This window comes from Equus asinus, chromosome 13, assembly GCF_041296235.1.
Source record: "Equus asinus isolate D_3611 breed Donkey chromosome 13, EquAss-T2T_v2, whole genome shotgun sequence".
Classification (NCBI taxonomy): domain Eukaryota; kingdom Metazoa; phylum Chordata; class Mammalia; order Perissodactyla; family Equidae; genus Equus; species Equus asinus.
The window spans coordinates 40867235-40935000 of record NC_091802.1 but is presented as its reverse complement, the minus strand read 5'-3'; the positions used below and the strand labels follow the sequence as shown (position 1 = coordinate 40935000).

The 67766-nt window shown below is 45.9% G+C and overlaps 6 protein-coding genes and 1 long non-coding RNA gene across 7 annotated transcripts in view; all 7 read left to right on the top strand.

The window, feature by feature from the left end:
* The window catches only part of LOC106826305 (keratin, type I cuticular Ha3-I-like), a 5924-nt gene extending 4960 nt beyond the window's left edge, over positions 1 to 964 (top strand). Inside the window, exons 6-7 of the mRNA XM_070483243.1 lie at positions 1 to 24; positions 483 to 964. The exon at positions 1 to 24 is cut by the window's left edge and continues 197 nt beyond it. Of these exons, the coding sequence (XP_070339344.1) occupies positions 1 to 24; positions 483 to 567 (109 nt within the window). The 3' untranslated portion in view covers positions 568 to 964. The remainder of the gene's footprint in view (positions 25 to 482) is intronic.
* A 6096-nt stretch (positions 965 to 7060) lies between these two features.
* LOC123276065 (keratin, type I cuticular Ha3-I-like) lies at positions 7061 to 12849 on the top strand. Its single transcript, XM_044744983.2, has 7 exons — positions 7061 to 7519; positions 9025 to 9107; positions 10086 to 10242; positions 11135 to 11296; positions 11391 to 11516; positions 11689 to 11909; positions 12368 to 12849. Exons 1-7 carry the CDS (start codon positions 7172 to 7174, stop codon positions 12450 to 12452), a joined length of 1182 nt encoding a protein of 393 aa, XP_044600918.2. The 5' UTR covers positions 7061 to 7171; the 3' UTR covers positions 12453 to 12849.
* A 6116-nt stretch (positions 12850 to 18965) lies between these two features.
* LOC123276293 (keratin, type I cuticular Ha3-I-like) lies at positions 18966 to 25173 on the top strand. The gene is made up of 7 exons (XM_070483242.1): positions 18966 to 19419; positions 20925 to 21007; positions 21986 to 22142; positions 23034 to 23195; positions 23290 to 23415; positions 23595 to 23815; positions 24629 to 25173. The coding sequence occupies exons 1-7, from the start codon at positions 19072 to 19074 to the stop codon at positions 24744 to 24746; spliced, it is 1215 nt and encodes a 404-aa protein (XP_070339343.1). The 5' UTR covers positions 18966 to 19071; the 3' UTR covers positions 24747 to 25173.
* Positions 25174 to 33298: 8125 nt separating this feature from the next.
* LOC106826304 (keratin, type I cuticular Ha3-I) lies at positions 33299 to 38270 on the top strand. Its single transcript, XM_014833557.3, has 7 exons — positions 33299 to 33702; positions 34724 to 34806; positions 35314 to 35470; positions 36698 to 36859; positions 36954 to 37079; positions 37252 to 37472; positions 37683 to 38270. Exons 1-7 carry the CDS (start codon positions 33355 to 33357, stop codon positions 37798 to 37800), a joined length of 1215 nt encoding a protein of 404 aa, XP_014689043.2. The 5' UTR covers positions 33299 to 33354; the 3' UTR covers positions 37801 to 38270.
* Positions 38271 to 38775: 505 nt separating this feature from the next.
* Positions 38776 to 42048, top strand: LOC139040049 (uncharacterized). The gene is made up of 2 exons (XR_011493837.1): positions 38776 to 41011; positions 41268 to 42048. It is a non-coding gene; the product is annotated as an uncharacterized lncRNA (long non-coding RNA).
* Positions 42049 to 56601: 14553 nt separating this feature from the next.
* On the top strand, positions 56602 to 58862 carry KRTAP17-1 (keratin associated protein 17-1). Its single transcript, XM_014833975.3, has one exon. It carries the CDS (start codon positions 56671 to 56673, stop codon positions 56986 to 56988), a length of 318 nt encoding a protein of 105 aa, XP_014689461.1. The 5' UTR covers positions 56602 to 56670; the 3' UTR covers positions 56989 to 58862.
* A 3281-nt stretch (positions 58863 to 62143) lies between these two features.
* On the top strand, positions 62144 to 64158 carry KRTAP16-1 (keratin associated protein 16-1). The gene has a single exon (XM_014833962.3). The coding sequence runs from the start codon at positions 62179 to 62181 to the stop codon at positions 63757 to 63759; it is 1581 nt and encodes a 526-aa protein (XP_014689448.3). The 5' UTR covers positions 62144 to 62178; the 3' UTR covers positions 63760 to 64158.
* The last annotated feature ends 3608 nt before the right edge of the window (positions 64159 to 67766 follow it).

Genomic DNA, 67766 nt, shown 5'->3' with positions numbered 1-67766 from the left:
CCTGCTGGAGAGCGAGGACGGCAAGTGAGTATGAGGCGAAGGATTTCTGGGAAAGTGTGTGTGGTGGGCCTATAAGACATTGTGGCCACACACATGTTGGCCATATTTTCAATTCACCCAACAGCACACATTAATCAAGCATCTACTATCTGACAATTAAACAAATGGGGAAGGTCAACAGTGAAGGGCATACATCCCCTGCCTCAAGGAACTAACAATGCAGAGGTGATGAGAGAGAGGTGGTTACTCACAACAGTAACTATCGGGTAAGGCAGACGAGAGCCCAAGAGCATGAGATAACATTTTTCAGAAGGTCAATTTCCCCCTCTGCACAAGGTATTCTGGGACAGGGAGAGGGATTTGGTAACAAATAGATGCCAATTAAACTCAACCATTGAGAATTCACAGGTTGTCTGATTAGGCACCCTGGGGCTCTCTCCACTCCTCTCCATAACCCATTCTAAATCTCTGTGTCCTTGCAGGCTTCCCCGCAACCCGTGTGCCACCACCAATGCTAGTAGCAGCTACTGCGGGCCCTGTGGCAGCTCTCAAAAGCGTCTCTGTTAATTTAAAAACTTGCACCCTCTTTGAAGATGGCAATGAAGCCGTTTAGATCAAGGATAGGAAAGGTCTCCAGGTCCTGCTTTTGCTAAGCTCAGTTGCCATTTAGAAACATTGTCGTGCCAACTGTGATATTTCTAGACATGGAAATGCTTCTAGACCCAACAAGCAAAGACACGCATCATCAACTCCCAATGTTTGGCAAACTCCTTCCTGTTGAAGGTTGAGTTTCTTTGTTTCTGCAGATGTCCAGCTCCCTGCAATCTGAGCTCCAGGGGTTCCTTTAGGCTGTTTCCTGTACTTATTGTGTTTCCTGCTTTCCTTGCTTCTTCAGTGTTCTCTGGAATGCAAGGAGGCCACTTCATTTACTTCCCAATAAACTTTACTTCTCTGGCATAGTAAATGTGTATCTCATTCATATTCATACATTGTAAAGTACTCATCGTGGCAGTTTCATAAAAATATCCCTTCATTAGGAGGATGAAATGGGTAAATGACTGACTCCAGTCATCATGTTCCGCTGGTAAATTCTGACGGAGGGGGAGGGATGTCCTCCTGGGAGGCTCCCAACATGCAGAAAGCCTGGCCTTTAACACCCACACCCGTCTTGCTGTGTCTGCAGGGCTCTTGGCAGTTCTGAGTGTCCTCCCCAAACCTCACTGCTGTCTCCACTGCTGTCTCTCAGCCTCATCACTCTGGAATTCTCTGCTTCCCCTTGCCCCTAACCTATGGAGACAAGCTTCTGTAGAAACTGCTTGAGGAGGAGCTGGCTCTCCTCTCAACCTCTCTGCTGTACCTGCATCGCCAATATAGGTACCTGTCCCTCCCTCGATATGAACTTTCATTGATTTCCATAACTCTGCACGCTCTGGCTCCTCTCATTCTATGTCCCACTGCCTGTTCTCTGTCTCCTGATTGGCTTGTCTTCCCCTTTCTGTCCAAAACGGAGGAAATGCCTAGATCCTCGGCTCTCTGTTTTTCTCTTTCTACATCCATGTTCATGGAGAGCCAGCCCCTCTCTGCCGATGACTCCCCAATCTTGCTCTCACCTGAGCTCAAGTTCCAGGTCTTCAGTTGCCCATAGGATACTTTCACTTGGTATCAGCCCATCGCATCGCATTTAATTGAACTAAAGCTTACGTTTGCCGAAGTGGCTCATCTTGTACCCGGTCATCACACCCAACACGTGGTTATCTAAAGACCTTTAAATGCAGGCAGGCATCTCTCCTTAGCTCCTCCTCTTCAAGTTTATCCTTTTCTCTAGGTATTTGCTCCTACGCATAATATTCTTCCATAACCTCCTTATCATTTCATTTTCTATAATTTGAAGAAAGGTCAATGTTCAGTGTCCCCCCAATTAAACATTAATCCCCCCCGCACTTGCCTCATCTCTGAATTTTTAAAGCTCTCAATTCTACCGGCCACTATCTCAATTATCCATTCAATTTGACGCTGACTGACATACTACAATCGATCGTCTATAGCATGTGGCAGTACTTTGTGGGATGCTGAGAACACACGAATACATAAGCACCAATCCTGGCCCTCAGCATGTTTACAGTCTAGCGTGGATAAGACAAAGAGACAATCGCATACACGCAAACGTCAGTGTGGCTCCAGAAAGTTGTCAGTAAAGAATGATGAGTTTCCCAGGTGTGAGAGAGTGATAAGAGGCTCCAAGAAGGAAGGAGCACTTGAGCAGGACTTTGAAAACTCAAATATTCTATTCATACAAATTTTGTCTGCCTCTTTTGTTGACTATAGGTCCTTCAACAGAGACAGAATCTCTACCGAATTAAAGCCTAGTACAAACCATAGAACGCTTTAAGTGGAATAAATAAGGAACAGTAACACTAATGAGGATCCATGAGGTTATTAAAACTTTATATACTTCCCAGAGTTCCAACTTCAATCAACTATTACTGTTGGATATTAGCATAATTCTGAAATAAATGTTGATGGATATGTTTGGACAGGTGAGTGTGTGCAGGTCTGAGAAGAGCGCAAATTTTTCCAAGGATGAACTCTGCCTGGTAAGGAGATGAGGAAGCAGGAGGTGTGGTAAAGGCCTGACAGGCCAATTCCTAGCCTGGAGCAGAGGATAAACGCGGTAGTGGAATAGGAAACTGGAAAGGAGTTAGGGAGGCCCATAGCTGGCAGTGCTGTGAGATTTGCTTGTGAGGAAGGGTGGCATATGATGTATCAGGCAGCTATGTGAAGGCTGGGTTGTGATGAGTCCTACAGGTTGGTGGGGTTGGGTGGGAAAGGAGGACCATCAATTAGGAGGCTGATGAGAGACAACAAGGGCTGAGATGAGTGGAGGTGGGGGGGTTGGGGGGAGCAGGGGCAAGGGGGAGTGGGCGGGGCAAGGGAAGAGCAGATTCCAGAGGCACAGCCTGGGATGCGGAAGCTGATTGGAAGTGGAGGAACCATGGAGAGAGAAGGACGGAAACTAGCATTGATTGAATACCTACTATAGGTCAACATGAGTGAAGTTTTCGAGCCTGAGAAAATGAAACAATAGTGGGTCTCCAGTGGAGAGAGCTGGAAAAGAATGACTAGATTTGGGAGAGATGTTGGAGAGATACTTACACAAAGATGATAATAGTTAAAGGTGTAGGAGTTCTTAAGAGTGTCAAGGAAAGATGTTAGAGAAGGTGGAAGAACCTTGGGAACCACTGACAGATGTGACAGAGCAGGCCTGGGCTTCTCCAAAGTCCCTGACATGAGGTTCTGCCTTGGTTTAGCTGGGTCTCTGAGGATAGAGATATCTGATTATAAGCAGTTGGAGAAGGAAGTGGGAAAGCAGCTGAAGTGACAGACAAATCAAAAGAAGTCAGAGCTCAATGAGGGGATGGTCAACAGCATCCAGGGCAAGGAAGATGAGGATTCAGACACATCACTGGTTATAGCAATGGGCAGGTTGCTGGTTACTATCAAGAGACCGGGGTCTGTGAAATGCTGGGGGAAGAAGCCATATTTCGGTGGCTTTCACATCTGTCTCAAATCACCAAGTTAATAGTGAATTTAATGCGAAAGTTCAACACTACACATTCACAGTAAACATGAAGCTCACTTTGCTTTATCCTCTGTGTACTACTAAAAACGTTTTAACATCTGCTCTTCCCTTTTGACCTGCAGAGCAGTCACATAAACAGATTTTCACTCCTCTGAGTGGTCCCTGAATCCAGCTTTCCCAGAAGACTAGGACCATTAAGTTACATTGTCCTGGATTGTTTCATGTTCTTCTCAACTCCTCTATTCTCGACTGGGTAGAGTGAAAAATATACTGAGGAGATTTGCATTTTTCTGACTTGGCTTGGTCCCTTGAGACCCTCAAACTGCATTCCCTTTGAGAGTCTTGGGCCGATTGTAAGAGAAACAATGGTGGCTCTGAGAGATTTTGTGGAATGGGCCATGAATCCCATTTCGAGGTGCCTGTACCTCTCTTTGCTCAGCCCATCTTACTACTGAGCTAGCTCATTCTCCAGGTCTTGTCCCACTTGTCCTCCTTGGAATCCTGTTTGGGCATCTCCTCAGAGCCAAACCTGTTAGCTTAGTTCCTGGATTACCATCACACTTTCTCCCCTCAGTGTAGTGAGGCTGGGTGATTGATAAATTCATAACGGCTGACTTTACGGAATGGCCTGTGGAAACCCTGTGTCCTGTTCTTATAAGCAGCTCTAACTGGGGCTGGCCCAAAACTTGCCGGGCTGGTGTTGATATTGAACAGTGTTTCTGATTTTCTGATTCTCCAGTGGGTAAGTCTTCATCTCTCTTAGGCATAAGTCAGTGCTCCTGGTCTGAGTGTGCCCGATGACACTACTCCTGGCCTCTCCTTGCCATTAGTACACATGAACATATAATTAATCAATAAGTGGCCTGATATGTTACTTTGCATTTCCCAAAGAATACATTGTATGTTACTCATGATGAGAATTTCAAATGCCAGTACCTGGCCAACAGGGAAGATGGTTTGGGAAGGAGGAAGGAGGCCTCCTAATGCCTTTAAAGTCCTGCCACAGGGAGGATGGCCTCAGCAGATCTGCCCTGACTCCACTCCATGGTTAACCACCATGGTGAGTTTGGGTGTGATCTTCCCCCAGAAACAGCCTTGGCTTCCATCATAAATAGTGTCCTTAAACCTCAACAGCAATTTGCTCACATGGTAAGACCAGAAGCCTTACCAAGGCGTCTACCACAATTACCTGGGCAGGTGTAAAACCTTTCTGTTTGTTAGGATTTGATTTGCTCATCATGTTTATTGAATGGTCATTGACTAGAGACAATGTCATCGCTTATGCAAAGGAAAGAATTCACAGCATACAGTAAGTGGAATAAATAAAAGCGGTTGTCTTCCAGAATTCCTGGGAAGCTAATTGAAACTTGGCTCTCTTCTCAATAGACCCAAGTGGTCGCAACCATCATTATCTAAAGACCACGTAGCTATGCGGCAAGCATAGTTACTTCTACTCAAGGTATGGGAATACCCTCCACTTTCGAAGATAAAAGGATACTTACCTCTGGACTACTACGTTCAGACTGAGGTAGAAGCTACAGTAATGGTTATAGGGACCCTCATGGACATATTTACCAGTCTACAACAGTATATTCCTTTGTTATTCTTTAAAAACTGCCATCGTCTAGATTTTTCTCATTTGAAGCTTTGAGTAGAGAGAAAGGGAGGAAGACAGAGAAAAGCTAATGAATCTAGCTATATACTTTATATTATTTGATCTCATCCAATAGGGCTTCAATTGGTTTGGTATTGATTTTAAACAAGCACACTCATTCCACATTTCTCTAAAGGTAGAGATTCAGACAGGAGGGGCAGAGAGCTGTGGATTGTGAACACGGATGAGATGTCAGCGCCTTCAAAGCACACGCTCTAGGAGACCACATGTTACTCCAAAGCTGCCGTCCTTTATGAAAGCGTATATGAAGCTTGCTCTCGGGAACAACTTTTAGAATCCTACATTATTATTTTATAGTCTCAATGTGTTTCTGACCCATTAAAGATACTACTCAGGTTGGTTGTTTATTCCACTCACTAGGCTTGGTTCCAAATGATATCTGGTTGGTTGCAAAACTAAACATACCCTCAGAAGATGAAGATTTACCGTCAATGAGGATAACCAAAAGAAAGTGTCCTAGGCTGCGAGGGCAAGTTTGAAGACGGCGTAATCTGAGTAATGACTATATGGGAGGAATGAGTATATGGCTTCCAAAAGGAACTACTTTAAGGAGTATCTTTCATATTTTGAGCACTGATAGATTAAATATAAAATCCTCATAGTTCAAATCTCCACCTGAATCACCGTGAGGGCAGAACATCTGTTTGTCAAAATGTATTGATGGTCACGAGATGCCATTAACCACACAATAATTTAGTGGCTTTTTAGAATCGTATCCTTTGGAAAGCTGGGCTGAAGTGTTTTTGCATCAGATAACTCAGTTTCCGTTTTTAAAGTTTCTAGTAGGTATTGTACTTTCTCACTTAGTAGATTTCCTTCCATTAGAATAGAAATGACCTTTGGTTCTTGGATAGAAAACAGGCTTTTATTTCTTGGCCGACGCTAATTTAGGAGGGGATATTGTCTAGTAGTCGTTGAGTCCCATTGAACTCATAATGATTTGTGCATTATTGAATCTCAGTGGTGAGAAGATAAGAGAGTGTGGCTGTTGGAATCAGAGAGATCGGGTTTGAACTCCGGCTCCACTGTGTAGGAGCTCTGTGACCTTGGGCAACCTCTCAGAGGCTTGCTGTCCTCATCTACAATCCCTGCAGGGTTTTGTGAGTACTGAAGGAGATAATGCACATGAGGTGCTTAGTACAGTGGGTGCTCAGTGAACAGGAGCCATTCTAGTAACAGTCACACTGTGTGTAAGCACATAGTAAGCCTTCATGCAGAGTAGGTGCTCTCAAGATGTGAGTTTTCTCAACATTCTGTGAACGTGGAATAATAGCAGAAATGGAGTGTGGGGGTTTCCCCCAGCCCCCTAGGAAGAGAATAGAATTGCCTCCATCTGGGCAGGGTAGAATGGCAAAGGGATGTTGAACGGGGTGGCCTCCTAAGTCCTCTCTGATCTCAGCTTCCAGGATTCCCCACCCAACAGTCTGGTTTCCAGGTGGCCTTGCTTAGACGGCTTTTCTCAAAGTCCTTACTGAGTTGGGTGAGGAGCTGGATGATGGATGAGGCACGGACCTTTCCTCGTTTAAGGGGAAGAGGCACAGAAGAGCCCCCAACTCTGGGGGACAGGGTACGGCTGTCACTCTAACTCAACACCCTGTGAATAAGCAGCAAGGGAATGGGCTGATCACTTTGAAGACAAACCATGAAGCTCTTACTTAACCAACCAGCATGATTGGCGAGGAGTCCTGACTTAGCAAGAAGCCAAAGTAACATATTTTATGAGGTAAAGGACTCGTGTGAGGTGGCTAAATGGCAAATGGAAAAATTGGTCAGGAAGGTAAAAAGAGGTAATGCTGGACATGTTTGGCACACCCAACACTGACAGAATATAAAGCCCTGGAGAGGACCAGGGCTACACCAGAGAAGAAGAATCAGGCTTTGGAACTGACTTTCAGAGCTCCACTCTCTCCAGCACCATGTCTTACAGCTGCTTCCTGCCCAGCCTGAGCTGCCGCTCCACCTGCTCCTCCCGGCCCTGCGTGCCCCCCAGCTGTCACGGCTGCACCCTGCCCGGGGCCTGCAACATCCCCGCCACTGTGGGCAGCTGTAGCTGGTTCTGTGAGGGCTCCTTCAATGGCAACGAGAAGGAGACCATGCAGTTCCTGAACGACCGCCTGGCCAGCTACCTGGAGAAGGTGCGCCAGCTGGAGCGGGAGAACGCGGAGCTGGAGAGCCGCATCCGGGAGCGGTGCCAGCAGCAGGAGCCCGAACTGTGCTCCAACTACCAGTCCTACTTCCGCACCATCGAGGAGCTCCAGCAGAAGGTGAGGGGGTGGCACCACACTGCCAATTTAGTAAACTATCTATCCAAATTCAGCATACTCACTTCTGAACGGATCTAAGAGTGTTCGAAGCTAACGTTGAGAAGGATAAAGACATAGACTTCGTTGGTTTAGATACAACACATCAAATTGTCTTAGAAAATCTCTTTGGGAGGCCCCACAAGGGAAGGATGCAGGCTGGGGAGAGGGTAAGGCGTTAGACCAAATCAGTTACAGCAATCTTACATTGCTTCTTACCTAAAACCAGATTATCCGATCCTAGTTCTAGTGGGATATCCTGGTCTTATTTTCAGAGCCTATAGCTTTTTAAAAAAGTATGCACTGAATTATTTCTTGGAGCCAGGAATTTCCTGAGAGAATCCTCAAATATGTAAAGCCTTTCAAAGCTGCAGAAAGAGACTGTGTCTGTAGCAAAGCAAAGAGCCATTGACTCCAGAAGCCTCTCTGATATATAGACAGCATGCCATCCACCAGAGCCGACACATATACAAGTGAGAACTCAGGACCCGAAGTGCAGGAGTAGAAGTGAGGATAAGGAAAGAGTCAGCACAGAGGTGGGACTCGGTGGAGGTTGGGGACGGATTCCCAGGAGAGGCAATATCTGAGCAGGGATTGAAGGATGAGCAGGAGTTGATGTCCAACTGCACAAGCCCTTGATTCTCAGAGGGCATGGACTGTCCCCTCTTCAGTAGTTCTGGTAAAGTGAAGGCTGGTAAGGGGCTATGCGAGTTGAAGATCATGCATTCATTTACTCACGTTTAGTGATGACTAGGCACAGTGCTGGAGCGAGGGATAAAGTACTGGATAAGACAGTCTCTTGCCTTCAGAGCTCGCGGGCTAGGGGAGAAAAGTGGAGAGTGGAAACCAATGCCCAGAGGGAAGGTGACGGGAAGTGTAACTGGTTGAGAGCAAAGTCCTGTGGGAGGGCGTGGAGGAAGCGACCCCCTGCAGGAGCTGGGGAGGACGGGGATGGGGGTTAGGTGAGGGGTCTTGAAGGTGGTAAGGACATCCCAGGGCACTCCAGGTAGAGGCGGAAGCTTCGTGCAAAAGCCTTGTCCAAGGCAGTATGAGGGGAGAGTGGAGAGAGGTCAGCAGGGCTGGAAAAGGAGGGTATGAGGGTAGGATAACCAACTTGTCCTGGTCTGCCTGGGGTTTTTCTGGGTTTAGCATCCCAGGAACCCTCCAGTTCCAAGCAAATGGGTCCTGGTCACCCTATGTGAGGCTTGGTACCCGGTATGCTTAATTCCTGCAGGAAGCCAGAGGCAGACCAGGAAGAGTCTGTGACAAAGGGCGCATTTCCCCTTGACTGTTTTAGCTTTGAAATGATCAGTTCTGTTAAGTAGTCTTCCCTTTACCCAAGAACTGAAAATCTGAGAAGATTCAAAGCTATTTGGAAGGAATGGGGCTGAAAGAAAAGAGCTTTTCACTTTAAGGCACAGCGCATTCCTTCTTCGTCCAACTCATCTCACAATTAATGCTGTCTCCAGATCCTGGTCAGCAAGTCTGAGAACGCCAGGCTGGTGGTGCAGGTTGACAACGCCAAGCTGGCCGCAGATGACTTCAGAACCAAGTAAGATTTTTCTAATGATCAGAGCAGCCTGGTAATGGACAGGCTGAAGCGCAGATGGTGGTCTCTGTCCCGGGAGCGTGCAGGCAGAAGCTGTCTGGGTTGATAACGGGACGATTCCTGCACTGACTTGATTAGGTTAAATGTCAGTTAAAGTCGCCTCACTGAATGCCAAGAATCTATATTTTAAGTTTAGGAAGGAGTGCAAGAAACCACCCATTCTTTCTCTTTTTCAACTTAATGTCTGGACCAAGTTTAAAAGTGAATTTCACATTGGTTTCTTGGTATAGGTTAGTCAATATCAGCCCATGAGAAAAAAGTTATTAAACCACAAAAATACGAGGCACAATCCATTTCAGAGAATCAGTCAATTTTTCTAGGTGTGACCATTACAATCATAAGAGTCCTTTGCATTTTCGTAGGACTTTACAGTTTACGATGTAATTATCCCTACGGCCTTTCCTCATCTTCAGGCCAACTGGATGAAGTGTTAGTTTGGTTCTCATTTTACAGAGGAGGAAATCAACGCTTAGGGAGACAAAGGGGCTTATCCACAGGCAAGGCCGAATCTAACTGACTTCTGATTTAGCGCTTCCTTAACAGCAACTGATTGCTTCTCAGCGTGGTTGGAAAGGAAGGCAAGACAATCTGTAGCTGGCTTAAGAAGTTTACCGGCTCACTTAAGCAGGCAAGATGGCGGGGCTTAGCTGACAGCAACCCGTGAATGAGATTCTTAGAACCAACAGTTAATATGAGAGTAGAACTGTGCATTGGCCCCCCACCAATACCTTCTCTGTGGGTCTGTCTCAGGGAGGAAATAGGTCTTTTTACTCAGCACAGTGGTACTTTTTTCCTTTCAAAAAACTTTAAAAAAAAAAGAAAATATTTCAAAATATAATGAATTTGACTAGGTCAGCTAAGTAAAGCCCAGGAAGAAATCTTCCTCTTTGACCTCCCTTGACCTTTGCTGTGTGTGTGAAGGTATCAGACGGAGCTGGGCCTGCGGCAGCTGGTGGAGTCGGACATCAACGGCCTGCGCAGGATCCTGGACGAGCTGACCCTGTGCAGGTCTGACCTGGAGGCCCAGGTGGAGTCCCTGAAGGAGGAGCTCATCTCCCTCAAGCAGAACCATGAGCAGGTAAGGGATTCCCAGCTTCCAAGCTCCCACTATTGAGAGTTCCGTAGCTCCCCTGAGCAGTATAAGCTAGGTCTTTGCAAAGTACCATAGGGCAAGCACCACATGCTGCTGGTTGCTCAAAACATACTTGGGGGACTTTTGGGGACTGAGTTACAAGCCTCTCTTTTTTACCAAAAAGAGTATGGTCAGCCTGACATATTTCCACTTGGGGCCAAAGTCCACACAAAGATCTTTAAAATACTTTCTACAGTTTGATAAGATCTGTTATCTTCTGAATAGATGCCAAATTAATGACTAAGACCGGAAGGAAACTTCCTTAGATTATGTGTCGCCTAGATAGTAGAATCCAAGCTGGATAAATGGATGGATGGATCGATGGATGGATGGATGGGTGGGAAAAATGGGAGAAATTAAGGAACTCAAATAATGGTTGATGCAGAGCCCCTGGTTGAATGTAATGAAATCAGATGCATGCTTCAAACATTACATGTTTTGATGAAGAGGAAACAACCTCTAACAGATAGTGTATGATGGCAGAAGACATGAAATAAATGGGAGGACTTCAACCTGGTTCCTCTGTGTTTAAATAGCAACAATTATAAGCCAGTTATCATGCCAGGTTTGTCACTGAGAAAGGAGAAAATAAGAAAGAAATGATAAAATCTTGGAGTGAGAAGAAACATTAACAACCATTTAATCAAGCAGCCTCATTATACAAATGAGTGACTCAGGAGGCCTGAATCAGAAGAAGTGACAGGTTACATCACCTGGACTTCAGCTCATGATTCGTAAACTCCAGTGCAATCCTCTTCCCACCTCACTGGACTCCCTCAAAGAGAGTTTATTTATAGACTTCTTTCTGTGGGTTCATGCCTACCTCTTCCTCCAACAGGAAGTCAACTCCCTGCGTAGCCAGCTTGGAGACCGCCTCAACGTGGAGGTGGACGCGGCCCCCACCGTGGACCTGAACCGCGTGCTCAATGAGACCAGGAGTCAATATGAGGCCCTGGTGGAGACCAACCGCAGGGACGTGGAGGAATGGTTCATCAAGCAGGTGGGCATCCCAGCACGTGGCCACTCAGGACCTGAGGCCCCTCAGAGCCTTTCAGGCAGGGTCTGAGCCTGTCTTGTCCCCTCCGGTGTTTCAGACCGAGGAGCTGAACAGGCAGGTGGTGTCCAGCTCGGAGCAGCTGCTGTCCTACCAGGCAGAGATCATCGAGCTGAGACGCACGGTGAACGCCCTGGAGATCGAGCTGCAGGCCCAGCACAACCTGGTGGGTACTGTTCGGCCGTCCTGGTGAGAAATGTGAAGTCAGGGAATAGGAGTCAGTGGGATGCCCCTTGGGCCACACTGTCCCTAACTCTCGAAGCTTGTGACTTCTTGGGAACCCTGTGGAGAAGCCCGTGGAGGGAGCAGCTCTGAGATGTTCTTTGTCTCCCCCACAGAGAGACTCTCTGGAGAACACGCTGACGGAGACAGAGGCGCGCTACAGCTCCCAGCTGTCCCAGGTGCAGGGCCTGATCACCAACGTGGAGTCCCAGCTGGCCGAGATCAGGAGCGACCTTGAGCGTCAGAACCAGGAGTACCAGGTGCTGCTGGACGTGCGGGCCCGGCTGGAGAGCGAGATCAACACGTACCGGGGCCTGCTGGAGAGCGAGGACGGCAAGTGAGTATGAGGCGAAGGATTTCTGGGAAAGTGTGTGTGGTGGGCCTATAAGACATTGTGGCCACACACATGTTGGCCATATTTTCAATTCACCCAACAGCACACATTAATCAAGCATCTACTATCTGACAATTAAACAAATGGGGAAGGTCAACAGTGAAGGGCATACATCCCCTGCCTCAAGGAACTAACAATGCAGAGGTGATGAGAGAGAGGTGGTTACTCACAACAGTAACTATCGGGTAAGGCAGACGAGAGCCCAAGAGCATGAGATAACATTTTTCAGAAGGTCAATTTCCCCCTCTGCACAAGGTATTCTGGGACAGGGAGAGGGATTTGGTAACAAATAGATGCCAATTAAACTCAACCATTGAGAATTCACAGGTTGTCTGATTAGGCACCCTGGGGCTCTCTCCACTCCTCTCCATAACCCATTCTAAATCTCTGTGTCCTTGCAGGCTTCCCCGCAACCCGTGTGCCACCACCAATGCTAGTAGCAGCTACTGCGGGCCCTGTGGCAGCTCTCAAAAGCGTCTCTGTTAATTTAAAAACTTGCACCCTCTTTGAAGATGGCAATGAAGCCGTTTAGATCAAGGATAGGAAAGGTCTCCAGGTCCTGCTTTTGCTAAGCTCAGTTGCCATTTAGAAACATTGTCGTGCCAACTGTGATATTTCTAGACATGGAAATGCTTCTAGACCCAACAAGCAAAGACACGCATCATCAACTCCCAATGTTTGGCAAACTCCTTCCTGTTGAAGGTTGAGTTTCTTTGTTTCTGCAGATGTCCAGCTCCCTGCAATCTGAGCTCCAGGGGTTCCTTTAGGCTGTTTCCTGTACTTATTGTGTTTCCTGCTTTCCTTGCTTCTTCAGTGTTCTCTGGAATGCAAGGAGGCCACTTCATTTACTTCCCAATAAACTTTACTTCTCTGGCATAGTAAATGTGTATCTCATTCATATTCATACATTGTAAAGTACTCATCGTGGCAGTTTCATAAAAATATCCCTTCATTAGGAGGATGAAATGGGTAAATGACTGACTCCAGTCATCATGTTCCGCTGGTAAATTCTGACGGAGGGGGAGGGATGTCCTCCTGGGAGGCTCCCAACATGCAGAAAGCCTGGCCTTTAACACCCACACCCGTCTTGCTGTGTCTGCAGGGCTCTTGGCAGTTCTGAGTGTCCTCCCCAAACCTCACTGCTGTCTCCACTGCTGTCTCTCAGCCTCATCACTCTGGAATTCTCTGCTTCCCCTTGCCCCTAACCTATGGAGACAAGCTTCTGTAGAAACTGCTTGAGGAGGAGCTGGCTCTCCTCTCAACCTCTCTGCTGTACCTGCATCGCCAATATAGGTACCTGTCCCTCCCTCGATATGAACTTTCATTGATTTCCATAACTCTGCACGCTCTGGCTCCTCTCATTCTATGTCCCACTGCCTGTTCTCTGTCTCCTGATTGGCTTGTCTTCCCCTTTCTGTCCAAAACGGAGGAAATGCCTAGATCCTCGGCTCTCTGTTTTTCTCTTTCTACATCCATGTTCATGGAGAGCCAGCCCCTCTCTGCCGATGACTCCCCAATCTTGCTCTCACCTGAGCTCAAGTTCCAGGTCTTCAGTTGCCCATAGGATACTTTCACTTGGTATCAGCCCATCGCATCGCATTTAATTGAACTAAAGCTTACGTTTGCCGAAGTGGCTCATCTTGTACCCGGTCATCACACCCAACACGTGGTTATCTAAAGACCTTTAAATGCAGGCAGGCATCTCTCCTTAGCTCCTCCTCTTCAAGTTTATCCTTTTCTCTAGGTATTTGCTCCTACGCATAATATTCTTCCATAACCTCCTTATCATTTCATTTTCTATAATTTGAAGAAAGGTCAATGTTCAGTGTCCCCCCAATTAAACATTAATCCCCCCCGCACTTGCCTCATCTCTGAATTTTTAAAGCTCTCAATTCTACCGGCCACTATCTCAATTATCCATTCAATTTGACGCTGACTGACATACTACAATCGATCGTCTATAGCATGTGGCAGTACTTTGTGGGATGCTGAGAACACACGAATACATAAGCACCAATCCTGGCCCTCAGCATGTTTACAGTCTAGCGTGGATAAGACAAAGAGACAATCGCATGCACGCAAACGTCAGTGTGGCTCCAGAAAGTTGTCAGTAAAGAATGATGAGTTTCCCAGGTGTGAGAGAGTGATAAGAGGCTCCAAGAAGGAAGGAGCACTTGAGCAGGACTTTGAAAACTCAAATATTCTATTCATACAAATTTTGTCTGCCTCTTTTGTTGACTATAGGTCCTTCAACAGAGACAGAATCTCTACCGAATTAAAGCCTAGTACAAACCATAGAACGCTTTAAGTGGAATAAATAAGGAACAGTAACACTAATGAGGATCCATGAGGTTATTAAAACTTTATATACTTCCCAGAGTTCCAACTTCAATCAACTATTACTGTTGGATATTAGCATAATTCTGAAATAAATGTTGATGGATATGTTTGGACAGGTGAGTGTGTGCAGGTCTGAGAAGAGCGCAAATTTTTCCAAGGATGAACTCTGCCTGGTAAGGAGATGAGGAAGCAGGAGGTGTGGTAAAGGCCTGACAGGCCAATTCCTAGCCTGGAGCAGAGGATAAACGCGGTAGTGGAATAGGAAACTGGAAAGGAGTTAGGGAGGCCCATAGCTGGCAGTGCTGTGAGATTTGCTTGTGAGGAAGGGTGGCATATGATGTATCAGGCAGCTATGTGAAGGCTGGGTTGTGATGAGTCCTACAGGTTGGTGGGGTTGGGTGGGAAAGGAGGACCATCAATTAGGAGGCTGATGAGAGACAACAAGGGCTGAGATGAGTGGAGGTGGGGGGATTGGGGGGAGGAGGGGTGGGGGGAGCAGGGGGAAGGGGGAGTGGGCGGGGCAAGGGAAGAGCAGATTCCAGAGGCACAGCCTGGGATGCGGAAGCTGATTGGAAGTGGAGGAACCATGGAGAGAGAAGGACGGAAACTAGCATTGATTGAATACCTACTATAGGTCAACATGAGTGAAGTTTTCGAGCCTGAGAAAATGAAACAATAGTGGGTCTCCAGTGGAGAGAGCTGGAAAAGAATGACTAGATTTGGGAGAGATGTTGGAGAGATACTTACACAAAGATGATAATAGTTAAAGGTGTAGGAGTTCTTAAGAGTGTCAAGGAAAGATGTTAGAGAAGGTGGAAGAACCTTGGGAACCACTGACAGATGTGACAGAGCAGGCCTGGGCTTCTCCAAAGTCCCTGACATGAGGTTCTGCCTTGGTTTAGCTGGGTCTCTGAGGATAGAGATATCTGATTATAAGCAGTTGGAGAAGGAAGTGGGAAAGCAGCTGAAGTGACAGACAAATCAAAAGAAGTCAGAGCTCAATGAGGGGATGGTCAACAGCATCCAGGGCAAGGAAGATGAGGATTCAGACACATCACTGGTTATAGCAATGGGCAGGTTGCTGGTTACTATCAAGAGACCGGGGTCTGTGAAATGCTGGGGGAAGAAGCCATATTTCGGTGGCTTTCACATCTGTCTCAAATCACCAAGTTAATAGTGAATTTAATGCGAAAGTTCAACACTACACATTCACAGTAAACATGAAGCTCACTTTGCTTTATCCTCTGTGTACTACTAAAAACGTTTTAACATCTGCTCTTCCCTTTTGACCTGCAGAGCAGTCACATAAACAGATTTTCACTCCTCTGAGTGGTCCCTGAATCCAGCTTTCCCAGAAGACTAGGACCATTAAGTTACATTGTCCTGGATTGTTTCATGTTCTTCTCAACTCCTCTATTCTCGACTGGGTAGAGTGAAAAATATACTGAGGAGATTTGCATTTTTCTGACTTGGCTTGGTCCCTTGAGACCCTCAAACTGCATTCCCTTTGAGAGTCTTGGGCCGATTGTAAGAGAAACAATGGTGGCTCTGAGAGATTTTGTGGAATGGGCCATGAGTCCCATTTCGAGGTGCCTGTACCTCTCTTTGCTCAGCCCATCTTACTACTGAGCTAGCTCATTCTCCAGGTCTTGTCCCGCTTGTCCTCCTTGGAATCCTGTTTGGGCATCTCCTCAGAGCCAAACCTGTTAGCTTAGTTCCTGGATTACCATCACACTTTCTCCCCTCAGTGTAGTGAGGCTGGGTGATTGATAAATTCATAACGGCTGACTTTACGGAATGGCCTGTGGAAACCCTGTGTCCTGTTCTTATAAGCAGCTCTAACTGGGGCTGGCCCAAAACTTGCCGGGCTGGTGTTGATATTGAACAGTGTTTCTGATTTTCTGATTCTCCAGTGGGTAAGTCTTCATCTCTCTTAGGCATAAGTCAGTGCTCCTGGTCTGAGTGTGCCCGATGACACTACTCCTGGCCTCTCCTTGCCATTAGTACACATGAACATATAATTAATCAATAAGTGGCCTGATATGTTACTTTGCATTTCCCAAAGAATACATTGTATGTTTCTCATGATGAGAATTTCAAATGCCAGTACCTGGCCAACAGGGAAGATGGTTTGGGAAGGAGGAAGGAGGCCTCCTAATGCCTTTAAAGTCCTGCCACAGGGAGGATGGCCTCAGCAGATCTGCCCTGACTCCACTCCATGGTTAACCACCATGGTGAGTTTGGGTGTGATCTTCCCCCAGAAACAGCCTTGGCTTCCATCATAAATAGTGTCCTTAAACCTCAACAGCAATTTGCTCACATGGTAAGACCAGAAGCCTTACCAAGGCGTCTACCACAATTACCTGGGCAGGTGTAAAACCTTTCTGTTTGTTAGGATTTGATTTGCTCATCATGTTTATTGAATGGTCATTGACTAGAGACAATGTCATCGCTTATGCAAAGGAAAGAATTCACAGCATACAGTAAGTGGAATAAATAAAAGCGGTTGTCTTCCAGAATTCCTGGGAAGCTAATTGAAACTTGGCTCTCTTCTCAATAGACCCAAGTGGTCGCAACCATCATTATCTAAAGACCACGTAGCTATGCGGCAAGCATAGTTACTTCTACTCAAGGTATGGGAATACCCTCCACTTTCGAAGATAAAAGGATACTTACCTCTGGACTACTACGTTCAGACTGAGGTAGAAGCTACAGTAATGGTTATAGGGACCCTCATGGACATATTTACCAGTCTACAACAGTATATTCCTTTGTTATTCTTTAAAAACTGCCATCGTCTAGATTTTTCTCATTTGAAGCTTTGAGTAGAGAGAAAGGGAGGAAGACAGAGAAAAGCTAATGAATCTAGCTATATACTTTATATTATTTGATCTCATCCAATAGGGCTTCAATTGGTTTGGTATTGATTTTAAACAAGCACACTCATTCCACATTTCTCTAAAGGTAGAGATTCAGACAGGAGGGGCAGAGAGCTGTGGATTGTGAACACGGATGAGATGTCAGCGCCTTCAAAGCACACGCTCTAGGAGACCACATGTTACTCCAAAGCTGCCGTCCTTTATGAAAGCGTATATGAAGCTTGCTCTCGGGAACAACTTTTAGAATCCTACATTATTATTTTATAGTCTCAATGTGTTTCTGACCCATTAAAGATACTACTCAGGTTGGTTGTTTATTCCACTCACTAGGCTTGGTTCCAAATGATATCTGGTTGGTTGCAAAACTAAACATACCCTCAGAAGATGAAGATTTACCGTCAATGAGGATAACCAAAAGAAAGTGTCCTAGGCTGCGAGGGCAAGTTTGAAGACGGCGTAATCTGAGTAATGACTATATGGGAGGAATGAGTATATGGCTTCCAAAAGGAACTACTTTAAGGAGTATCTTTCATATTTTGAGCACTGATAGATTAAATATAAAATCCTCATAGTTCAAATCTCCACCTGAATCACCGTGAGGGCAGAACATCTGTTTGTCAAAATGTATTGATGGTCACGAGATGCCATTAACCACACAATAATTTAGTGGCTTTTTAGAATCGTATCCTTTGGAAAGCTGGGCTGAAGTGTTTTTGCATCAGATAACTCAGTTTCCGTTTTTAAAGTTTCTAGTAGGTATTGTACTTTCTCACTTAGTAGATTTCCTTCCATTAGAATAGAAATGACCTTTGGTTCTTGGATAGAAAACAGGCTTTTATTTCTTGGCCGACGCTAATTTAGGAGGGGATATTGTCTAGTAGTCGTTGAGTCCCATTGAACTCATAATGATTTGTGCATTATTGAATCTCAGTGGTGAGAAGATAAGAGAGTGTGGCTGTTGGAATCAGAGAGATCGGGTTTGAACTCCGGCTCCACTGTGTAGGAGCTCTGTGACCTTGGGCAACCTCTCAGAGGCTTGCTGTCCTCATCTACAATCCCTGCAGGGTTTTGTGAGTACTGAAGGAGATAATGCACATGAGGTGCTTAGTACAGTGGGTGCTCAGTGAACAGGAGCCATTCTAGTAACAGTCACACTGTGTGTAAGCACATAGTAAGCCTTCATGCAGAGTAGGTGCTCTCAAGATGTGAGTTTTCTCAACATTCTGTGAACGTGGAATAATAGCAGAAATGGAGTGTGGGGGTTTCCCCCAGCCCCCTAGGAAGAGAATAGAATTGCCTCCATCTGGGCAGGGTAGAATGGCAAAGGGATGTTGAACGGGGTGGCCTCCTAAGTCCTCTCTGATCTCAGCTTCCAGGATTCCCCACCCAACAGTCTGGTTTCCAGGTGGCCTTGCTTAGACGGCTTTTCTCAAAGTCCTTACTGAGTTGGGTGAGGAGCTGGATGATGAATGAGGCACGGACCCTTCCACGTTTAAGGGGAAGAGGCACAGAAGAGCCCCCAACTCTGGGGGACAGGGTACGGCTGTCACTCTAACTCAACACCCTGTGAATAAGCAGCAAGGAAATGGGCTGGTCACTTTGAAGACAAACCATGAAGCTCTTACTTAACCAACCAGCATGATTGGCGAGGAGTCCTGACTTAGCAAGAAGCCAAAGTAATACATTTTATGAGGTAAAGGACTCGTGTGAGTTGGCTAAACGACAAATGGAAAAATTGGTCAGGAAGGTAAAAAGAGGCAACGCTGGACATGTTTGGCACACCCAACACTGACAGAATATAAAGCCCTGGACAGGACCAGGGACACACCAGAGAAGAGGAATCAGGCTTTGGAACTGACCTTCAGAGCTCCACTCTCTCCAGCACCATGTCTTACAGCTGCTTCCTGCCCAGCCTGAGCTGCCGCTCCACCTGCTCCTCCCGGCCCTGCGTGCCCCCCAGCTGTCACGGCTGCACCCTGCCCGGGGCCTGCAACATCCCCGCCACTGTGGGCAGCTGTAGCTGGTTCTGTGAGGGCTCCTTCAATGGCAACGAGAAGGAGACCATGCAGTTCCTGAACGACCGCCTGGCCAGCTACCTGGAGAAGGTGCGCCAGCTGGAGCGGGAGAACGCGGAGCTGGAGAGCCGCATCCGGGAGCGGTGCCAGCAGCAGGAGCCCGAAGTGTGCCCCAACTACCAGTCCTACTTCCGCACCATCGAGGAGCTCCAGCAGAAGGTGAGGGGGTGGCACCACACTGCCAATTTAGTAAAGTATCTATTCAAATTTAGCATACCTACTTCTGAACGGATCTAAGACTGTTTGAAGCTAACGTTGAGAAGGATAAAGACATAGACTTCGTTGGTTTAGATACAACACATCAAATTGTCTTAGAAAATCTCTTCGGGAGGCCCCACAAGGGAAGGATGCAGGCTGGGGAGAGGGTAAGGCGTTAGACCAAATCAGTTACAGCAATCTTACATTGCTTCTTCCCTAAAACCAGATTATCCGACCCTAGTTCTAGTGGGATATCCTGGTCTTATTTTCAGAGCCTATAGCTTTTTAAAAAAGTATGCACTGAATTATTTCTTGGAGCCAGGAATTTCCTGAGAGAATCCTCAAATATGTAAAGCCTTTCAAAGCTGCAGAAAGAGACTGTGTCTGTAGCAAAGCAAAGAGCCATTGACTCCAGAAGCCTCTCTGATATATAGACAGCATGCCATCCACCAGAGCCGACACATATACAAGTGAGAACTCAGGACCCGAAGTGCAGGAGTAGAAGTGAGGATAAGGAAAGAGTCAGCACAGAGGTGGGACTCGGTGGAGGTTGGGGACGGATTCCCAGGAGAGGCAATATCTGAGCAGGGATTGAAGGATGAGCAGGAGTTGATGTCCAACTGCACAAGCCCTTGATTCTCAGAGGGCATGGACTGTCCCCTCTTCAGTAGTTCTGGTAAAGTGAAGGCTGGTAAGGGGCTATGCGAGTTGAAGATCATGCATTCATTTACTCACGTTTAGTGATGACTAGGCACAGTGCTGGAGCGAGGGATAAAGTACTGGATAAGACAGTCTCTTGCCTTCAGAGCTCGCGGGCTAGGGGAGAAAAGTGGAGAGTGGAAACCAATGCCCAGAGGGAAGGTGACGGGAAGTGTAACTGGTTGAGAGCAAAGTCCTGTGGGAGGGCGTGGAGGAAGCGACCCCCTGCAGGAGCTGGGGAGGACGGGGATGGGGGTTAGGTGAGGGGTCTTGAAGGTGGTAAGGACATCCCAGGGCACTCCAGGTAGAGGCGGAAGCTTCGTGCAAAAGCCTTGTCCAAGGCAGTATGAGGGGAGAGTGGAGAGAGGTCAGCAGGGCTGGAAAAGGAGGGTATGAGGGTAGGATAACCAACTTGTCCTGGTCTGCCTGGGGTTTTTCTGGGTTTAGCATCCCAGGAACCCTCCAGTTCCAAGCAAATGGGTCCTGGTCACCCTATGTGAGGCTTGGTACCCGGTATGCTTAATTCCTGCAGGAAGCCAGAGGCAGACCAGGAAGAGTCTGTGACAAAGGGCGCATTTCCCCTTGACTGTTTTAGCTTTGAAATGATCAGTTCTGTTAAGTAGTCTTCCCTTTACCCAAGAACTGAAAATCTGAGAAGATTCAAAGCTATTTGGAAGGAATGGGGCTGAAAGAAAAGAGCTTTTCACTTTAAGGCACAGCGCATTCCTTCTTCGTCCAACTCATCTCACAATTAATGCTGTCTCCAGATCCTGGTCAGCAAGTCTGAGAACGCCAGGCTGGTGGTGCAGGTTGACAACGCCAAGCTGGCCGCAGATGACTTCAGAACCAAGTAAGATTTTTCTAATGATCAGAGCAGCCTGGTAATGGACAGGCTGAAGCGCAGATGGTGGTCTCTGTCCCGGGAGCGTGCAGGCAGAAGCTGTCTGGGTTGATAACGGGACGATTCCTGCACTGACTTGATTAGGTTAAATGTCAGTTAAAGTCGCCTCACTGAATGCCAAGAATCTATATTTTAAGTTTAGGAAGGAGTGCAAGAAACCACCCATTCTTTCTCTTTTTCAACTTAATGTCTGGACCAAGTTTAAAAGTGAATTTCACATTGGTTTCTTGGTATAGGTTAGTCAATATCAGCCCATGAGAAAAAAGTTATTAAACCACAAAAATACGAGGCACAATCCATTTCAGAGAATCAGTCAATTTTTCTAGGTGTGACCATTACAATCATAAGAGTCCTTTGCATTTTCGTAGGATTTTACGGTTTACGATGTAATTATCCCTACGGCCTTTCCTCATCTTCAGGCCAACTGGATGAAGTGTTAGTTTGGTTCTCATTTTACAGAGGAGGAAATCAACGCTTAGGGAGACAAAGGGGCTTATCCACAGGCAAGGCCGAATCTAACTGACTTCTGATTTAGCGCTTCCTTAACAGCAACTGATTGCTTCTCAGCGTGGTTGGAAAGGAAGGCAAGACAATCTATAGCTGGCTTAAGAAGTTTACTGGCTCACTTAAGCAGGCAAGATGGCGGGGCTTAGCTGACAGCAACCCGTGAATGAGATTCTTAGAACCAACAGTTAATATGAGAGTAGAACTGTGCATTGGCCCCCCACCAATACCTTCTCTGTGGGTCTGTCTCAGGGAGGAAATAGGTCTTTTTACTCAGCACAGTGGTACTTTTTTCCTTTCAAAAAACTTTAAAAAAAAAAGAAAATATTTCAAAATATAATGAATTTGACTAGGTCAGCTAAGTAAAGCCCAGGAAGAAATCTTCCTCTTTGACCTCCCTTGACCTTTGCTGTGTGTGTGAAGGTATCAGACGGAGCTGGGCCTGCGGCAGCTGGTGGAGTCGGACATCAACGGCCTGCGCAGGATCCTGGACGAGCTGACCCTGTGCAGGTCTGACCTGGAGGCCCAGGTGGAGTCCCTGAAGGAGCAGCTCATCTCCCTCAAGCAGAACCATGAGCAGGTAAGGGATTCCCAGCTCCCAAGCTCCCACTATTGAGAGTTCCGTAACTCCCCTGAGCAGTATAAGCTAGGTCTTTGCAAAGTACCATAGGGCAAGCACCACATGCTGCTGGTTGCTCAAAACATACTTGGAGTACTTTTGGGGACTGAGTTACAAGCCTCTCTTTTTTACCAAAAAGAGTATGGTCAGCTGACATATTTCCACTTGGGGTCAAAGTCCACAGAAAGATCTTTAAAATACTTTCTACTGTTTGATAAGATCTGTTATCTTCTGAATAGATGCCAAATTAATGACTAAGACTGGAAGGAAACTTCCTTACATTGTGTGTCATCTAGATAGTAGAACCTAAGCTGGATAAATGGATGGATGGATCGATGGATGGATGGATGGGTGGGAAAAATGGGAGAAATTAAGGAACTCAAATAATGGTTGATGCAGAGCCCCTGGTTGAATGTAATGAAATCAGATGCATGCTTCAAACGTTACATGTTTTGATGAAGAGGAAACAACCTCTAACAGATAGTGTATGATGGCAGAAGACATGAAATAAATGGGAGGACTTCAACCTGGTTCCTCTGTATTTAAATAGCAACAATTATAAGCCAGTTATCATGCCAGGTTTGTCACTGAGCAAGGAGAAAATAAGAAAGAAATGATAGAATCTTGGAGTGAGAAGAAACATTAACAACCATTTAATCAAGCAGCCTCATTATACAAATGAGTGACTCAGGAGGCCTGAATCAGAAGAAGTGACAGGTTACATCACCTGGACTTCAGCTCATGATTCGTAAACTCCAGTGCAATCCTCTTCCCACCTCACTGGACTCCCTCAAAGAGAGTTTATTTATAGACTTCTTTCTGTGGGTTCATGCCTACCTCTTCCTCCATTAGGAAGTCAACTCCCTGCGTAGCCAGCTTGGAGACCGCCTCAACGTGGAGGTGGACGCGGCCCCCACCGTGGACCTGAACCGCGTGCTCAATGAGACCAGGAGTCAATATGAGGCCCTGGTGGAGACCAACCGCAGGGACGTGGAGGAATGGTTCATCAAGCAGGTGGGCATCCCAGCACATGGCCACTCAGGACCTGAGGCCCCTCAGAGCCTTTCAGGCAGGGTCTGAGCCTGTCTTGTCCCCTCCGGTGTTTCAGACCGAGGAGCTGAACAGGCAGGTGGTGTCCAGCTCGGAGCAGCTGCTGTCCTACCAGGCGGAGATCATCGAGCTGAGACGCACGGTGAACGCCCTGGAGATCGAGCTGCAGGCCCAGCACAACCTGGTGGGTACTGTTCGGCCGTCCTGGTGAGAAATGTGGGATCCCATGTTGGCGAATGGGAGTCAGTGGGATGCCCTTTGGGCCACACTCTCCCTAACTCTTGAAGCTTGTGACTTCTTGGGAACCCTGTGGAGAAGCCCGTGGAGGGAGCAGCTCTGAGATGTTCTTTGTCTCCCCCACAGAGAGACTCTCTGGAGAACACGCTGACGGAGACAGAGGCGCGCTACAGCTCCCAGCTGTCCCAGGTGCAGGGCCTGATCACCAACGTGGAGTCCCAGCTGGCCGAGATCAGGAGCGACCTTGAGCGTCAGAACCAGGAGTACCAGGTGCTGCTGGACGTGCGGGCCCGGCTGGAGAGCGAGATCAACACGTACCGGGGCCTGCTGGAGAGCGAGGACTGCAAGTGAGTACTGGGCACCCCTACAAGGCACATGCACGGTTCTACTATAGGCTGAAAAAGGGACTTTGGAGATCAAGTTCCCGACGCCAATATGTCTGTAAAGACCAGTGTTTATATTACAGTAGCGAGAACTAGGGTGTATCTGTTGCTATCATTACCTGGCCTAAAGGTATTTTCTGTTCCAAAAGATGGTAGTGAGATTTGACCGTTTTCCCTACTGGTGAGCCTTTGGATGCTGAGGGGTAAATGAAGCTTTGTACCTTCAGGCTTGGCTGTCACAGCAAAAGGGAAAACAAAACTGTAGCAACTATCATGCAAATTTGAACAGTGCTTTTGGATTTAACCCCACTCCCTTGTGTCTTTGATCCTTGTTGGAATCATCTGAGGCAGGCAGAGTGGGGATCAGTGTAACCATCGTACAGATGAGCCTTTGAATATTGATAGGGAAGATGACTCAGGAACTCATAGGGTCCAGCACTTGTCACCCAACACAGTATTTTTATGAACAAATTCTGTGTGGTAGGGATTACCAATCCCGTCTTACAGGTGCGGAGGCTGAGGTGTAAGGGCATGAAGTGACTTCCTTCCCCACGACTCCGGGGTTGTAGAGCGAGGGCTGGGATTCCACCTCAAGGCTTCTTTGCTCTTTTCCATCACTGTCTCTGAGCTTTGTCGAAGGAGTCATCCGAAGCAGGCTTGGCTTCCCAAGATGTCCGAATGGTTTCCACTTGTTCCTGTGTCTCCTTGGGTTGAGCTCCTTCTCTTAATTTTTTATTATCCTTTTCATGCTGACGACTTAATGATTCTGTCTCCCAGGCTGCCCTCCAACCCCTGCGCCACGACCAACGCCGGTGACAGGTCCTGCATCACCAATCCCTGCACCCCTTGTGTCCCACGCCCCCGCTGTGGGCCCTGCAACACCTTTGGGTGCTAGATATCCTGAGGCCAGCAGGAGGGTTGCGTGAAGACAGAAGGGACGTCGATGGACCAGCTCTGCTTCTCTGACAACCATCAGCCGCAGGACCCACCCCAGGCATCACCATAAATGATAGTCTGGAAGGAGAACAAATGCCCAGGGTGTGGCCCGGCTCTGAGCCTAGGCCCGCCTGCTCCTCTTCATTCAGGGCCACTCTCTTGTAGTTATTCTGCGACCTGATGGTCTGACGGGTTTGGGCTGTGAAGGTGTCATATGAGGTGTTTTGTGGTTCTCTCTGCTGCTTTCTTCTAGTTCCATAAATCCCTTTGTAAGTTTTCTAATAAACTTTCCTCTTGCAAAGCAGTGATGATTCTCATTTGTATTCATTCTTTTCAAAGTGTTCCCTCCATGTGTACGTGCTTCTTATAAAGCCACTTGAAAGCCCAGAAGGACTGTGTAGTTCAATGCTCTCCTGAAAGGTCTCCGTCACCATTAATTAACATTCATTGAGTGCAACGAGCCCCAGCATCCACTCAGCCAGCAGGGAACCAGTGGGACCACTAAGGCAAGAGGCCTCATCTGAATATGATGAACATTCATTATGGGGCCTTACTCAGTAAAATACAACAGTTAACATTTCTAGAAAGTTCCACTTTTTTCTTTTCCAAGTGCCTACAAGAAGAGGGACAGGAGTTAACACTTATTGAACGCCAACCAAGAACCAGGAACTGCACGACTAATTTTTTCTCTTACACAGTAAGTGACAACGGCAGGACCGAACCCAGAGCTCACTCTCAGAATGTCAGTTACATGTAAGGTGTGAATATGAGAGACTAAAACTGACTTCAAACAAGCACCCAGAGCTTACACACCCTTCAGAATTGTCACCCGGCGAGAGGGGATGCTATTGGTACCCCAAATATCTCTGTAACCCTCCTTTGGGAAATACTGGAGAACACATAGGGGTAGAAAGCACTATCTTGTATTTGAGTAATAACCAACAGATTTTTGAAGTGTCTCTCTTCCCTTTTGAATATTGTAACGCTAGGTCTAAATTTGGATTTTGAGACGCCCCTCCTGTGAAAGTTCTTTAGAACCAAACTAGGATATTCAGTCTCTGGTCTCTGCCGGGACTAAAAGTGCCAGCTCTCCTGGTACCCACTCCTACAGGTACCCACTGATGTCTGCCAAGGTTAATGGCTCCTATGGCTGTGCAAGGCCACTGTCCCAGTCTTTAGCCAAACTGCTAGTTGTGTCTTCTCTCCTTGAGATGGAGCTGACGCTATCTCCCCCTGCTGTGTCCATGCCCTCTCCAGTGTCTTAAATTCTTGTTCTCTCAAATATATTCAACAAAAAACATTGTTGTTCTCTCACACTCTAGTTCTTTCAATGTTTAGTCCGTTGTTGTTGATGTCGTTGGAGCTCCCTTATCCAGACCTCAGGCAGGAGACCTTGGAAGATAATCGAGTGATACTATGTTATGCTCGGAATGTCCCAAACCCAGTTAGTGCCTTCCAGCCTCTCTTCATTCAGGGCAAGTTCATTCCCAGGAGCCACCTCCATGCCTTGTACAAATACTCTTGTTCAATCTATCCCATCAGTTCTCCAACATGCAGGGACCACTGTCCGCCAATGGTTACCTGCCTTTTTGTGAGGGACAGGTACCTCACAAACCCTGTGTTCTGTGCCTTGTGAGTGAGAGCTCAAATTTCTCAACACAGCAAATACATTTTGTTCTCATTGTTCACTGTGGAAAACATTCAACAAAACTTTGTCTCTATGCTTTCAGGTTTTTTTTTTTTTTTTTTTTTTTTGCTGAGGACGATTGGCCCTAAGCTAACATCTGTTGCCAAGCTTCCTCCCCTTGCTTGAGGAAGACTGTCCCTGAGCCAACATCCGTGCCAGTCTTCCCCTACTTTGTGTGTGAGATGCTGCAACAGCATGGCTTGATGAGCAGTATGTAGGTCTGTACCAAGGATTTGAACCCCTGAACCCTGGACCACCAAAGTGGAGCACTTGAACTTAACCACTATGCCACTGGGCTGGCCCCTGTCTCTATGTTTGATGGGGCTGTGTCAGTGCGAGAACTGGGTCCAGGGGAGTCCGTCCTGAGTTCTTGTCTCTGTCACGGTGTTTTTTTTGGTGGAGAAGAGAAAGGGGTGTCAGTGAAGTCACTTTTTCTTGGGACAAAGCCAAACTGGGTTCTGAGACATCTGGTAGGGTCCAGCATTACTCTTACCTCACATGCCGGGCAAGTCACAGGGCTCTGAAGTCCACTGCTGATGATCTGTGATTCACTACCTAGAGTAACAAGGCAATGCTCCTATTTCTTATTTTAAATTAGGAAACATTTCAAACATTTGAAAGTGCAAAAAAATAATAAGACATCTATAGATCCAACACCAAGATTTAAGTGACGTTAACCTTGTGCTGTATTTTTGTCATTGCTGTGGGGTTTTTTTGTTTGCTTTGTTTTTCAGAAATAAAATGTTACAGGTTGAGATAAAACCCTACCTTTATCCATCCTTGTTTCCCTCTGCCTCCCTAGAGGTAACCACTGTGCTAACTTGGTGGTGTATTATCCTCCAATTAAAACATTTCTAAGAACTGTACGTGGATGTATCCATGTGCGTTTGTGTGTGTGTGTGTTTCAACTTAGCAGTTTAAGTTCGAAAATACAAATGGTATAAATTTTGCCATTAATTTTCCCCATTCAACATTATGTTTCTGAGATTTATCTACGTTAACACATGTTCTTTTCATTTATTTTAACTCCTATGTAGCATTCCCTAATGAAAACAAGTCATGTTTTCATTTCCCTATTCCGCTACTGAGGGATGGTTAGGATGTTTCTTTCTTGCTTTATCATTATAAACAGAGCTGCAGGAACGTCCCTGCCAATGTCTCCTAACGCACCTGTGTGAGTTTCTCCAGAGCAGCGGTTCTCAAAGTGTGGCTCCCTGGGAACCTGGGGAGCTGGTAGAAATGCAAATTCTTCACTCCCACCCGAGACCTACTAACTCAGAACTCTGAGGATGGGGCCCAGCAATCTGTTTTGTTTTGTTTTCTAATCTTTATTGAAATATCACTTCTTTACAAAGGAAATAAAATCTCAAAGAGATATCTGTGCTCCCATGTTCATTACAGCATTGTTACAGCCAAGACATGGAGACGATTGCAGTGTCTGTTGATGAATGACTGGGTAAGGGAAATGTGACATGTATATCATATATACACACACACACACACATATGTATGAAGGAAATCCTGCCATTTGGGACAATGCAGGTGAACATGGAGGACATTATGCTAAGCAAAATAAGTCAGACACAGAAAGACAAATACTGCACGATCTCACTTATATGTGAAATCTAAAAAAGTTCAACTCATAAAAGCAGAAAGTAGAATACTCTCTGGGGTAAATGAGGAGATGTTGGTCAAAGGCTACAAAGGGTCGTTATATGGGATGAATAAGTCCTGGCGACCTAATGTACAGCGTGGTGACGATAGTTAATAATAGTATATTGTATACTTGCAATTTTCAAAGGGGATAGAACTTGAATTGAATTTTCTTAACACACACACAGACACACAGAGTAATCATGTCGAGGTGATGGATAAGTCATTTAGCTTGATTGTGGAGATCTTTTCCCAATATATGCATATATATAAAAGCATCAAGTTGTATACCCAGATATCTGTTTTCACTTTCAAACTTGAGATGTGTGCTCAGACTTAGCAAACGTTGCTAAGGGGTTTACGTTTACTTGCTTCCAGTGCTGCTTGTATTTTCTTCCTCCTTTTGGGTTTCAGTTTCTTGTTTTCTGAAATACATTCTTGTGTAGTTCTTACAGAATCTATAAGTGACAAATTCCCTCAGTCACTGTTGGAAGACGTCTTTTCTTAGTGGTCACTCCTAAATGATGGTTTTATTGGTACAGAATTCCAGATTGATGGCTATTTTCCTTCAGCATTTTGAAGGAAATGCCTATTGCCAATCAAACTGTGGTTGCATTGTTGGTAATCCTTTTATTTTTTTCTCTCTCTGGCTGTTTCCAAGGTCACCGCTTCGTCTTCCTGCTGGGTAGCTCCACTGCGCTCTGGCCAGGGGTGGCGCTAGTTTTGTTTTCCTGCTTAGGTCTGCTGTGTTTCTTGAGTTGATCCATGTTTCTCAACACTTGTGGAAAATTCCCGGCCATTATGATTTTTGAATATTAGTTCTGTCCTCTTCCATCTTCTCCTTCTGAAGTCTTTTTTAAAAAATAGCTTTATTGAGGTATAATTCATACCGTATATATATTATTCACATACCATAAAATTCTCCCATATAAAGTATACCATTCAATGGTTTTTAATATATTGGTAGAGTTGTGTAACCATTACCACAATTTTAGAACACTTTATCATCCTCCAAAGAAATCTTGTCCCCATTTCTAATCAGTCCCCATTCTCCTCAACCCTCCAGGCTTAGGCAACCATAGTTTTCTCTATGGATTTGTCTACTCTACACCTTGCATATGACTAGAATCATGCAATATGTGGTATTTTGTGACTAGCTTCTTTTACATAGCATAAGGTTTTCAATTTAGAGCCCAGTAAGAGATCGTTCAGCTTTCCGCCCCACCCCTCCATTTTCCTGTAACAATGAGTGTACCTTTTGTTTTCTAGTTTACCTTTTCACTAGAGATGCTGTCTTTTGAGAGATGTGGCTTTTTTCAATGGTCTGAGTTCCAGTCCTCTCATGAAGACCAAGGGCCTTGTTCCCTGTCCCTCATTTCTAATTCACCTTTTTCCAATTGAGACCCTTTCACAAACTCTCCGTGGGAGCTTGAGCAAGTCACTTTCCCTTTGGGGTGAACATTTTCCCATTTGTAAAATGAAAGAGTTGGGTGAGATGGCCCCTTAGGTCCTTGGTAGCTCAACATTCTAAGATTCTAGACTTCACCTGACTTAGACACTATCTCCAGAAAAGAAATGTCATCATCCTATGAGTGTGTGGGAAGTCCAGTCTAAGGATGTAGCTCAGTGAGTGGATCCTAAAACTCCATCTTCTTGCACTGCGGGTGGCAGTCAATTCAGAACCTTTTTCCAAGAGTTATGCCTTTTGGCATTCTCTTCACCTGTAGCTCAGACCACACATCAGTCAATTCATGAGCTACAGTCTGTTTGATCTCACGGGAAGCTTGGTTTCCCTTCATCACCTCTTAATAGCTCCTCTTTGGAATTGGCAAAATCAGCAGTTATCACAAGGGTGTGAATGCCAATCATGACAAAGGCTTTATTTCTGGAATAACAAGCTCAAGTGCAATTTAGTGATTATATTGCAATAGGAGCCTTACTGGATCCTTTTATATCTCTTTACTTCTTTAAAAGACTTGTAAGAATTTCCTTTTGGAATTTTTAATGTAAATTCTATGTCTTTTTCTTGTGCAGAAGGAATATACACATTTTCAAAAAATTTGGAGAAAAGAAAAAGTATATAAAGAATAAACAAGCATTCATAATCCTATCATTTCAAAGCATCCAGGATCATCATTGGAGAAAGGTTCTTTTTATCTCTCAGTTGTCCTCACTGTTAAAATCACATTAGTTCTGGGGCCGGCTCTGTGGCTGAGTGGTTAAGTTCGCGTGCTCCACTGCGGCGGCCCAGGGTTCGGGTCCTGGGTGCGGACATGGCACCGCTCATCAAGCCACGTTGAGGCAGCGTCCCACATCCCCCAACTAGAAGGACGTGCAACTGAGGTGTACAGCTGTGTACGGGGGTGGGGTTTTGGGGAGATAAAGCAGAAAAAACAAAAAAGATTGGCAACAGTTGTTAGCCCAGGTGCCAATTAAAAAAAAAAATCACATTAGTTTTAATTTTGTTTTGACTATATTTGAGTACCTTATCTTGGGTAACTGTGTAGCTCTTGAGTAGAGCCCCCACCATCTGAACAGTTGTGGTTCTAAGCGTCTCGAACTGATGGGGTATAATTCTATATCTGATGGGATATAACTGTATAAATTGCTCCAAACTGTTGGGGTGTAATTGTATCATCAACGTAGAAAGAACAATTGAAATCAGGGAGGCAACAAGGAACTTCAGGGTTGCTGAATTTTATCCTTATTTCCACATTCACCCTTCATTCTTCTTCAACAGAGCAAATATATGGATAACAAGATTTTGTTTTTCTTTTTTTCTCACTACCTTTGATTTCTGCCCCTAGGTAATAACAGATCAGATTGGTTGTGACATTACTCACCGTTTATGCAGCACGGTGACGGGGGCTAGGAAAGCAGTGGGGATCAGTAGGTTTGGGTTCTAGCTAATCTGAAACAAGCCATTTCTCCATTCTGAGCCTCAGTTTCCTCATTTGTAAAATGAGAGAGTTGGGTGAGATGATTATTAAGATCCATGAAATCACTCTGGTTCCAAGATTTTCCCTCTCTCTTTTGACTATTTTGGCATTTGGGATCTGCTTTAGGCCGTGGAAGGGAGGAAAGGAAGAGCGAAACGCACAGCAGCCTGGGTTTTGATCTCAGCTGTAGATGAGGGGCGAGGGCTCTGCTGTGAGCGCCCTTCTCTGAGTTCTGCTCTGTCTTCTGCTAGGATGACAGTAAGGAGCCCTTCCTCTCCATGGACAATGTATCTAGACACAAAACTGAATTCTTTCCTCATCGTCTTGCTTTAGGATATCAAATAAGTCTCACCTTAGGCCTTGCGACAAAACAGAAGTAGAGTTACATGCATGGACAGTTCCAACTGCTTATGCTTCTTGGGTAATTTTTCCTAAATCACCAACTATTATGAATCATCAAATCCAAACAAGCTTGACATCTTTAAACTGCTTGACACACACTCTAATTATTGTAGAAAGTCTGTATTGGTAAGACCGAAGCTTGCGAGCTTTATAATCAGGTGTACAAACTGACTGTGGCAGGACTTCTCTAAATAATGAACACTTCCACTCAGGGTGTTTAAAGTCTCGGTTTACCAAAGTTCACTGTGGGTGTTACCTTAAGAACACAGGTGCTGTATACAGTAGGAACCCCCATTTGACCCTGGAAGTGTCCTGGTAGCTTGCTGGTCAAGGTATCCAAGACCCTCTCCGTGGTTCTGATCTTACAGGGCCCTTTGCTGCACTTGACAGTTTCGACCTTCATCTCCACCTTGAAGCTCTCTCCTCCCTGGCCTTCTATGATGCCGTGAACTGGCTTTCTTCATTTTCCCTTGCCATTTCTCCCTGACTCTCTTTCCTTATCCTGATCTCTGGTTGAGGAATTCCCCAGAGTTTGGTCCTCAGCCTCTTGTTGCTCTTCTTTTTGTACACTCTCCCTTGGCTCATTTATCCAACTCTTACATCTGTATTAAGATCATATCTGTCGTTATCATCCCTGTCATGAATTCTGGTATTGCAACTCCAAGACCTACTGAACACTTCCTTGTGGGATTCCACCATTTCTTCAAATGCAGCTTGTCAAGAATGAAATTACATCACTCCTTTCCTTAGAACCTTCAATGATTCCCCTTTGCCCTTAAGATAAAGCCTAAACTCCTCAAGGAGATGTACATGATCCTTCATGTAAAGGTCCTTCCATGCCTTTAGAGAACTCAAGTACGGGGAGAGATATGCATATAAGTCATGACAATGCCATGCTCAAGGTGAGATAAGAGTTCAGAGAGGAGGAAGAGATGATCTGCCACAAGAAGTTAAGGAAGGAGGTAGTTCGTTTGTAACAAGTAGCATGGTATGATGCAAAGAATAGAGATCCGTGTTGGAATCCTGGCTTCACAACTTATTAACCCCTACTCTGTATGCCTTGCTTTGCCCATCTGTAAAATGGGAACAGTATCATTTGCCTTGAAGGGTCATGGTGAGGAATGAATGAGATCATGTTTGCGAAAAGTGTCTGACACCACCTTAGGCCTGTGCAGGTGCTCAGCAAGTGTGAGCTCCTTCTGACCATAGCCCTGGTCATATCTTCCATTCCTCACAGTGTACAAGCTATGACCCTGGTGAATATCTGTTATTTGGTTGATTGACATTATCATAGATATGGATGATGCCCACTATATCAGGAAACAGGACCAATGGGAACCAGGCTGTTTTCACTGTCCCAGAAAGGATCAATTTCTCTTTCTGAGAACCATGAATTCAGAATTTGGCATTTGGAAATTTGACCTAGCAAAAGATAGATGGGCAAGAGCTATGCTTTTCTATCTCAGCAAGAAGAGCCAAAGGTTTGCTAAGGAGTCAGGGCCAGCAAGCCAGGAGACAAAGTAGCAAGAGTGTCCCTGGACCTGCCACGCCCCACTAATGAAGTCCAGGGCGTTCATGAGTCCAGCTCTTTGAAGCCACCCTACGAAGCTCTTACTTCACTGAGGCCCAGCATGGAAGAGAAGTCCTGCCTTAGCAAGAAGCCTGAGTAAAGTCTTTTATGAGGTGAGGGACTCTTCTGAGGAAACATAACAAACTGAGGGGAAGGGCTTTTGACAATCCCAAATGAGTAAGAAAAAAAGGGCTGCCTTGCATGTCCACACCCTCTGTGGAGGGGGTATAAATGCTCCCCAGAGGCAGGAGACCCACAAGCTCCTGGGAGGACTTGGACTCTGTCTTCAGTTGAGAGCCTCACTCCCTCCAGCGCCATGTCTTACAGCTGCTTCCTGCCCAGCCTGAGCTGCCGCTCCACCTGCTCCTCCCGGCCCTGCGTGCCCCCCAGCTGCCATGGCTGCACCCTGCCTGGGGCCTGCAACATCCCCGCCAACGTGGGCAGCTGTGGCTTGTTCTGCGAGGGCTCCTTCAATGGCAACGAGAAGGAGACCATGCAGTTCCTGAACGACCGCCTGGCCAGCTACCTGGAGAAGGTGCGCCAGCTGGAGCGGGAGAACGCGGAGCTGGAGAGCCGCATCCGGGAGCGGTGCCAGCAGCAGGAGCCCGAAGTGTGCCCCAACTACCAGTCCTACTTCCGCACCATCGAGGAGCTCCAGCAGAAGGTGAGGGGGTGGCCATCACACTGCCTCCAGCAGGAAGTTTCAGGGAGGGAATCTGAGATATGGTTAAGAAACACTGTGAGCTCTCAGTATGATTGAAACGCATAGGTTGAAGTCTGGCTTTTCCCTGTTATTTTCTTGAGGATCCATCCTATTCTAGGCCCAGGACTGCCAGGTCTGAATATTTGCATAGTGTTAGTCTATGTGGAGGTAGCAGCACTTTGCTTAAATAAGCCATAATTAAAAGCTGCCTCCAAATGCTTCCATGCATTTGCCAAGCTCCAGAATTATTACCCCGAGGTGAGAGAAAAGACGGAGCCCATGAAGGAGGCTGAGGAAGCAGAAACCTTTGTAAGGATTGGACCATTGTCTCTCTCCCTCATCTGGGCTTTTGACTGTTCCGACCTTTTGCTGCCATGCCCTTCTGGGTACTTAATTATCCTGGCTTGTTGTCCTGACCTTGATGCCTCTGGGCTTCTCCTGGTGTGCAGTGTCCAGTGAGGGCATCAAGTGGTTGGCTAAAACCAGAAAGAGTGGAAACCAGCTAGGAGGACACAGTGCCAAGCCATCCAGGATGACTGGGAGGGCGTGGCTGCTTCCTTGACCCAGCCCCCTCCAACTGCTGGTTTATGTATTTTATCTTCCCCACTGGACCGGAAATTTCTTGAAGGCAGGATCCAGTGCTTACTCATTTTTGTATCGTTAGTTTCTTGAACCATGCCAGACATGTTGTAAGTTTTTAAAAAATAAATGTTAGTTTTTATTATTATCAATTTCTCAGTACTGCTTATTAGGAAAGATGATTTATCTACTGATATTTTTCTTGCATATTTCAGTGTTGTTTTTTTCAAATTTGATTTCTCAAATATTTATTGAGCATCTATTGCGCATGGACAGCATATAATAATCTTATATAAGATCTACTGTGATTTCTCATTCGATTCCTTCCATGTACGTGAATTAGTAGGGATTCCTGTTGGCTAAACATAACCAAGCTCATTCTAGAATGTTTTGGATCTTCTAGATCCTGGTCAGCAAGTCTGAGAACGCCAGGTTGGTAGTGCAGATTGACAACGCCAAGCTGGCCGCAGATGACTTCAGGACCAAGTGAGTGGGCAAGTGGGGTCTGCCTTCTCTTCTGTCTTTCCCATAGCCTGTCTTCAACACTGACAAACATTGACAAAGCTTTTCCCTAGATGTTTCCACAAGATCCACAGAGCCATTGCTCACAAGAGCTCAGAGATCCCTTCTCTAGATTCCGTCTCCTCCTCCTCCTTCTCTGTAAGGTGATATCCGCAATCCAGTATAGAAGCCACAGTCCCCTGATGCTCTGCCATGCACAGACTTCAATCAGGAGAATGTGGGAAGTGTATCAATTTTGGAAATCTCACAGTTGTTGGGCTTTTATCCCCTTAAATCCACTGGCTGTTTATTTATTAAAATACAATACCGGTGCATTTTCCTCTAGGAGCTAGCGCTCTGTGTTGAAAAGCTAAATGAACGAGATGGCTGTAAAAACCACAAGCCCCAACTTCCAGTTGTCTGAAAAACCAAACCAGAGTCAAGGCCAGACCTATTCCTGCCTGGCCTGTCCCTAACGCTCCTGTGTTACAGGTACGAGACAGAGCTGGGCTTGCGGCAGCTGGTGGAGTCGGACATCAACGGGCTGCGCAGGATCCTGGACGAGCTGACCCTGTGCAAGGCCGACCTGGAGGCCCAGGTGGAGTCCCTGAAGGAGGAGTTGCTCTGCCTCAAGCAGAACCACGAGCAGGTGAGGTTCACCACAGAGCAACAGCTTCAAACTTGCCAAGGCCTGTTTCCAACCATCCCGGGGTATGGGAGAGGCTCGACTCACTGAGGAATCTACTCTCCAGACAAAAGGGGATTTACAGAGAATGAGTAATCTAAACATGCACGATATGAGATTAGGGTTTTTCTGCCAGAGGCAGAAATAAGAGTGAAGGAAGTGGGCAAGCCCTGAAAGGAGGAAAAGTCAGCAACCAGGCAGTGCCCATTGCCTCTTCCACTCCCAGGACGGAGCAGATGGGGCTGCAGAGATGTCTTATCCCAATTCTCCACTTAGTGACTGGAGAGGCCAGGACGGCCACCCAGCAGACAGGGCTGATCTAGAAACAGAACTCACTCTCGTCTTTCTCATCCAGAGCTCTTTCTGCCATTCAGTGTTGTCTGGATTGGAAACACTGGAAAAACGCTCACCATCATTGCTTGGTCAGTTGCATGATAAAGAAGACAGATATTTTGGGCCTTAAATCCAAGAATAATGTAAATAGTGATAGTTAATATTAATCAAGTGCTTGCTGTGTGCCAAACGCTACGCTGAGTGCTTTAGAACTCCAGAGGTAGTTCTCACTTTACAGATGAAGAAATTGAGGCTTCTAGAAGCTTCTAGAAGCCATGTAGTGAGTGATATAGATGAGACCCAATTCAAATCTGTCTGACATCCACCTAAGCCCAACTACCAAGTTATGCTGGCTCTGTGAAGAGATGAGCAGTGAAATGAACAGATACTTATTTCCTTCAGCAAAATCTATGCTATTGGAATCTCCAGTGATGTCTGCTATCCCAGGAGGGCAGATTTTGAAGCAAGCATTCTTTATTTCCTCTTTAGCCAGACTCTATCCTTTTTGTCACCCATGGTGAAGCATCAAACATAAGAGGCTAGGTAGTATACTAGCAGAAACACTGAACTGGGCGTTTGGCGCCCATGGTTTAAATGTCAGCTCTGAGGCTGATCACTGCGCTTCTCTAAGTGAGGACTAGTGCAAGGATGTGAAGGTGGAAAGAGGTTGTGGACTTGAAAGCACTTTGTGAAGTGGGATACACAGGTCAGTCATTGAATGCAGAACCCAGTTAATGAGAGGACCACAGGGAATGGAGCTGCTGAAAGCTTAAGAATGACCACAAGGTAAACAGCGTTCTCTTAGAGGAGAGCACCAGGATCCTCTGTGATACCTTAAATTTTGCCTTCCTCCATCAGGAAGTCAATACCCTGCGTAGCCAGCTTGGAGACCGCCTCAACGTGGAGGTGGATGCAGCCCCCACCGTGGACCTGAACCGCGTGCTCAATGAGACCAGGAGTCAGTATGAGGCCCTGGTGGAGACCAACCGCAGGGACGTGGAGGAATGGTTCACCACCCAGGTGGGCATCTCAGCATGTGGCCACTCAGGACCTGAGGCCCCTCAGAGCCTTTCAGGCAGGGTCTGAGCCTGTCTTGTCCCCTCTGGTGTTTCAGACCGAGGAGCTGAACAGGCAGGTGGTGTCCAGCTCGGAACAGCTGCAGTCCTACCAGGCGGAGATCATCGAGCTGAGACGCACGGTGAACGCCCTGGAGATCGAGCTGCAGGCCCAGCACAACCTGGTGGGTACTGTTCGGCCGTCCTGGTGAGAAATGTGAAGTCAGGGAATAGGAGTCAGTGGGATGCCCCTTGGGCCACACTGTCCCTAACTCTCGAAGCTTGTGACTTCTTGGGAACCCTGTGGAGAAGCCCGTGGAGGGAGCAGCTCTGAGATGTTCTTTGTCTCCCCCACAGAGAGACTCTCTGGAGAACACGCTGACGGAGACAGAGGCGCGCTACAGCTCCCAGCTGTCCCAGGTGCAGGGCCTGATCACCAACGTGGAGTCCCAGCTGGCCGAGATCAGGAGCGACCTTGAGCGTCAGAACCAGGAGTACCAGGTGCTGCTGGACGTGCGGGCCCGGCTGGAGAGCGAGATCAACACGTACCGGGGCCTGCTGGAGAGCGAGGACTGCAAGTGAGTATGACATTAGTAATATTTCCCTTGGGGCGGCGTATGAAGTTTCCGTGGGGATGAAAAGTCTTGATAGAAATAAATTTATAATTTCAAGCTTTTCTTGGAGGCACTCTGAGGAAGAACGATGTTCTTACAGCAAGTGTGTTTAGTATCTTCCTATCTCTTCATCTCATTTTACCCTAACTTGCCCCAATGGTTTTCTATCTCCAGGCTCCCCTGCAACCCATGTGCCACAACCAATGCATGTGACACATCCATTGGGTCCTGTGTCTCTAATCCTTGTGTCCCACGTACTCGGTGTGGGCCTTGCAACACTTTTGTGCGCTAGAGGTCCCAGTGCCAGGAGGAAGAGAAGGGCTCCAAAGTCGCATCTCAGCCCTACAACATCCAAACGTCTCCTACAGTGACCACACTTTGGCCAAAGGAAGAAACTTCTACCAGCACCAGCTTCTAAGTGTCAACTCTATCCCCACTGAATTCCCTGGCTTGATCCTCTAGTACAACAGACTGCAAAGTCTCCTTACGGACTCAGTCTGTCTTCTGAGTCACACAGAGAAATCTACAACAGGATCACGTAATATTTATTATCACAATGACACATTTGCATACCATGCTATGCTTTAACAAATGCTTATCTAAATGTGATGTACATATAATTATATTAAGTGCTGATGCACGTGCTATGAAGCAGAACATAATTGGGAAAAATCTTCCCGTGTCACTGTTTTGGTCTTTGGAGATGCAGTAAAGATCCCTTGTTAACCTCCTAATAAACTCTTATTCTAGCACAAAAGTGATAATTGTCCTTTTCATTCATTAATTTCAAAATTGGTTGTCTTGTATACATAAAAATTAACCAGGAGGCCAGCTTGGTGCCACAGTGGTTAAGTTCACACGTTCTGCTTCGGCAGCCTGGGGTTCACTGGTTTGGATCCTGGGTGCGGACCTGCACACTGCTTGTCAGGCCATGCTGTGGCAGGTGTCCCACATATAAAGTAGAGAAAGATGGGCACGGATGTTAGCTCAGGGCCAGTCTTCCTCAGCAAAAAGGAGGAGGATGGGTGGCAGATGTTAGCTCAGGGCTAATCTTCCTCAAAAAAAAAAAATTAACCAAAGTTCTTCCATCAGATGAAGGAGTCATTTACCCCAACATATGGTCCGTGACTTCCCTTAGAGAAAAGTCTCCAGCAGACATTGTCATCCTATTGACGTGGTTTTCATTTTGGGAACAAGCTGGGGGGAAAGGGAGTGGCAAATGCGCACAAGAGTATCTGCAAACATTTTCTGTCAATCTCTTCAGAGGGAGTACGTGAGAGACTCACAGAAATGGGACAACACCAGGAGGACATAAATCTGGAGAGAAGAAATGAATCATGTGCCCCTTGGCAACATGAAAATATTGAAACAGAGAAAGAACTGGGAAAAATATACTCAGCCAACAAGGATCTTCCTCCAAATCAACCTTTGCATATTGGAGAGTTTTTTCTCATAGCCACCAAAATCAGGTAATGACTGTTTCGGTGCCTAAAAAGCTCATAATAATTATTAAAATATGCAGAAATATATTTTACTCAGAGTCAGACTTTCAAGTCAACGTCTTACAAATCATCAAACTAAAATGTTAAAAAAAGAGACATTTTCAATCACATTGCTCTTGCCAAAATGTTATTAACGTTGATATTTTCTTTCATATTATTTAATCGTGGTATTTTGGGAGGGCAAATGTTTATGCCCGTTTAATAACAAAAACAAGTGTAATTTAAAAAGTTTCATCACAGATTACTTATCCCTTTAAAAATTTTTATTAGTATAGTGTACATTTTATGATATGCATATTATCTTATAGTTGTAATATAATATACATATTCTAAAATGCATAAAAATAAGTAAACATATTGCAGGTGCCTGCTCAAAACTCTTCCAATAGGGTTCTAAGAAGAAATACTGTGAAACCCAGCAGATTGGTGAACCCTGTGCCTCCATCACCTGTGCTTTCTCTGGACTGGGATATGTCATTTCAACCTGACATGAAGTTGTGGGTAGAAATTCTTTGGAATGCCACACCTATGTTAAAGAGTTGAAAGTGTGAGTTTTGTTTTGGTCGAAAGATCCTTCCTTTTCACCATGAGGGAATAGCATGAGATTTACACACATAAAATTTTTTTGACATATAAATTCACCCAAGACATCCGCAGTGTGTGAAACTGTCTGTCCGAAGCACTGAGTGGGTGCCGTGGGCCTCTCTTTCAAGCTTGTTCTGGGCCATCAAGATGGAGCAAGTGCCTGCAAGTCACCCCATTGGAGCCCTGGATTCACAGAGACTCTGTGCCCAGCTCACTCTGTGTCTCCCTCCTCCCTCTAACTCACTCATCTCCCTGCAGCGGCTGCCTGGGTCCTGGACAAATGGCCTGTCCAGGGTGGTAGGAGTGGCAGCGGAGACTCCATGCTCCATGGGGTCTGAGAGACAAGGAGGGGCTTGGACTTCACGCAGGTTTAGCCCCACCCACTGGCGGAGGAGCTACAACTCACATGACTCTCATGGCCTCCGGTTCCTCCTCTTCTTTGTGAAAAGGAGAAAAAATAATGGTTTTTAGTATAGGCTATACTCAGATCTGACTCTACTCTTTACCAGCTCTGACCCTTGGGCATGTACCTTTCCTTCTTTGGGCTTCATGCCTCCTCACAGTGTTCTGAGATGCAATTCAGAAAATGTGACCTCTGAGAGTAAGCGCAAACCCATCTTGCTATATGGAGGCAAGTGTTCTTCTTCAGTGCATGGGACTGTGTTGATTTGGACTACTGATCCAGTGCCCTTGAAGAACGTGACTCTGGAACCAGAGTTTTGGGTTGGATCCCAGCTCTGCTATTTAATAGTAGTGTGACCTTGCAAATAACATTAACACCACTGTCACTGAAGTCATCAGTTCCTAGCACCAGGCCTTCTCAGAAACAGTGCTCTCATAGCAAGGAAGCAAGGGCTTCAGAACCTGGGACCCACCTCCTAACCTGCTTTGTCTTCCATGTGAAATAAGCAACACTGGCTGGGCAACGGGTCTCACCCCCTAGGTGACGGCGTGACGCGTAGTGGAAGAATTCTGGGTTGTTTGGGAGGTGGAACTTTTGGGTCTTGACTTTGGATACTTGTTAACTTCCCTCACTTTCAGACTCTTCCTTTGAAGGAGCACCCAGCCAACCGGCTTCACGGGGTTGTTGTGATGGTCACTGTGGATGGAGGTACTTTGTAAATGGCACAGCGCTGTACAGGCATAGACCATAGTATTATTGTCACTGACCCTGTGACCTTGAATACTAACTCCTGGGCTCTGAGAGGCTAATTTTGAGGTTGTCTATTCCAAATAAAACATTCTACTCAGCCTCCTACAACGTCTTTTTGTTTCTGCCTTTCACCGAGGTAAACCAGATACCCATTTTCTCTTGGAGAAAGCTCTCCTGGAGCTTTCCTGAAAGGCTCTCCTGGAGCTTGGAGCTCTCCTCAAAGGCCCTGGGGTAGTGCAGGAGCAACATTCTCTTCTGGAAAGGTGATGAATCTTTTCCGTTATTCCACGTACCCCTCTTCCCAGCTTGCCCATGGAATTCCAGGCCCCAAAGCAGCATGGAGATGACATGAGAGGGGACCCATAGGGAGTGGAATGTGACAGGAAGCCTTGGGGTGAGCAATGAAAGGAGTATTGTCTGTGGGAAATGTGGGGCGATGGGGAAAGGGATGTGAGCCTGCCCGCCTGGGCTGCCCCTTTCTCCTCCTGGTTGCATGTTTTAACTTCTTGTTTGTCACAGGCACCTGCAAAGGCTCCTTTTTGAGGGGAGCTTTATGTGGGTGGCTCTGAGAAGGAGACAAAATGTGGCCTGGTGAATCACTCGCAGAAAGAATTACGGAGGCCCAAGGAAGGACCTAGAGCAGAAGCATCTTGAAAACACCCAGGACATACGTATGGGCAAGAAGACGTGGAAGATCTGTCCTGTGGGAATTGTTGCTCGCTTTGGGAACATAGCTACTAAACCCCAGAAATCTCGCTCCTTCATCATCTCGGGAATATAATCGGAATTCCTCTCATGAGCTTTCTTTTCCTCACCCAGGTCCTTGACTATTTCTAGACGGCCATATTAGTGGTTTTGGGTGCACCGGAGGTGAGGCCACTGTGTGAGGTCCTTGAACACAAAGCACTGTTTGACAAGCGACATCCAATCCTAACATCTTCCTCAGCCCACTGTCTGCTCCTCACCTCCCCATGTTTCAGGGGCTGATCCCATGGCCATGCCTGTGAAGGGTTGGTGGCCCTCGATCACCAGATTATGGAAGAGGAGCCTGCTCTGAGATCGGCGTGGTCTGGCTCAAGAGTGCATGCTCCCAGCCTTGACCTCAGCCTGTGGGTCACGTGTCTCTGAGAGCCCAGGGAACCGCTGCTATATTTGGGCATTTGTACTTCCTTACATCGCATCCACTACCATATTTGGCCTTGTTCTATGTACTAGATGTGGACAAGTATCACTATCTCCATTTAAAGAAAGCTTGATTGAGGTATAATTGACATGCAGTAAACCACACATGTTTAAAGCATGCAGTTTGATAAGTTTGGACATGTGTATACACCTGTGCACCATTCCCACATGAACATATCCACCATCCCTCAAAGTCTCCTCCTGTCCTTTATAATCCCACCTTTCCCTGCGCTGGCCCCTTCTGCATTTTATGAAAGAGCAAGCCGAGTTTTCTGGGCAGCTGGAGCAAGAATACAGATGGCCTGACTCTTCCCTTCTTTGCCCACAGCATTGGCTCATTAGAAGGCCCCAAAGTGGCAGAGGGAAGCAAGGGCCAATGACAGCGGCTTGGAGCTCCGAATCCTTGATAAAAGAGAAGCCAACATCTATTTAATACCTACTCTGTGCTTTAAGCCTGGGAGGGTAGGAATTACGACCATTCCACAGATGGGGAAACTGAGAGCAGATGAGTTAAAGACAGTTGGCAAGAACCTGTGGGTCAGGGATGGAGCCAGGTTGTCAGCCTCCCACCCGCGATAACTGGCTCTTCTCCTCTGGCCCATATGGAGCTTGGTTTTGATGGCTTAACACCCAAAGCCTTCCAGCTCTTTGACATTCTCCCTCCGGTCACAGGGGGCTGATGTCGTGGTTTCACTGGACCGGCACTTGCCCGTCCCACCAGGCCAGGCCTCCCAGATACATGCATTCAAAGTCCCCTGGAACCGGAGTCTTCCTCCCCTCGGGCTGGAATGCCAGATAACACCTTGGAGATGGAGGGGAGACTTTGGGATTTGGGGATGGATGGAGTGGCGAAGAGGCTTCTTCGAGGCCAGGAAGCTATGTGCCTGTGGCTGGCCCAGAAGGTGATTTTCCTTTCGAATCCCTGGTGTAGCCAGGGAAGAGGCAGCAGGGCCTGCTTCTGCTTCTCCTTCCTGGCCCTCCTCTCTTCCCTTTACCTTGAAACGCTCCAAAGAGGATGCTAGATAATGGTGGTTTTCAGAAACAATTTTTAAAAAAGCAACAGGATTCTTTTTCCAAATGAAAGTTTAAAGGCAACACAGTACATAAAAGAGCAATGTTTTACTGGTGTATCTTTAATTTTAAGATATATTTATAATACTTACTTTGAAATTCAGTCAATGGGAGCAATGAGGTTGTTTGGCTTCATTTGTTTGCTTAACGAATAGTATTAAGCACTTACTCTGGGCCAGGTCTTGTTCTCAGCACCAGGGATGTCTCCAGGGAGAAGACAAACAAGATCAGGCTCCCCTGGAGTTCACAGGCAGGAAAGAAGAAGGATCGAGTCAATAAGTAAACATGCACAGCAAGAAGAGGATTTTAGATAGCGGTGAACATTAAGAAGAAGAGACAGCAGGATGGTTGATATGGGTCTGAGCAATAGTGGTTGCCATGGTCAGGGCTGGTCTCTCTAGGAGGTAACACTGGAACTGAGACCTGGAAAATAAGAAGAAACAGATCGGAGGGAAAGAGCATTCTAGACACAGGGACCAGCAGGTCAAGGGAGAGAATGAGGCTGGTGCCTCCGAAGGAGGAAGGAAGGCCAGGGAGGGAGTGATGGAGTGACGGATGAGCTGGGAAGAGCGGCCAGGGAATGTGGGGGTCTCCCAGCTTTGAGGAGGATCTGACTTTATTTTAAGGGAAGAGGGAAGCCTTATGAAAGTTAAAAGGATGGATTTGATTGGCACCTTTACTAAAAGGAGCACTTTGGCAGCAAGTGGGAAAGAGATGTGCTGAGCACTAACATTTGAAGTGGGTGGGTAGTCCATGACAGTGACAGTCAAAGGCTTTGTTCTGTTTTGTTTTGGTTCAAAGAGTCATTGATATCTAACAACTGCTCACACGCCTCTCAAAAACAGGAAAGTCAGACAAGAAGTGCCAGAAGTTACGAGAATTGCTAAAGCCATAAGGAGAAAAGATCATGATGTGGCCTGTCCCTTGTTATTATGAAACTCACAGTGCTGACACCTTGATGGGGGTGTGTGCCAGGCGGGTGGGCCCGGCCCGGCCAGGCTCTTATCTGAGCCCACGGCAGGTGTGCGGGGTAGTTCTCTCTCACGCTTGCTTTTCACATGTGGGGACAAGCTCGGGCCTGAAATATAAAGACCAGGGAAGATTACTGCCTTCCCGGTCAAAGACAGACTTATAAGAAATTAAACCATGCTCAGCAGCTGCGAAATGTTGGCGTCTACATGAGATGACTTCGTGTGGCAGCACAAATGAAGGTGGTGGTGGCCCTGAGGAGCTAAAGCTTGGAGTGTGACACATTGGAGTGTGTGTGTTTAAAGTTTAAAAAATGGTAAAAGATGAAAAGAAAAAGAATGTAAACCAAGCCCCAGAAAAATCTTGGGTTTGGAAAGGGTTGCTTTAGTTTTCAATCTGAATTGTAACCTTTATCTGAATCTCAGCCCTCAGTGTGTTACCTGGTCTGAGCTTCAGTTTCTTAATCTGTAAAATGGGGAGAATAATGACCACCTCATAGTTCTTACAAAGGCAGAATGAGATTAGTTGGTAAAGGTACTTAACTCAACACGTAGTGAATGCTCAGTAAACACAGTTTCTCTTCACGTCCTCAGGAACCCTGAGGACATTATACCCCGGTGCTCTGGCCCCCTTTCCTGTTGATCAGGACAGGGCATCCACAGCCTCAAGAGTCAAAGCTTTTGCTCACTCAAGGCCTTCGGCACACAAGGCCTTCGGAACTCGGTTTTGAGTTCCCGCAAGTTCAGGGCTTCAGACGAAAGGCTGGATGGGGGCAAGAGGCTGAGGAATCTGTGCCCGAGGGCTGAGAATCAGAGATAAATGAATTCAGCAGTGTGTGTGCGGGGGTGCACATGCCTATGTGCATGTGTGTGTGTGTGTGTGCTGTGTTAGGAGGAAGATGGACAGTTAAAAATATTAAGCTAGGGGCTAGCCCTGTGGCTGAGTGGTTAAGTTCGCGCGCTCCGCTGCAGGCGGCCCAGTGTTTCGTTGGTTCGAATCCTGGGCGTGGACATGGCACTGCTCATCAAACCATGCTGAGGCAGCGTCCCACATGCCACAACTAGAAGGACCCACAACGAAGAACATACAACTATGTACCGGGGGGCTTTGGGGAGAAAAAGGAAAAAAATAAAATCTTTAAAAAGAAATATTAAGCTAATGGCATTTTCACTGACTGTAGCAATCAGAATTTTCCGACGGGAAGGTCGAAGTAAAGCGTAGTTCTGGTAGTGTCAAAGTCACGGTAATTTTAGTCACTTACGGGAACTGGTTTGCACTTAGGTCTATTTTCTACACAGGAAAGCAACAATTAAGTTTATCACTGAAGACCTGGATCAAACTGAATGTATTTGTATTTCATTTTAACAATAATTTCATACCTGCACATGCTGACTCGTGGTAGGTTGTTTGTGGAGCCTGGCTGGCTGCTGACCACAGGGAAAAGTGTGCAGGAATGTTGATTATCAGTGACCTGGACACTGGGGAACAGAGCTGTGTGTGGTGTGCCATTGCACAACCAGGCGGGGAAGGGGGTCTCCTCGGTAAATGCACGCTCAGGCTGTGTGTAGTGACGCATAAGTACACACCAACACAGACAGAGCAAGTCCCTCTGAGGAGGGTATGCTCTGAGGGCAGGGCAGAGGGCGTGGATGGGCAGGTTTCAAGTCTGTTCTTGATCAGTTCTCAATTGGGTCGGTTCTCCAAGGCAGCATATCTTGAACCGAAATGCAGAAACACAGAGGGGCTGATGGCAGGCCAGGTGGGGAAGTGTCCAGAATCTTGCAGCTGAGATATGGTGAGGTCTGTGCTAGCAGGACTTGCTTCCAGAGTTCGACATTTGGATGTCAAGGATTTTAGAAAAGGATGTCTGCCTTATTGCTGTGTGTTTAACTGAGGGTTCCTGCTGTAAGGTTGGTACCAAAAGAAAGAAAGAAAATGAGAAAGAAAGGAAGGGGGGGGAGGGGGAAAGAAAAAGAAAGAAAGAGAGAGAAAGGTCAGGCAACCTGACCCTGTCTATTACAGCTGTCTTAGACCCTCTCAGAGTGCATTATCACTTGGTCTTTGGGGCCCTGTTTCTGCCACTACCTTCATCTCCCAATTCTAGTCCCACGTTTGCCCCTTAGATTTAACGGCAGATCCAACCTTTCTGGTCTGACCTTTGGTGTCTCCCGAACACCATTTGCCCCCATTCTCCAGCTCCTCCTGCCCTTGTCCTCCCCAGCCAGGTCTATGGCAACCCATGCATGCCCTTGGTGAATTAGAGAAAGGTTCCCTTTCTGGGAGGACACACTTGGCAGGTGCCTGGTCTGGCAAGCAGTACATAAGCTGGTCTTCAGCTTCTCTGCAGCCCCGCAGCTGGGTGCTCTTGGGCCTGGCACGATTCTGCGCCTGCATATGGCAACCTTGAGACAAGCATGAAGCCTGTCCAAAGCCGGGGCCCTGGACTCCATCCAGGCCATTGTCTCTGCTAGATTGACCCTCAGGTCAGAAGAATTTTCACATTTCTTAATTGATCCTTGTGCTGCCTTTTATGGCAGATGTATAGGAGGCACAGGATAGGTCTTCAAACAATAATAATCTATTTGTCTGAAATTAATAACCTATTTAGGGCACATGAAAAAATGAAGCACAGAAAGGTTGCTTGAATAGTGTCACACAGCAGGAAACATTTTTTACTTATGAGGAGGAGATGCACTTGGGTGACTACGAGAACAGGAAACATGTAGGCACATGACGGTCTCTTTCTAATGAGAAGAGAGTAATTCCCCCTTCTCTTAACCTTGGCGCTGTGTTCTTGGAAGGCAGTCTGTGATGCCTACATTGACAACCATGACACTTACAGGATTAGACACAAAACTTCATTGTGAAAGAATTTTGGTGACAAGAACAGGAGTGCGGAGCACAACGTTTGGCTTGAGCCCAATATTAAATAGAAATTAAGTAAAGAACTAAAGTGGTGGGACCACACAAAGGTTGAATTCACGCCAAGAGCTTTTGCAGTTCTATGTTATCTTTAATGCTGTGTTTACTTGATTTTTTAACACACATAGAGCAAATATGAAAAAATATTAACAGCCGCTAATCCTGAGTACAGAAGCACAGGTTTGAACATATATTTTCTCTGTTCTTTCTTCTGTTTTGTTTCAATGCCTAGTTGCTTTTTTTTTCAGAAATATTTTATTGCTATCAAAACAAAACAAAACAGAACACAAAAGAATTGGGTGGAAAAGCAAGCTAATCTCTTGATTTCAGCCGGTTGTGGCTGCGGTAATTCTGGGAATTAGACCCTGGAGTCTTAAGGCGTTGCTGTTTGCCTGATGGAAACTGTGGCGCTTGGAATTGGCTGAGTAACCAGGGGGTACACACTCTTGTGTTTGGGCCTGACACCCATAGCCCAGCCACAAAGTGATGGCAAATGACATTTGTCCAGATCCTTGCAATAAGGTAACTGTGTAAAGATATTTGTGGTTTTCATACTTATTCTGATAAGAGAAAGGAGGACAAGTGACTCAAAAGCCACTTTATAAAAAATCTGTTTTGTTACAAGAAGTCTGGGGTCCTCCCGGAAGCACTGGATGAGGTTTACACAAAATGAATGTTTCCCTCTCTGGGATGGACTGGGAAGTGTCGTGTCCAAAGACAAATCCAGAAACACTCTCAACCAGGGCAGCATCAGTCAAGCAAGCGTGTGGTTACCAAGGGTGACTGCATGTGGGCGTGGAAGTTTCTCTAAGGTATCTGTCTGGTGGACTCATGGTCTTAGGAAACATTCCTGCTCAGAAGGGAGTTTTCTTTTTCAAATACAAATCCTTATTATTATTTTTTATTATTAAGAATATTTTCCAGGGCATCCTTCTTTGTCAGAAATTTTACAAGAGAAGTAGACAGAAAAATGGGGATTGTGGAGGGTGATGATTAATTTTATGTGTCAACTTGACTTGGTTAAAGGGATGCCCAGGTAGCCGGTAAACATTCTTTCTGGGTGTGTCTGTGAGGATGTTTCTGGAAGAGATGACCATTTGAATCAGTAGACTGAGTAAAGAAGATCTATTGCCCTCACCAATGTGGGGGTGAGGTGATGGGGTGAGAGGGTGGGTGGGGGTTGCATCATCCAATTTGAGGGCCTGAATAGACAAAAAGGCAGAGGAAGGGTTGCTCCTTTTGCTTGAGTTGGGACATCCATCCTCTCCTGTCCTGGGACATCGGCTCTGCTATTTCTCAGGCCTTCAGCCACAAAGTGAATTGCACCAGATGGTGGATGGCAGATCCTGGGGCTTCTTAGTCTCCATAATCAAATGAGCCAATTCCTATAGAAAATCTCCTCTTATATATACATTTACAAATACCCTATTGGTTTTGTTTCTCTGGAGAACCTTGACTAATTCAGAGAGGGAGAGTTCCAACATGGCAGGTAATGGAGTTTGTGGTGGCATGTGTGTCCCAAACAAAAAATACAGGCCTGGGAATAGGAGACTGGAGAATGGAGATGAGCGTGCATTCAACATGGACCATCTTTCCTGGTCCTCACACTTCCACGACTTCAATTAACCCAGAGATATTGAATTAAATTTGCCTTCAGGGTCAACTGAGAGGGCTTCTCTCCTTCTCCCTTCAACTCCCTTCTAATAATTCCCCTAGTTTCTTGCTTATGGGAAATTAGAGAAAGAGAGAGAGAGAAAGAGAGGGAAAAGAATTGGGAGAGAGAGCAAGAAGAGAGTAGGAAATAGTACGAGCATGCAATGTGTGTGTGGTTCGGTCAAAGGGTTATTAGCAACACGAGGAAATGACTGATACCACATACCTCTTGATTTTGGGTTTTGTCGTGGGGGGAAAGGAGAGGGAAGAGGAAGACAGGAATGACTGCAGGCCATTAGCATCCCACAGGTTCGGGAAATGACTACCTGGGAGAAGACAGAGACTGCATGAAAAGAGGACTGTGCAACAATGTCTCTTATCCCACGCTCTTCTTACAATAGGACTTTGTCAGTCCTCTGTTTGACATAGGCCCTCCTCTCAAACCTGGGCGAATATGTGACTGCAGAGGAAATCCTGTGACTTCTGAGGGTAGTTCATAAAAGGCAAAGCAGCTTCTGCCTGGTCCTCCTGGGCTGCCTGGAACCCAGACACTGGGCCATGATGAAGCCCAAGTGGCCTTCAAGTAACCCCCGCCTTCAAGTCTTTCCTGATGATGCACCAGACATCACAGAGCAGAGCCAAGCCATCCTGCTGTGACTTTTCAGAACTCCTGACCCAGAGAACCCAAGAGCACAATAAAATGTTTGTTGATTTATATCACTCTATTTGGGGTTTGTCATGCAGCAGTAGGGACCGGAACAAGGACTTTCTCTGGGGCCTCTGGTTTCTCCTCACCTTCAGTGGGGACCAAAAGAAAGCATCACAGAGTTACATCTTGACTTCCCGGCATCCGTAAAATTCTAAGGGGATCTAAACAGGGCTGACTTGCTTTTATCAGTTATATTTCCAAAGCTCACACCTGTAGATATTTTCTAGCTTGTTTTTCATTGCTTTAAAGTTAGCAACATACTTTATTACACTCTGTATTTGATAATTCAAGTATCAGAATTGTGGTCTGTCTATGCTCTGTTGTTGCTACTGGTTCTCACTCATGGTGCCTTGTCTCCTCGTGTGATTGGTTACGTATAATGATGAGTTGTTCATTGGGTCAGTCAGGGCAGGCTAAGTTAGTTACTGCAGTAGCAAATAACTCCCCAATTTGCCAGATCTCATCGGGACAAGAGTTTCTTTCTTTCTCACGGTCTATGTCCAATATAAGCCATTAAGAGGATCTGCTCATCACACTTCCTCAAGAACCCAGGCTGAAAGTAGCTCCAACTGTAGATACAGTTCCACAAATCTGCTTTGGAGGGTGAAGAAAAAGTGGCAAACTGTGCAGTGGCTCATGAAGCTTTGGTCTGGAAGTGACGTGTGACACACTCGCTCCCATTCACAGGTTATCAGCCACAGTTAGTCACTTGGTCATGCCTAACTTCAAAGGAGTTAGAGAAGTGCATTCCTGCCATGTTTCTCAATGGCAGAGAGACAGAAATGCTGGGTGGATAGCATGAATGATTACCACACTCATTTTCCTCGGAATATTATTTGTGGGACTTTGTTGAGGTAGGATGATGGTGTGTTCCTCCAGAAAGGATTTGCATTTCTTTCTGCCTGTGCACGGGACACTACCAGTCAGAGGCCTCTCAAATTCCTGGTCTGAGTTTTGTGGCTCATCCAGGTAATGCGCAAGACAACTTTCCTCACAGTGCCCTGGTGGTAGGAGTGGGTGGGCTGAGTGTATGTCTGGTTCACCATTACACCAAGGCTGTGGCCCTTTGGGGTCCCAGCTTTATGGAGGGGAGGATCCCCTGGATGAGTCTCTACCTTAGGTGGGTCCTGGGCTTTATCTTCTGTTTCCAGCTCCCCGAGAGGTCGTGTAAACTGCAGTTTAAGTTTGCCAAGTTCAGCAAATGCCCTTGAGGGAGAAGCGGATTCAGTGCTCAGTTCGCCTCTCAGAGTACCTGCCCTCACTTAGCTCTTTGATAATTACTTGGCAATTCATACTATCTTGTCAGCTCTTTGATGCTTTTAAGAAGATTCAAACTTAAAAAAAAAAATACAGCGTATTTAGTTGTTTTTGTGATGCGGGTTAATTCAAATAACCCAGCCTGCCACGCCATCTGACACAGAGCCTCTGGAGCTGTACTGTCCAATATAGAAGTCCCTGACCACATGTGACTGTTTTGATATAAATCTATTAACATTAAATAAAATTAAAAATCCAGTTTCTCCATTATATTAGCCACATTTCAAGTGCTCAATGGCCATGTGTGTCCAGTGGAGTCCATACTGAAGAGAGCAGATATAGAACATTTCTATTATCACAGAATGTCCTATTGGACGGCATTGCTTCCGGACCCGAGACTGAGGGAAGCATAATTGACAACAAAGAAAGGTGAGTGAGCAATGGCGGCAGAGACTCCACTCCCTTCTAGTTGACTGCATTGCATTATAGGGGGTCATCTCACATTCATTTGTGATTTTACTTATTCATTTCTTTAACAAATATTTATTGAGTGCCCACCATACAGTAGCCACTGGATGTAAGTCAGTGAATAAAACAGCCATAGTCTCTGTGGCTGTGAGACTTCCAACTCACTTGAAGATACTCTCACTCTAAAACTTACCTTAAGACAAAGGGGCAGTTTTCTATGGTTCCCTCCAGAAAGCCTGACCTAGAGGAAGGGGGATGGGCTTCAGAAACAGACAGATCTGGGTTCAAATCCAAGCTCTGCATCTTCTAATGAAAGCAATTGCTCTCTGCGAGCCTCAGCTTCCTCATGTAGGAAATACAGATAATAATACTTATTATGTATAGTTATCTAGAGTATTAACCAAGAAAACACATATAAAGTGCCTAGTGCAGTGCCCAGCACGTGGGAGGGGCTGATAATGTGCCTCGTTTGCCAAGAGATGGTTAATTGGACCATTAAATCAGTGCCATGTAAATACAATAAGCTTCTCACATCAAATCAACTTTTTGAGTTCCTTCTGGTAAAGACAGCATCAGAGCCTCTCTTATGATCATTTGTATAAGAAATATGAGCAGCTGTATGTGTAATGTCACTTGACAAACACTAGAGGCCGACAGAACAGATGCCATGCCTAGGTTTTCAATGACTCCTGCCGTACCTCCCTAACCTGTTCTTGTGGTAACGCTGAGCACTCATTTAACAGGCATTCAAGTTCCCCAATTAGGAGAACCAGGGCATTTTTGTAAAGCAGTATCTGCCACACATCAAAATGAATTCCTGATGGATAACAGCATTAACTGTAAAATACACAACTATAAAAACTAAAAGAAAATAAAGCTAAAAGTTGTCTCATTTGGGAGTGGCGAAGAAGTTTCAGTCATAAAAGCAGCAAAAAGGAAAACACAGGTAGGTCTGTCTATATAAAAAGGAAATTCTATGCATAAAAATACCATAGACATAATTCATAGGAAATGATACCCTGGGACAAATTTTGCAACGTGTGAGTGACAGAAAGGGAAGTTAATATACTTGGCATGAAATAAGCTCTTATAAATAAATTAAGAAAGATGAGTAGCTTTAAGTACAAATAAATGTTACAATGAGATTTCATGAGTGGACTATAATCATGACAAATCTCTTGACAAAGAGATTCAAAAAATAATAACTAGTATTGGTGAAGCACTGTGAAATAGGTGCAGATCAGGATAATTTTTCTGGAGGATGATTTTTCAATATTTATTAATAGCCTTAAGATTGTTAACATGCTGAAGATTCAGTAATTCCATTTCTAGGAATTTAGGGAGATAAGAAAGATGTATAAAGATTCACTTTTTCTTTTTTTTTTTTGGTGAGGAAGATTTGCCCTGAGCTAACATCTGTTGCCAGTGTTCCTCTTTTTGCTTGAGGAAGACTAGCCCTGAGCTAACATCCATGCCAGTCTTCCTCTATTTTGCATCTGGGTTGCCATCTCAGCGTGGCCGATGAGTGATGTTTGTCCTTGCTAGGGATTCGAACCCTTGAACCCTCAAACCCAGGTTGCTGAAGCGGAGTGCGTGAACTCAACCACTACGCCACGGGGCCGGCCCCAAGATTCACATTTAAGGAAGTTCATCTCATGTTTTGCTTTTAATATTGGAAAATTGGAAACAATTTGGATATCCAGCAATAGGGCAGGTTTACATCAACTTGAAAATATAAATTCTCAAATTTTAAGAATATTTAATAATCAACATATTCATGAGCATTTTCTCAGGTTAAGCACAATATTCAGTATACAAATCAATTTTCACGGTATGATTTTGATTTTGTAAAAGTATGTGTCAGGATGAAACCTTGAAGTATTCACTGGCCTTATCTTTCTTCCGCAATTTCTTACACTGCTGCTCTTTCCTCACCACTTGGGCATCAGTGGGGTCTTTCTATATTCACTGCCCCCAGGGTGGGGTTATTATCGTAGAAAAGCAGAGAGAATGATTCAAGTCAATGCTTAGCTTACCCAACTCAAAATAGACCTTTGTGGAAGAGGAGAGTGTCCAGACAGAGAAGACCCTGGTGCCTCCTGGATGGGGTGAGGGAAGGACACAGAATTCATGGTGAGCAAGAAGAACTCGGATATCTCAGCTGGTGCCATCGGAGGGAGGATGGTGGCCAAGAATAAGAGAGGACCACGTACGTTTCAGCAGATGCCCACCATGAACCAGTTACCACCCTCTTTAATGCTATGATACTGTTCGAGCCCCCTAAAAGTCAGACACCGTCTCCAGAGGAAGCATGGGGAGGGAGAAATTCTGAATGATTTCTGAGTTTGTACAGACTGACTTTTCTCATCCCATAAGCTGGAATGAAGGTTTGAAATAGGTTTAAGCAGTTTTAGAGGAAAAAGTTACATATTTTTAACATGTCTTGGAACATGGACTTAGAAATTCATACCTATATATATATACACTTACATGTGTAGCTATCTACATTCATATCAATATGTATATGCAAATCCTTAGAAAAAACACTAAAAGGGAAACTAAAATATCAGCAATTAATATCTTTGTTGTGGGGTTACGGGCTATGGATGATTTTTATTTTCTTGTCTTTAATTTTTTGTATTTTTCAGAAATTCCACAGTAAGCAGGTATGAAATTTATAATGTAAATATTATTATTATTATTTAAATACAGCATCAATCGCTAATGACAGCCTAGGAAAAATACTTATAACTCATAATACAGACAAAGCTTTTATTTTTTATTTCATAAAGGATCCCTATCAATCAAAGGACCAACAATGCACTAGAAAAATGGACAATAGATATGAAATGATAATTCACAGAAGAGGGAAGATAAATAGCATTTAAGCTAAATATTTCTTCATTTCCTGCACAATAACAGAAATGCAAATTAAAGCTCTTCCGAGATCCCATCTTTCTCCTATCAGATTGGCGAGGTCGCAGACTTCGATCACGTTGTGTTGGTGAAGTATAAAGAGACAGGTCCTCTCACACATTGCTGACGGGAGTGTAGATGGGTGAAGGGTGATTTGGCAACATCTGTCAAAATTACAGATGCCAAAGCTCACTGATTCAGCAGTTTCTCTTGACCCGGAGTTTCTAGGAGGGATATACAGATATGTGCAAAAGGATGTAAGGAAACAGCTATATAATAGCAAAATATTTTCAAAATTAAAGTTTCAAATAGAGTAAAATAGAAATAAAAATTAAAGTTTCAAATATTAGAAACAAATATCTTTCAGTAGAGAATTGGTTAAATAAATTATCGATATAGAATGCTATGAAGAACTTCTTTATCTACTGAAATGGAACCATCTCTAGGGGACGTTGTTAAGAGGAACAAAGCAGTTAAGAACAGTGTGTGCATTATGCTACCATTAGTGTAATGAACAAAACCATATCGGTATCTGTATATCTATACATCTGTCCATCACTTTACTTTCTTGTTTATAAATAACATAATAGCTAACGTTTATCACACAATATGTGGCCAATCACTATCCTAAGTGCTTCACACAAATATATAATAACTCATTTAATCTTGACAACCGCCCTATGACGTTGACACTACTATTATCGTCTTTTCCGTTTTCTAGGTGAGGAAATTCAGGCACTGAGGGGACGGTGGGGGAGAGACAAGAGAGCTGCCTGGCGGGACACAGGAGGAGGGGGAGACTTTCCAGTGCATGCCCTTTTGCATCTTTCCCCCGTGAATGCATCACCTATTATTAGAAAAGAATGAGGAGGCGTGCTCGTAGTCAACATCACTGTATTGTACTTACCCAGAGGTGTCCATCTGTGGACATGGGGTGGTGGAAGGAACTCTGCACCAGGAGACAGCACATCTGGGTTATGGGTCCAATCTATCATTAATGTGTCCTCTGGGGGCCTCGGTATCATCTTCTGTAGGAAAAAAGTGCTTGGGGGTGACGGTCGTGGCGGTGTTAAATTACGTCAGTGTTTCCTAACCTAGTTGATAACTGGAGTCGTCTGGGGAACTTTAAAATATGCTAGCTTCTCAAGCTCCCACGAGCACATATTCTGATTTAACAGGACTGGGGTGTAGGTTGGGAACTGGTATTTTTCAAAAGCCCCCACCCTAGGCAATTCTGATGTAAAATCTGGTTTAGAAACCCTGGACCGCATGATCTTTTGGGATTCCTGCCAGTCCTAAAATTCCATACCTCGTGAGGTCCTGAGCATTGTATCAGATGCAAGTAACATGTCCTACCCGCCTCCGTTTCCCTCCCCCTCATCCTCAGTCCTTCCAACTCATCTTATTGCTGCCTTACCTCCAGGCCCATCTACAAAGGTGAGGGAAATATGAAGGAGGGCAGTGTCCTTTAACCCAGATCTCCAGCCCACTGCCACCTTCCATCCCCACCTCCCACTCCACCCCACTTTCTCTGGGTGCTGCCTTCCAGAGGGCCGAACCTGTAGGCTCCAGAGCTGCCATGATCATTCCAAGAGGATGACAAGGTACCAAGGGCTCAAGTGGAGATGGATTTTGACCCATGTCAGAATTTACATTGCATTACATTATGTTACATTACAGAATCCTCTACAGATTCCAGTCTTCTTTCAGAGGCATTTTATTCCCTGGCATGATACTCTGGGTATTTTGTACGTTAATCCCTCATACTGCCAGATGGTCTATAAAGTTGGAGCTCTTAAAAAAGTGCACAACATTCCCATTTTAATGCCATGTTTTGGACATTCAATGATCTTCTTCCTTCCTTCTCTTTTCTTCCTCCTTTCCTTCTTCTCTTCCTTCCTTCCTCCTTCCCTTCCTTCCTTCCTTCCTCACTTTTCTCCTCCTCCTCCTCCACCTCCTCCTTCTTCTGCTGAGAAAAGCCCTGGGGCCGGGCTGTTGCAGGCTCTGACCACCACTCTTCCAGCCCTTTTAGAGAGAAGTGTGAGTGTTCAGTTCACCTTGCAGCCCAGGGAGAACGTGGCTCCCAGCCTCTTGCAGTTTTATAATGAGTCTCTCTCCATCTTACAGAGCAGTTATTACTCCTGACTGATGCTCACTTCCCAAGCCCAAACAAACGTGCGGCACACTCCACATTCCACACACAGACACAAATATTTGCTCTGCTCACAGGGGCTGGGATAAGGATGCCCTTCATACCTGGGAGGAGCCACATGATCAAGCCTCCGACAGCAGCCTCTGCCTGTGGCAGAGGGCACAGGGCATCCATCTATGCCATTCTGGTTTTCCAGGTCTAGCATCCATGACAAAGGGGTCTGCTGCCAACTTGCCACCAGAGACATGGAAGAAGAGCACCCATTCCAGGGCCAGAGTCTGGGGCTGGCTTCCCCTTCCTCTCTCCAACCTGGGCTAATGACGGCTGGCTCGTGTTTGGCCATGATGACAGGTCTTTTGGAAGACATATTTTTACCCTCTGGACAAACAGCAGTTGGGACGAGTGGGGCTTTTTTATGAGTTGAGGTGGTCAGGGCTGGAAAATAAACAGGCGGCTAATGAGCTGTTCCTATGAAACCTGGCATAAATATCAACAAAGAAAACATCCTGCCCCTCGTGCCAACACCTTCTGGGAGGGGATATAAATGCTGCTGTTGGCTGGCTACCGCCAGACTTGGGGACCTCTGGCCGCGTTCCTGACCTGCAGCCTGACTGGCCGGGACCATGGGGTGCTGCCCAGGCGAGTGCTTCGGCTGCTGCCCTCAAGAACAAGACTGCTGTGAAGTGTGCTGCTGCCAGCCCGCCTGCTGTGGCTGCTGCGGGTCCTGCTGCGGGTCCTGTTGCGGCTGCGGCGGCTCGGGCTGCGGCGGCTCGGGCTGCGGGAACGGCTGCTGTGGATCTTCCTGCTGCGGCTCGGGCTCCGGCTGCGGCTCGGGCTGCGGGGGCTGCTGCGGGAGCTGCTGCGGCTCCGGTTGCTGCGGCTCCTCTGGGTGCTGCGGCCCTGTTTGCTGCCAGCCCACACCTGTCTGCGACACGAAATGAAGTACTTTCCCCCCTCCACTGAGGCAGTCCGGGTGAAAGCCTCCGTCTGCTCCAGGTGGAGACCACTTGTCTCCAGCACCTTCCACGCCCCCAAGACAGTGTCCAGCCTCGGGTGTTATTTGTAGAGGAGGCCTTGTTCTCCAGTGTCTGCCCTGGTGTGTCGAGGCACTGAGAACAAGAACCATGCTGGTGAGGAATTAGAACTGAGTCTCAGCCAAAGTGATCCCAGCAGCTCAAAGGGTGAATCCCCGTGACTTTATTTTCATGAAGCTGGATGTCTGGTCACTATAAGGCATCCTCTTATTCAAGATGTCTTTGGGACTGAGCCCTCCCCTCCAGCTGTCTGCTGCTTTTGAGATGCAAAATTCCTCTTTATTCACTTCCTAATAAATTCAAGCATGCTGCCTAACCAAATTAGTTCTCCGGCCTCTTCCTTCAGCTCCCTCTTGGGCACTGGGCCAGGAACACTTACTCTGGCATCTACAATAGGGCTTTGGAAATGTGATTTGTGGATCACGTGCATCAGAATCACCTGGGGGCTGGTTAAAGTGGAGATTCTGGAGCCCTCCCTGAGACACGCAGAATCGGAATCCACACAGGTGTGGCCTGGCAACCTGAGCCTTCAAGAAGCTCAGGTAATTCTTATGCACTGAAGTTTGAAGACCATAGATGTGGACCAAATCTTCCACGTGCTGCCATGAGATTCACCTGGAGAGGCTTTTAAAAATCCAGATCCCTGGGCTTGGCTGCTGGAGATTTTACCCATTAGCTCTGGAGTGGGGCCCTGGGACCTGCATTTTTGAAAGCTCTGGGGTTAATGCTGATGGGGGCCAAGTCTAACCTTTAGCGAGGGGCGTGGCTTCCTTCTGCATTCTCCTAGGACGGTCCTGCAGGAGGGCTTCAGGTTGGAGGAGAACTTTCTGGCAGAGCCCAGGGGAAGAGGCTTTGATAAAACAAGCTTGGTTCTGAATGGAAGGGATTCCTGTTTCAAAACTTGGAGAACACACAGCTTCTAAGAAGGTTCTGGGAAATTCGGTTCCTTCCTCCAGCCTCATGCTTCGGCGAAGTCTCCTGTTTCTGGGTTAGGTTTTCTTGCCCTAGTAGAAATACCAGCTGTATTTCTTCTGGTTGAGTTCCAGCAATGAGAGAAGCGAGTGTACATCTGTTAGGTGGGGCCTGGCCCCAGGTGTGTGTGGATCCCTCTGGAAGGTTAAGATTCAAAAGATAGTTGATTCAGTCTCTTGCTGAACCTGATCTTGAGCTGCATGTGGAATAAAACTAATTCTGCTCTTGCCCTGGCAGAACAATATTTATTTTTATTCCTACAAGGCAATGTTTCATTCAACAAACAAAAATATCTTTTCTGATTATAAGCATAGACTGATCCCTAAAAATATGAAAAAATACAGAAAAATATAAAGAAGAAATAATAATTACCTGAATTCTCTCCACTCAGAGTTTATACTATTTTTCCATACTCTTTTCTAAGTATACATACAAATAAAACTGGAATTATGTTGCTTTTACTTTTTTACCTTTTAAGAATTGTGTTTCACTTTTTATAAGCCAACTTTATTGAGATATAATTTACATATGGTAAAGTGTTCTCATTTTCAGTACACGGTTTGATGTGATTTGACAATCGAATATACTTAAGTAACCACCACTGTGCTCAAGATATGGAACTCCCCATCATGCTCCAAATTCCCCAGGACCCCTTTGCAGGCAATCTTTCCCACCCTGGACCCCAGCCTGAGGCAACCATCGATCTGCTTTATGTCACTACAAATTTCTCCAATTCTAGAATTTCATAGAAACGAAATCATACAATGTGAAATCTTTTTCACTTAGAATAACTTTTAAAAAATTCGTCACGTTGTTGCAGCTATCAATAGTTCATTCCTTTTTATTGAATGGTATCACACTGTATAAAGAAACTACATTAAAAAATACTCATCTACTATGGGCATTTGGGTTGTCTCCAGTTTTTTGCAACAATGAATAAAGCTGCAATGAACATCCATGTACAAATTTTTGTGTAGACACATGTTTTCATTTATTTTGGATGAATACCAAGGAATTAGATTGCTGGGTGAATGGTAAATGAATGTTTAGCTTTATAAGAAACTACCAAACCGTGTTGCAAAGTGGCGGTACCATTTTGTGTTCCCACCAGCAACGTCTGGGAGTTCCAGTTGCTCTATGTCTTTGCTCACACTTGATACTGTCAGTCTTTTTATTTTTAGCCATTCCAGCAAGTGTGTAATGGAAGCTCATTGTGTTTTCATTTTTTTTCGTTTCATTAAAAAAAACCCGGCAGTACTAGTAATGTCTTGTTTGTGGAGAGAATTTGAGATTTGAGTCTGCCCCGGTTGAGTTCCAGATTCTACTATTCAGGTCACTTTTGCTCTAGCTGGAATTAGCATCTGAAGAACTGGCTCTTTAATCTCCAAGACAAAGCTACAGCCAGACAGGAATGTGCTGATTGGACAGAGTTGGCAAAAGACCAATGGGTCTGCATTGAGTGATTGTGATTCAAGGCAGCTGATTCTTCCCTTGCACATGGCGGTGAGTAGAGAGTAGTAATTTCTTTGAATTACTGACAGAGATTGCCCCTCTTAGCTGTCCATAGAGCTCCTCATCCATTCATTCAATAAATATTTATTGTAACTCTCCTATTATCAAACACTGCTCTGGGTGCTGGATATACCTCAGTGAATAAACAAAATCCTTGCCCTCCTGGTGCTCAGGTAATGTCAAGGGGAACAAGAGCTACAAAAAAGAATAAAGTGGGAAAGGGCTAGATAGTTACAAGAGTGTCTTATTTTGTTTAGCAGGGAAGGATTCTTTGGGGAGATGACATTCCACCGTAACAGATGATGCTATGTAAGTTTGTCAGCTGAGAGAGCTTCTGAGGGATTTGTTGGAAAGGAGGGACGTCTTCATCTGGAACTTCATTGCTGAGGAAGAGAAGGTAGATGGAGAGGAGAGGAGTTGGAAGGGTGGGGATTAGGGTCTTGGAGTCTCCTCCTTTGCCTTACCTTCTGCAAAGCCGTCCAAAAGTCCTCTTTCCCCACTGCCTTAAAGCCGCATCCTAAAAGATGGCCACACCCTGTTCCTAATCTTTCACTTTCAACCACTAAGTCCTATAGAATCTGCCTCATATGGTTCTAGTCCCAAGATACTGCCCACTTCAGGTTGTCACCATGAAGCTTTTGGGTAATTGCCCCAGACCCATAATGATCTCCCCACCTCCAGACTTGCCCTCCTTCTCCAATCCCTTCTTCACAGCCAGAAAGACCTTTCCAAAGGTCAAACCTGATCAAGTTACTCCCCTGCTTAAAACTCCCAGGTGTCAGTATAAAATCCAACTTCTGATCATGGTCCACAAGGCCTTTCATGATTGAGAGGCTAGTAACCCCTCTAGTCCCATCACTGACCCTCCCTGACTCCTTGCACTTTTCATTCTGGCTATGGAATCATTTGTTGCTCTCCAAATGTATCACACTCTTGTGTCTTTGGTTTCCACAGCTGATTCTTTCTCTGCGCTCACTACTCTTTTTCATCCTCCTTCCTTGAGAATTCAACTTAGCCATCTTATTACTTGAGAAGCCTTCCCTAACTTCCCCAAAACCATGTTGGTGTTTCTCGTGGGTGCCCCCGTAGCATCCCATGCATCCATCTGTTGTAGCACTTGTACGTATATTGTACTATACTTGCTTATGGGTGTATCTGTCTCTCTTCTAAATTCTGGTTCCTTGTGGCAGGAATTGCAACTTGTTCTATTTGTAGCTCTCACACAGAACTCAAAGATGACTGAGTTGAGTGGGTGAATAAAAGAGAAATTGAGTAAATGTTACATAAATTAATGAATGAAAAGACACATGAATGGATAGCACAATGGTTTAGCTTTTCCAAGGGGGGCCTGCCCTTTGGATTGAGGTTGAAAGCCATGATGAGGAGAGGTAGTTCCTTCACTGAGTAAGGAACTGTCAGATCTTGGTGTTTAGAGACCTAGGGTTTGTTTCTCATCTCATGTCTGTCCCAAGCAGCAGCATTGATGCAATCCTTCGAGAAAGCATTTGTGTTCTTTGCTTTTGTTCACAATGTCTTTGCAAAAGACCCCTTGTCTCTCCTCTTTGGGTCTCAAAGGTGTCTTTCTTTCAGGAGCTGTTAAAATCAAAAGGCAAGAAGGACTCCGGAGGACTACTGAATGCTTGAGGTGGGGGCAGACGGAAGGAAAGGAGGCAGGAGAAGCATAGAGAGGCTAGGTCAAGTGCTTTCAAGGGACAGGTAAACCAGAGGTCTGGGGCAGGGCTGCTCACAGAACAGGATGAAGGACAACATTGTCGACTGAGCTTGTGACACGTGGCTTTGACAAAGTCTCCTGAGAAAGGTCTGTCCAGTCAGGATGGTGAGGAGGAAGGAGAGCAGCCCTAGATGAGAGGTGTGGGATCTTTAGCAAGTAACCGAAACTGTCTGATTCCAATCTCCCTTCCTTTTCTTCACCTGTAATAAGGGGAGATGAATCCCTGTCTCATGGGATTGATGATGGTTTCAAATAAGATTTTTTTACATTTTTTTTTACATCATTACTGCAAAGTACAGTCATTTAAAATCCAGCCCAGATATCCCCTCTCCCACAGAGCTCATTGCTGCTCTTCTCTCCAATCCTTATATGTCAATTGTTGAGTTTATCATTGCACCGCAGTGAGTTTGCCTGCGCGCTGGTCTGCCCACCAGAGAGTGAGATCCAGGAGAATGGATGACTAGATCTTATTCATGTGGGCATTCCCTGTGTCCAGCCCAGGGCCTGGTACAGAGGACTAGAAGACAGATAAGTGATGTTTCTTTCTTCTTCCCCTGTTCATGATGCTCAGAAACATAGATCCTTCAGCTTGGAGGTGATGATGCTTATTCCGAGATGACCTGTAGCTCTGAGGATTCCAAATTTAGTAAGTCAATAAACAAACAGGCTTCTTTATGGGTAGGCCAACAACTTCCAGATCAACAAACATTGCCATAATAAGATGTTCCTCTGAAAACCGACCCAAACAGCAATGAGGAAAAGACGCATGGGCTCAAAACAGCACATGCCAGTGACGGGGTATAAAAGTGAGGGCCTCGGAGAGCTGTCTCAGTCAGGCTGTAACCTCTCAGCACTCACAAGGGAGCAGAGGCACCTCCACCATGTCTGGAAAGAGCTGTTCTAGGAAATGCCCCTCTGTGCCAGCCATCTCTCTCTGCTCCACTGGGTTGAGCTGTGGAGGGCCTGTCTGCTTGCCCAGTTCCTGCCGGAGCCAGACGTGGCAACTGGTGACTTGTCAAGATAGCTGCGGATCATCTAGCTGTGGCTCCCAAGGCTGTCTCGTGAGCAGCTGTGTCCAACCTGTGTGCTTTGAGGCCACCATCTGTGAGCCCTCCTGTCCTGTGAGCAGCTGTGCCCAACCTGTTTGCTACGAGGCCACCATCTGTGAGCCCTCCTGTCCTGTGAGCAGCTGTGCCCAATCTGTGTGCTATGAGACCAACATCTGTGAGCCCTCCTGCCCTGTGAGCAGCTGTGCCCAACCTGTGTGCTGTGAGGCCACCATCTGTGAGCCCTCCTGCTCCGTGAGCAGCTGTGCTCAACCTGTGTCCTGCGAGGCCACCATCTGTGAACCCTCCTGCTCCGTGAGCAGCTGTGCCCAACCTGTGTCCTGCGAGGCCACCATCTGTGAACCCTCCTGCTCCGTGAGCAGCTGTGCCCAACCTGTGTCCTGCGAGGCCACCATCTGTGAACCCTCCTGTTCCGTGAGCAGTTGCTGTCAACCAGTGTGTTGTGAGGCCCCTTCCTGCCAACCGGTCCTCTGTGTACCCACTCCCTGCCAGCCCATCGTGTGCAAACCCAGCCGCTGTGAGCCCACTTGCTGTCAGCCGGTGTGCCCCACCCCTAGCTGCTGTCCCTCTGTCTGCTCTGTGGCCAATAGGTGCCAGGCTGTCTGCTGTGACCCCAGTCCTTGTGAGCCATCTTGCTCGGAGGCCAGCATCTGCCAGCCGGCTACCTGTGTGGCTCTGGTCTGTAAGCCTGTCTGCCTCCGCCCTGTGTGCTGTGTTCCAAGCCCTTGTGAGCCACCTTGTGTCTCCAGCACTTGCCAAGAGCCCTCTTGTTGCGTCTCCAGCATCTGCCAACCCATCTGCTCTGAGCCCAGCCCCTGCTCATCAAGTCTCTGTGTGCCCAGTCCATGTCAACCTACCTGCTACGTAGTCAAGCGCTGTCAATCCATCTGCTGTGAGCCCGTTTCCTGCCCATCTACTTCCTGCCAACCTCTCTGCTGTCGCCCAGGGTCTTCTGCATCTGCCGTCTGCCAACCAACTTGCCCTCGGACTTTCTACATACCCAGCTCCAGCAAACAGCCATGCACTACTTCAGTTTCCTACCGTCCAATTTGCCGCCCAATCTGCTCTGGACCCATCACCTATAGGCATCCATATGTGACATCTATTTCCTACCGCCCTGCCTGCTACCGCCCATGTTACTCCATCCTGCGCCGCCCGGCCTGTGTCACTTCTGTCTCTTACCGCCCAGTCTGCTCCCGCCTGCCTTGTGCTGACTCCTGTAAACGGGATTGCAAAAACTCCACTTCCAGCCAACCGGATTGTGCTGACTCAACATCCTGCAAAGGAGAGGTCTCAGAGGAGAGTCCCTACCAGCCCGCTGAGGCCAAACCCACCAGCCCAACCACCCGTGAGGCTGCAGCCAGGCAGCCTGCTGCCACCAGGCCTGCCAACTGAGGAACTGGTCTCAGCTCACCAATTTTTGCAAAGCAAGTCACCTCCCAGAGAGAAAACTTGATTACCTTCCCCAATTCTATGACTTAGGTAGAATCTTTTTATTTCTGCACCGTCACTCGCCATTTGCTTACGCTTCAAAGAACTCATCAGAAATGGCAGTACCCTAATGGTCCAAACGAAGACCTCCTGGGCACTGAAGGGGGGACGCTCTGGTTCCCGTCTGCTGCTGCCATCAAGCTGAGAAGAGCTACTTCACCACATCATCCTACATGTCTGTCCTGCTATAAATTTGTTTCTGTCCTCATGCGTGTCCTCTTGCTGGATGGGCTCACGTTTCTTGGGCATGTCCTCTTCAATGTGATAAAGATATTTAACTGTCCAATAAACGTGGCTAAGTTGAAATGATGCGCTGTTCTCATGTTAATGCTGTATTTTCATCAGCTCACTTGCTTCATCTTTGAGAGCAGATTCATTCATTCATTTATTCATTCATTCATCCAACAAGCATTATGAGACAGCTGTTAGGTGCCAGGGATTGTGTTAGCTCTAGGAACGAGAAGACAAAAGTCTCAGTCCCCACTCTCAGGGAGTTCACTCTCCGCTGGGGAGATGGGAAGAGAGACAATTGTTACATTCCATTATGCGAAGGACTGGAATAGAGCACAGGGCACTGTGATCTCAACAGGGCATGGGGGCAGCCAGGGAAGGATTCTTGGGGAATGTGATACTGAAGCTGAGTCTTTCAGCACAAGTAGGAGTTAGCCAGTTAGAAACCAGGAAGGAAGAGCTTTCCAGGCAGAGAAAACACATACAAATGGATGGGGCTTGTGAGCGTACTATTCATTAGGCGAGGCTTGGGCAGAGGTGTGCTTAGAGGAGTGGTGAGCTCTGAGGTCAGATAAGTAGATAGTGCCTTCCCCTTGTTGGACCTTGTACAAAAGGCAGAGGTGTTTGGGTTTGGTGCAGGGTTGACATGAAGGCATTGAGAAGCCATATGCAGGGCAGTGATATGAACAGCCCTGGGTTTAGGATGTCCCTCTGGCCTTGGTGTGGAGAACTGAATGGAGGAGCATGGTCTTGGATGTAAGGAGACTGTGGAGGAAGCCAATGGCTTTGGGGTCCACGGTATGGTAAAAACAAGTTGGGGGGTCATACTTACAATGAGGAAGCTCACCTGGATTTCTTGCACAAAAGCTTTGCTTATGTTCTCCTAGTTCCTGTAAGACATACTCCTTGTGTAAACTCCATACATAGCCTCCTACAATCTCTAAGGACAGAGTCTCTGCAAAGTAGTAACCCCTTACACTTAGTGCACAGAATGAAGGGTTATCCCTTGTCCTCAAGGTGCAGCTTGGGCTATCCTAAGCACGGGAGGGTGTAAACCAGGCCTTCTCAACATTGGCACGGTTGACATTTTGGGCTGGATAATTCTTTGCTGTGGGAGCTACCCTGTGCATTGTAGGATGCTAAGCAGCATCCCTGGCTTCTACCAACTAGACGTTAGTAGCAACCCCTGAGTGTGGAGATGATCGATGATCAAAAATGTATCCAGACATTGGCAAACATCCTTGGGGTGAGGTGTGGCCAAAAATTACTCCTGTTTCAGAACCACTGGGTTAGACAATGCCAGAGGGAAAGTCTAAGTGAAACTTACCCTGCTCATTGGCGTTGGAGTTACTGTCTCATCAGGCCATTGGGATTTATCTCTATCTCCTTCTCGAGTCAAGAGAGGGGTTGGCCAGGGTTTTGAATCTCTGTGTGAATCACAGACTCAGTGATTCATGTAAATCACAACAATTCTGTGATGTAAGATTTCTTTCTCCTATTTTATACATGAAGAATATGAAGGACAAACAATCCAAGTGACCATCAACAGAGACAATAATATTCTAGTGTATTCACACAATAGACTATTATGCTGCAGTGAAAATGACTGGGCAATGACGGCATGCAGCAACATGGGCGAATCTTAGCAATGTAATGTTGATTGATGTAAACAAGCCTCAGAGACCACATATATTTTTGAAATTCAAAAATACACACACATACACATATGTATGAGAATACATACGTGTGCATATACACATGTATACATATATACATCATGTACCATATACATGTGTATATAATATATATGTTCGCAAGGGAATGATAAACACAAAATTCAGGATAGGTACACAGCTAGTAAGTTACACACAAATGACTAAGACCCCCTTCTGTACAAAGCCTGTGTTTTTTGTGTATCACCATATTTCTTGGTGTGATCACAACAGTCTTTGCTAATACACTAGATGTCTTTAGTGCCTTGAACCATAGCAAAATGAAAGTTCTCTCTATTGAGGGGTTTCTTTTCTTTTCAGCTCTATTGAAGTGTAAGTGACAATTTGATATATATAGCACGCAGTACTTATATATATATATGTCGTATTCTCTCATCTAGTTCATTAACACATCCATCACCTCACACATTTATCTTTTTTTTGTGTGTGAGAACCTTTAAGTTCTACTCTCTTAGCAAGTTTCAATTGTACAATACAGCATTATCAACTATAGTCACCAGGTTATACATTAGATCCTCAGATCTTATTCATCTTATAGCTGAAATTTGTACCTTTTTACCAACCTATTGAGAAGTTTTTTGAAGAGTAGGGGAGGCAAGAGCAGAATCAGAGAAAAGTGGATGTAAAAATTGATTGCTTTGAAACAACAGAAGTGGTATGCATGGGTATAGGATATTGGCACCTTTTTCAGATTGATTGTTTTCTCAAATATATTCATGTTCTCATTTTGACTGAGCTGTTGAGTAAGAACAAAAATATTTACTCTTGGGAGATAAGAGTTTTGGGATGTAGACATTCAGGAATAAAAGATAGGGCAAGGATCCCTGCAGTTTGCAAGATGCCAAAATGAATAGCAATGAAATGGAAGGCAAAAGAAGTGATCGATGCTGAGACATAAAAAGCAATGGTAGAGGAAAGGCATTTTAATGACAGGGTGGGAGTTTTCCAGGCATCATTCTGATCAGAAAAACTTCTCTTCCTTTTAAGATGAGGGTGAAGAAAGTGCCAAGAGGAGGAAGCGAGAAGACATTTTGTAACTCACTCTGCGGGATGTGTTAGCTCCTTACCAGGTGTTCAAAGTAGCTGGTATTTTGAAAAATGTCTTTCAGAATTCCCAGAATTTTCAATAATTGTGAGGCAGCCAATAAGAACAAAAGTAACCTGAGCAACAGCAATGCAATTGATGAACCCTGTGTACTTTGAACACCTGGGTAAGGAGCTAACACATCCCGCAGAGTGAGTCAGTAGCAGAGGCAGAAATCAGGACCAGCCGTGTCTGGCTCCCATAGCCACAATCTTTCCATTCCATCAGGCCCCTCTGGGATGACTCAGGCCAGGACGTGGACTGGTGTGGGATGCTGAAGTCAGTTGGTGACACAGAGCAAGGACAAGCCCCGAGGAGGCGGGAAGAATCAGAAAGCCCCTCACAAATATCTCTTGGAAGAGGCTGATTTAACACAAAAACCGCTTTGCAGCGATGTCCTTATACCACTTCTGGTTGTTGCGTTTTAGTTTTTTTAGAGTTCATATGCAGTTGAATCCATTAGTATGAGCTTAATATTTCTCGATGAAACATTTTTCAGTTTTTAATTTCCAAATTAAAAGCTTTTGGGTGTATTGATAAGTAGGGGGAAGTACTCATATCAGCTTGATCTAGCTGCTGGTCGCGGTCACTGGAGTGGGCAGATGATCCCCAGCATGGGACTTGGGTCACCAAGCCAGCACGCTGGCTGTTGGACAAAGGTCAGCCTTCAATTGCTATATTAGAGTCTCTTTCCCCCTCCAAAGTCAGGACGTCTAAGGTAGCTAAGGACGTCTTAGGTAGCTAAGATGAGAGATTTTGGGGTCTGCCCAACCTAGGTTTGAATCTTCTTTCTACCCCTTATTACTTGCATAATTTAAACTCTCTGAGCTAGTTTTGCTACTTCTAACATAGTGTTGACAATT

What these genes read in the sequence shown, in the direction of transcription:
- KRTAP16-1 (XM_014833962.3), top strand. Translation starts at nt 62,179, where the DNA reads ATGTCTGGAAAGAGCTGTTCTAGGAAATGCCCCTCTGTGCCAGCCATC.
- LOC123276293 (XM_070483242.1), top strand. Translation starts at nt 19,072, where the DNA reads ATGTCTTACAGCTGCTTCCTGCCCAGCCTGAGCTGCCGCTCCACCTGC. An exon ending in TCAAGCAGAACCATGAGCAG is followed by an intron (nt 22,143 to 23,033) that starts GTAAGGGATTCC and finishes TTCCTCCATTAG; the next exon opens with GAAGTCAACTCCCTGCGTAG. An exon ending in TGCAGGCCCAGCACAACCTG is followed by an intron (nt 23,416 to 23,594) that starts GTGGGTACTGTT and finishes TCTCCCCCACAG; the next exon opens with AGAGACTCTCTGGAGAACAC.
- KRTAP17-1 (XM_014833975.3), top strand. Translation starts at nt 56,671, where the DNA reads ATGGGGTGCTGCCCAGGCGAGTGCTTCGGCTGCTGCCCTCAAGAACAA.
- LOC106826304 (XM_014833557.3), top strand. Translation starts at nt 33,355, where the DNA reads ATGTCTTACAGCTGCTTCCTGCCCAGCCTGAGCTGCCGCTCCACCTGC. An exon ending in TCGAGGAGCTCCAGCAGAAG is followed by an intron (nt 33,703 to 34,723) that starts GTGAGGGGGTGG and finishes TGGATCTTCTAG; the next exon opens with ATCCTGGTCAGCAAGTCTGA. An exon ending in TCAAGCAGAACCACGAGCAG is followed by an intron (nt 35,471 to 36,697) that starts GTGAGGTTCACC and finishes TTCCTCCATCAG; the next exon opens with GAAGTCAATACCCTGCGTAG.
- LOC123276065 (XM_044744983.2), top strand. Translation starts at nt 7,172, where the DNA reads ATGTCTTACAGCTGCTTCCTGCCCAGCCTGAGCTGCCGCTCCACCTGC. An exon ending in TCAAGCAGAACCATGAGCAG is followed by an intron (nt 10,243 to 11,134) that starts GTAAGGGATTCC and finishes TTCCTCCAACAG; the next exon opens with GAAGTCAACTCCCTGCGTAG. An exon ending in CTGGAGAGCGAGGACGGCAA is followed by an intron (nt 11,910 to 12,367) that starts GTGAGTATGAGG and finishes GTGTCCTTGCAG; the next exon opens with GCTTCCCCGCAACCCGTGTG.